Raw genomic sequence first — 61,737 nt, forward strand, 5'->3', positions numbered from 1 at the left:
CACCTCTGGAGGACTGTCGGAGCCTCCGCCCTCCCTTGGAATGGAGACCATCTGTCCTAGACGACTGCACCACTAGGCACTTGGTAGCAACGTCTTTAGAATCATGTTGTTCGAATAGCCCGTTGATCTGGTGATGTCACCGATTCCATGACTGTTCACGATGCGAACGTGCGCCTCCTCGGATGTCGGGTTGAATAGGCGCAAGCCGGCAGGAAGTTGCCGCTTGGATGGGGCTAACGCACACACATTACCACATGTTCCACCGCAGCGACCATGTTTGAATTGCCCCGTCGACCGCTTCGGTCCTCCATTGGGACCGTTGTGATCAGATTTGTGATTTCTACTCACGCAAATTGCATCACTTCTTTTCCAACCGGCTCTACTCCATTTTGGTTTTTGCTTTTACCATGGATAGTTAAGATAGGGATAATAAATAGGTGGCGTGCGAACTGAAAGAAACTATCAACAAAAAATATAACTAAAACTTCAATCATCCGTGACTACCACACTTTAATGTCTATCATCAAATATCAACCTTAGTGCGAGAAGTGATGTTCCGCAAACAATAAAAGATATGGCGAACAATTGTGCGAAATAATCAAAACATAAATCTTCGTACTTGAAACTTTAAAGTAATATAATAACATAGTACACCTATACTTTATACATGTACAGGCCAACTTTGTACATAAAAATTACTATGCTTGTACACACAAGCTTTATGTATAAAAATAATTATCTTCATGCACTTATATTTTTCATAAAAAGTATAAGAAAATTTTGTGCACACAAAATTTGTTAATAAAAATAACCAGCTTTATACACATAAGCTTTATACATGAAAATAACTATCTTTGTACACACAAACTTTATACAAGGTGTTGGAGATGTGAGCCCGAGGGTATCCCCTGTGCGCGGTTGGCGCGCGGCGACTATGGGCCCAACACTCGAGATCCCGAAGAGAAGCGGGTATAGGGGTCGGCCCCGTCAAGACCGAGCGCCCCCATGGTCGGGCTCGAAAGGAAAGCCGCAAGAAGAGCAAGGAGGGTCGGGGCACCCCGACCCCCTCAAGCGCGTGGGTTGCGGCCTATGGGCCCACCACGCCTCGGGCATGGCCTCGGCACCTCATGGCCGCATTTATTGCGACAAAAGGGGTGCTTGGCACTTCACGCTGCCCCCATAATGGACGCGGCGCGCGCCAGCGCTGCATTAAATATGGCGTAGGCATGCACCTCTTCCCTATTCTCCGCCGGATAAAAGGTGGGCTGGGACAGGCCATCCTGACAGCACAGTGACATCTCTATCACTTCAAAGGTGGCATGTCCTCCCACCATCGCCGTCGCATTAAATGCAACAGACAACTGCAAGGAGTTAGGGGCGGCTACAAGGCTCATGTGGGTGAATTCCAAGGAAGCCTCCCCACCGGAGGGAGAGGATGTGGCTGCCATGCCTCACCCACTCCCTGACAAACGGGCCTAGAAGAAAGGAAGTGACTACCACGCCTCACCCGCTCCCTAACAGACAGTACTAGACGGAGGGTAGGATGTATCCTAGGGAGAACGAGATCTACTTCTTACAGGCCGAATGATTGCCTACGTTGCTGTTGTGGATAGGGGTCATAGCCGTTGTGGTGTCCCCTTGCCCATATAAACGGAGGCCCTAGCAAACTTAGACAGGGACTCCATGTTTGGGAGAAACAGAAGCTTGTAACACATCCACTCACATAGTGCTCAAACAATAGGAGTAGGGTATTACGTCTCACGGTGGCCTGAACATGTATAATTCCTTTTGTCTTCTAGGAACCCCTCGGCGAAGAGCCAATTCTAGCATTAACTCACACATTTGCATTGAGGCTTTCGGGACCCAACTCTGCACCCTGACTGAAACTCACAAAGGGGGTCCCACGGATCCCCACTTGAGAAGTTCTCGTCCGACACAAGGAAATATCCATCTTTGTAGACGCAAACTTTATACATTAATATATGCAAACTTTTCCCACATAAACTTGTATAGCTAAATTGAGTGCATAAGGATTTATATCTTGAAAGTAAAATCATTCAACTTATGAAAGAGATTTGACTATAACCGTAAAATGATAACTACACCAAAGAATCAAAAATATTCAATGTATTCCAATCATACAAAAATGTAATCCAAGCAACCTACTCCTAGAATATGATATTATATATGACCAGAATAAGCCTACATCGGTGATGAGCCGTATAGTAAACCCATCACAAATGACATTGGTGACGAGCATAATATGTGTCTGTCACAAATGACTCATGGGCAAAGGCCGTAACCTATGGCCTATCAAAGATGAGGCGTTGTCGGTGACAGGCACTGGTTTTTGCCCCTCACAGATGACTCATGTCGAGCCAATATTTTAGCTGTTAATGATATTATGATAGATGATTGGGTGGTCTGTGACAGGCTATGTTGGGTCCGGTCACAGATGACTCATCTATTTTGCTAGGTTGTGTAGTAGTACCGTATAGACAATTTATTTACTACTTAACGGTACCCTTGTAGCTGAAGCTATAACTGTACTGTAAAACATCATGGCTATAAATATCACACGATGCAGAAAAGAAAATAATGTTGTTCAATTATCTAACTATGAATCCCCATGGCATATAATGACACTGAGAATGAGTAGCACCAGAAGAACTGTAGGGTATGCATGCCTCAGAGTTCATAGCAATCATGGGCTAGGAAGGAGCTTTGGATGTTTTAGCACTCAGTAGCAGGTGATCTAGCCCACCAACAACTCTTCCCCTCACGGAGACTATGGCGAACTCACCAGGCATTGGGCAAACCGATGAACCACAGCAGCCCACGCAACACCTCTAGCAGACCGTCGGTGCCTCAGCCCGTTCTTGGAAAGGCAAACATGCATCTGCCGAAGATAGTTGCACTGCCAGATGCTCCATAGCAACGTGTTTGGAATCATGCGGTTTGCATAGCCACTCTATCTAGTGGTGTCGTGCATTCCAAAAATGTCCACGACCGATTCGAACATGTGCCTCCTCGGACATCGCGAGCAGCCACATGCCATAATGCAGCGGACCAAGATGAAAATATCGTAGTAACTTTACTAGTTTGGTACCGTGCTTTCTAACATAACAAAGAGGAATTATGGTAATTTCAAATCACAGATGGTAAAATGATGTTAAATAATCATAGTCGGTAGCTTTCCGGCAAATAAAAACTTATAGTACATTGTAGCTATGTTACATCTTTACAGTTATATGCCAATGCAAACGCTTCGGATATTATTGCAGATAATCATGCATGGGTAAACATATAATCACGTTTACAAGGAAGCATCGCTCAGAAAATAAAAATACAACACTATGCAACGTACATCGCAATCTACGAGAAATATAAAGGAGTGGTTACATGTGATACATATACTATCCATTGGAATCAATGCAGATAAACAAACCAGATATTTTATCCAATATATTGTAGAAAAAATCACATCCATCAGTACCATTTTATGATACAAATAAAATAGGCCTAAACACTAGCCCTACTTGCTTCAATATCCATACTATTGAAAAAAGCTAAAGATTCTGCCAAAAATTTCGTTGTGTGGGCTGATGTCATCCATAGGTCGTAATGACGTCAGCAACAGCAGCAACGTCAGTGATATCCGCTGTCAGTGATATCCGCTGTCAGGAGCAGCAGCAATGTCCGCCATGGGCCGTGGGTCGCGCTCGTTAGCCGTCCCGTCAGGTCGTCGGCCCACTCGCGAATAATAAAAAAGAAGATAAAAGCGCTGGCAACGGAAAACTCATCACTGTACTACAACGAATGCTGTTACATACAAGCAGCGAAGCTAGCAATCCAGCGTTTTAGACTGGTTCATCCTTCGATGGCCTTCATCTCTAGGATTGTTATCGTGGATCGCTAAAAATACATGTAAAAAAATTATTGACGATTAGCGAACGCTTTTCGTTGTCTGGAATCGGTATGGACGTTGCCTCCACCACCAGTTGCTAAGCATACATGTCTATTAGCATGGTTTTTAAATTGTTTTTCTACCAAATAAGATAAGTCACTCGCTTTATATCGCTTATTATACCTTTTAAACTATTAAATGGTGTGTTTTATAAAAAACTTTTCATATAAAATTTTCTTAAATAAATATTTTTCTATGTTTTAATATCTTTTTTTAATTAAGCATATATTACCTCTGCTATAGAAGAGCGTATTTTTGTTACAATTTACACTTAAGACTTGATCGTCGGTCTGATTTAAAAAAGTTTCATGAATAGTATTTTGTATTTTTATTGTTACTCGTAAAATGTCCGTGCGTTGCAACAGACTTTAACAAAAGTTGGAAAATTACAAAAATGCTCGACTGACCCATGGTTGTTTGAAGATTATAGCTGGCATTTATTTGATTTTGTATTCAAGATTGAATTTTTTTTCAACACGGAAAATGGACGGTCCCAAATATAGGAATGAAACAAGGTTAGACTCATAGTGGCTCATGTTCTCCCTCTCTTACTCTCCCTGACAAGGCACGCAAAACGGGAGATATCCAAAAAAAATAAAAAAATGAAAAGGGCATTCTCATATTGCAAAAGTATTCGTCCCATAATTCATGTCTAAGCTAAAACTTACTCTCTCAGTTTCTTCATTTAGTTGAAGACATGGGAGCAACAAGAATATATAAAAATATAGTTAATAAAATTAAAAGCATTTATCTAGTATATATAATTATTGTTAAACACATATTTTGGAGATCACATGGTAACAAATAATGATCCACACCTTGCATGTAGATTTAAATGGTATTTTTTTTCCACTTCATGTATTGCGTATGTATTTAGTCCATCCTTGTGCAAGTCATACTTTTTTCATGTTGATGCCATTGTTAATGCATTTTATCTACTTTGCTGAATCTAAATTCAAAATTTGTGAATTTATATATTTTCATCACAATATATCTGGTCAAGGTATTTACAAGCCCATGCAAAAGTTCATTATCAGTACATACAATATTCAACCAATCAAATAAAAACACCTTCCCAAATTAAAAAAAAAGAAATACTAATGTGTATTCAACCATGATATGGTCCATCAGGGAATTTTGATGCAAATAGCATCACATTTCCTAGAAAAACAAAAACGAAACTCAGAGAAACAAAAAAGTAACACCAGATTGCCCATATGGTCCATCAGGGGAAATACCTCAAGTACAATACAAATACTAATGTGTATTCAACCATGATATAAAAATAAAGGAAGCATGCTAAAAATATAATCAAGTTGATTCGTTGTGATAATATCTCATGGATGTAAAGATTGATTCTGAACCCATAGGCAAACGCATGAAATAAATTTTCTTAGAAGAACATGAATGGTTTGGCATGGTTTGACATTTTTAGGCACCATGCATGAGGCATACAGAATTGGAGATGTCATCAAACAAGAGCACACATCAGCCGTCAGCGTTCTTCTTATTTTATTCATTGCTAATGGCAGGTGGAAACATATATCAATGCTGTAATTAAGGGCACCAAATTTGTGGCAATGGCAGTCGAATAAATACAGATGTAAATTTATTAGTAACCAAAAAAGAGACATTTAAAAAGTACGCTGTTAACTCAATTAATAGCACCAACAATCAATGGTCCAGCCAGTGCACATATAACATTTTGATGACCTAATGAAAATAAGTATACAGACTAACGTTAGTTGTTAGCTACTGTCCCGAGAATTCCCGATCATTTTCCAATACGCCCTGTCGACGACGTTCCAGTCGCCTGACGGCCTCCGCCCCTCGCCGGTTAGCTAGTTCGGCGCCGTCGACCACCAAATTTCCGCTTAGAGCATCTCTAAGAGATGCCTAAAATTAAAGTCCTAAAATTGATGTATTAGGAACATCCAAAAAATTATTGGGATAGAAAATCACCCAATTCTCCAAGAGTTACCTAAAAACATATTCCTAAAATCTGTATGAAAATACGAGGGCAATGTCTTTCAGCTGGCGACCTGGCATATCATTCTTGCTATCCATCAGCCCGTTATGTCTTTCACATACCAAGGGTGCAAGGCAACAAGGCCCTAGCTGGCTGTGTGCACTCCCTCTCCAAGAGAAGCACAATTGGCTGCATATTTTGTTGTCTTGACTGACCTGAAGATGGTGCATCCCCGTGGCCTTTGTAAAGATCATATGCACTGCGATGGTTTCGGGGAGGGGTGCGGGTTGGGCAGTGGATGGCAGCGGCAGTGGGGAGGATGAGTGGTGAACGGCGGAGGGCTGGAAATGCCGAGGTTGTGGGGGGTGGATTGGAGGCGTCGTGCGAAAACTGAACATAAAGAATGCGCGGTCGGGTGATTTTTCACACACTTCATCAGTTTGGGAACGCAGAATATCAAACCAAATTTTGGATACAAATGAGGTGATATTAGAGATGCCTAAATATTTGGAATAGTTTTAGATACCTGTTGGAGACATGTTTTGTGACATATTTCTTAAATTTTAGTTTTTAGGATTAGTTTTGGACATCTCTTGGAGATGCTCTTAGGTCCTAGTCGGGATTGTCTGTGTGCACGCATCTCATCTGTGTGTGTTGCACCTTTGTTTTGTTTCCCTCTCGTGCTGTGTACTAATGGATTCAGCAGGGAGTGGAAGATCAGGAGAGGGTTCCATGAACCAATCCTGTGATCTGATCTTACCGGAGAACAATGTCGCTAACTTACTGCGGAATCTGAATCTGACAACAGATGAAGGTGAAGTAGCTGCGTTCAGTGACGAGGATGAAGACGAAGTCGGAGGGCAGACAAAACTGGCACTTATTGGCAAAGTCTTGTCGCCGGCGACGTTGCATGTTACAATGATCTAGCGGGCTATGAAACCTGCATGGGGAAATCCGGTTGGCCTGAAGATAAGGGCGATCGGGGAGAAAGGTAATAACTTGTTTATTGCTTCACTGGGTTGTGAGAATGATTTGAAGCGGGTTTTGGGGGGCTCACCTTGGATGGTGGGTAGGCATGCGGTCATACTGCAAGAGTATGATGAAAGCCTCAAGCCGTCTAAAATTGCTTTTGATAAAATGGAGATTTGGGTGAGGATTCTGAACCTTCTAGTTGGATGGATGAACAGACAACGGGGAGTTCGTGCTCTAGACCTTATTGGGTCAGTGATTGGCATTGACGTACATAAGGATGGTGAAGCTAGTGGCCCTTTTCTACGTGGTCGAGTAGCTATTGAAGTGGCAAAACCTATTAGGAGGGGAGTGCTATTAAAAACAAAGAAAGATGGAGTGCCTGAGTGGTTTGAAATTCAGTTTGAGAAGCTTCCTTTCTTTTGTAAATCGTGTGGGGTTATGGGTCATTCAGAGTTGGAGTGTGCCAACCCTGCTGCTCGAAATGCCCAGGGTAAGTTACCATGGGACTTACATCTTAGGATAACGGAGGAAAGACGCAAAAAGGTACAAAGCTTTCCGGCCGCTGTAGCAGTTTCATTTGGAAGTGGCTCTTCGTCGAGCTCCCACCAGGGCCGAAGTTCAGCTGCGCGGAAGGATGATAAAAAGTCGATGGATAGTGGTAAAAGGAGCGGGGAAGGTGAGGAGGATGAGATCACCTCGACTCTAAAACCTGTTGCTCATGAAACTGAACGGGCTGAGAAGGTACTGGTATCAACTGCAAACTGCCAACTGTTCCAGTCCAAAAAACTTGAGGGAGAGCCCCAAGTCCGCAAGAGGAAATTGAAGGGTTTGGACCAAAGAGTACTAACAAATAGCCGACCAAAAGTGCCAGTAGTTTCTTCAGCATTGGTTCCAATCGGGATAGTGAATGCTCAGATGAACCAACTGGTGAGTACTAAGGATATGGAGGGGACATCTCTGGAAGATGTTACTAAGAAACAGAAGGTGTCAATTACACAGATTAGTGCGAGATTGGCGGCGGCTGCGGAGGGCAGCCCCTGCCGGGCACAATGAAAACTCTATGTTTGAACTGCTGGGGTTTGGGAGCAACCCGAGGCAGTTCGTGAACTCCGTAGCTTAGTTGAGCTACATCGCCCGCAACTGGTTTTTCTTTCTGAAATGAGGTTGTTCGATGATAAGAGGTTGATATTTTGAGGAAGGCTTTGAACTTCCCGAATGGTGTTGGGGTTGGAAGTTTTGGCCGAGGCGGCGGATTAGCCTTGTTGTGGACTAAGGAGCTTTGTGTGCAGCTGCAAACGTATGATAAGCTGCATATTGATGTCATGATCATGGATCCTGTAACGGATTCAGAGTTGTGGCGTTTTACTGGCTTCTATGGTGAGTCAAGGCGGGAGTTTAGACTTAGAAGTTGGGATTGCCTCCATTTTTCGAGTTCTTGCAGTGATAAACCATGGTTATGCGCAGGGGATTTCAATGAGATTCTTGATGCAAGTGAACAATTTGGTGGAGTGGGGAGATTGGAACGCCAGATGGATGGATTCCGGGATGCAGTGGCTGTGTGTGGCTTCCATAATCTGGGGTTTGTTGGCTTGCCCTACACTTGGGATAATAGACAGAAGTGTGATAAGAATATAAAAGTGAGACTTGATCGTGCTCTAGTGACATCATCCTTCTTGGACATGTTCTCTGATGTTTCTGTGCGGCATATCCAGACGACGGAATTTGACCATTATTGCCTACTGATTGACTCCCGGTCTCAAGTCAGGCGGGATGGGTTGGGTTTTAAAACTTTCAAGTTTGAGAATATGTGGCGACGAGATTCGTCGTACAAGGATGCAGTTGAGTCTTCTTGGGGAATTGGTGAGGATGTGCAAACCTTAGCTCAATTTCAGTCAACCCTCAACAGCCTTCTCGAGAAAGATCTGTTTTCGGTCAAGTAAAAAAGGAGCTGGAGCGTCTTCGCTTTCAGCTAGAGGAAATTCAACGAAAATCAATTGGATCTGGGCCTTCTCGAGAAGAAAGGAAGTTGATGGTGAGACTGGCAGAACTGCTGAGCCGTGAAGAAACAATGGAAAGGCAGAGATCTCGTATCAATTGGCTCAAAGAGGGAGACCGGAACACCAGATTTTTCCAAGCTTCTGCAAGGGAAAGATCGAGAGTGAATAAAATTACTGGGCTCCGGACGTCTGATGGCCTTTCGGCCATGGCCCAGTCGGAAATGGAATGTTTGGTGCTCTCCTTCTATAAGGATCTTTTTTCGGCCCAATGCAACTCTGAACCTGATGAAGTCCTGCAGCATGTCACAGCTCGAGTAACTGATGTGATGAATGAACAGCTGCTAAAGCCGTTTTCTAGTGAGGAAGTCAAGAAATCCCTTTTTATGATGGGTCCAAATAAATCACCAGAGCCAGATGGTTTTACTACGGGCTTCTATCAGCACCACTGGGAGGATATTGGGCCAAGTCTAACGAGTTCTGTGCTCGATTTCCTGAACGGGGCTACAGTGTCCGATGGCTTGAATCAGACAACAGTGGTTCTGATTCCCAAGGTTAAAAACCCTCAAGATATTAAACTTTTTAGGCCGATATCACTTTGTAATATGTTTTACAAAATCTGCTCTAAGGTGATTGCCAATAGATTGAAGCTTCTGTTGGAGGAAGTGATATCAGAAGAGCAAAGTGCTTTTGTGCCGGAAAGATTAATAACTGCCAATGTGCTGGTTGCTTATGAGTGCACACATTATTTGAAAAGGAAGAAAGGAAAAAGTGGTGCATGTGCTATCAAGTTAGATTTGGCGAAGGCTTATGACAGGGTAGAGTGGGATTATCTCCATGGGATGCTACTCAAGTTGGGTTTTGCGGAGTCCTTTGTGAATTTGGTGATGAAGTGTGTGACTACTGTCTCTTTCTCTGTTAGAGTCAATGGAAAGCTAACGGAGTCCTTTAAACCTTCTAGGGATATAAGACAGGGGGACCCCATCTCCCCGTATCTGTTTCTAATCTGTGCTAAAGGTTTGTCCTGCTTATTGAAATATGTAGGTCCAGTGACACTATCTAGGGGGATACGTGTGGGAGTACATGCCCCCTGGATTTGGCACCTTCTTTTTGCGGATGATTGCATCATTTTCTCAGAAGCTTCGCAGAGGGGGGTTGACAGAATCCAAATGATTCTTGATGCTTATAGCAAAGGTTCAGGGCAATTGGTGAACAGAGAGAAGTTAGCTGTGTTCTTTAGTAAGAATTGCTCTGATGGGATGAAAGTTGTCATTAGGGAGGTACTTCATATTGCAAAGGAAGCCTTAGCTGAAAAATATTTAGGCCTCCCTACTGCAATTGGGAGATCAAAGAAAGGGGTCTTTGAGTACATGATAGGTCGGTTGAGAGGACTCGTTGGAGGTTGGAGTGGGAAGGAGGCTAGTTGTGCGGGTCGAGAGGTTCTTCACAAATCAGTAGCACAAGCGGTGCCTACTTATCCCATGAGCTACTTTCAAATACCACTGGACACTTGTAACAAGATGAGGTCCATTATTGCAAATTACTAGTGGGGGAGTGCCACAGATAGCAAGAGAATCCACTGGCAAAAATGGGACCATCTCACCCGACCAAAGAAACAAGGTGGAATGAGTTTTAGGGACCTTCATCTTTTCAACCTAGCTATGCTAGGAAAGCAGGGATGGAGACTTATTGAAAGACCTGAATCTTTATGTGCACGGGTTTTAAAAGGGAGATACTATCATGACATAGATTTTTTACAGACCAGGAGAAGGAATCATGCTAGCCAGACTTGGAGAGCCATTCTAGCTGGTCGAGAGGTGTTAAAGCTGGGGCTGATCAAACGCATCCGTGATGGAAAGTCTATAAGGATTTGGGACGATCGGTGGATACCAAATTATCTTGGAGGAAAATCGATCACACCAGGTGGTGATGCAGGTTGTTTGTTAGTGGCTGATCTGCTTACATCGGAAGGCAAGTGGAGGGAAGAGTTTATACGTGAAAATTTTGTACAATTGGATGTCGAGGCTATTCTAAGAATCCCAACATAGATGGGTGGTACTGACTATTGGGCTTGGGCACTAGAGAGGCATGGTCATTATTCTATCCGCTCAGCATATAAGATTCAGTATGTGAAGAAACAACAGGAGAAAGAACCCAATGTTGCATCGTCTTCAACTAATGATGTATGGGGGCGAATTTGGAAGGTTAAAGTTCCGCCTAAAGTACAAGTGTTTTGGTGGCGGGTGATGCATGAATTCCTACCATCAAGACAAATTCTCAGCCGCGGACATTTTGGAGCGGCTACCACATTGTGAACGATGTGGTGCTAATGAAGAATCAGTTTTGCATGTGGTGGCAGAGTGTACGCTGGCGAAGAGGTTTTGAAAGTCTATTAAACAGCTCACAGGGGTCAAGCTGCCAAGGCTTCAACTGGTGAGTTGGGCTCGTGATATTCTGGATCTGGTATTTGTCCAAGTGTCAATGTTCCTATTATCTTGTGCGGGATGTGGTCATTGTGGATGTCGAGGAACCAGTTCAGGCATGGTGGCAGTGTGTTGCCGATCCATCAAGCAATGGCATGGGTCAAGGATACTTGTTTTGATCTTTGGTGAATTAATCATTCTGAAGGAACTGAACAGAAGCCGGTAGTAATCAAACAGCGGGAGAAACCTGAACAAGGATGGATTAAATGTAATACTGATGCATCGTTTTCTCATACTAATAACACTGGATCATTGAGGATGATTCTACGGGATCATAATGGTTAGTGTATTGGAGGAGGAGCAAAATGGCAGGTTCATTGTCTGGAACCTCTTGTTGTTGAGGCGGATGCTTGCTTGTACGGTATGGAAATGGCTAGGAGTAGAGGCTTCCGTATTTTAATTATCGAGATCGATTGTTTGGAGTTGGTGTCTCTTTGGCACATGGAGAGGGTCCAGCGTTCTATGATCGTGCCTTACTTTCAGAGGATGAAGGAGCTCCAAAGGAGTTTTGATGAGTTTAGATGTAGTTATGTTCATCGTTCTTGTAATAGGCCTGCACATGAGTGTGCAAAACTAATTTCTCTTGATCGGATGGTGGTTGAGTGGCAGTATAATGTTCCACCACTGATTCAAGGGTTACGTGCACAGGATAATTGTCCTGTTATTTAGTGAGTTCAGGCTCTCTTCTAAGAAAAAAAGTTGTTAGCTACTGCGAATGATACACTATAACAAAAAATCCTGTAAATAGGATGGCAAAGTGGCCTGGCATTGCCATGTCTGTCACTGCTTAAAAAACGTTTTTTCATGACACATCTCTTTTATTTTTTGGGTAATTTCGTTCTTATCTCAATTTCGAATGCTAACATTGATTTACCCCTTCTTTTAGGAGTTTTCATGTTTGTCCCTATTTTTTTAACTGAACCTATTGAATGCCCCTCTTTTAGACGAAAGAACTAATGGTGTTTAACTTAAAGGTTAGCTCTCATTAATTGCTTGTTCAAAACAAAAGAAAAATAGGGTCAGTTGGATCAAGATCTAAAGGTGCTGAAAAAAAACGTCAATCCTCATGCACTACCCCTCACCAAATGTCCACGTGCGCCACCCCAGTGCAATCTTTTTGGACATTTTTTTTTTCTTTGAGGTCCGGTAGCACTATTGAGCTTAGCTTTTATAGCCATTTGTCTTTTAGGCTGTGCTTTTTTTTGGTTCTTATATTTTGTTCTTACAATTAAGCTAGACTTTGGTTCCGTTGAATTTCCAACATAACTTTTTGTTTCGTTCCATTGACTTTGTCTATCTATCAAAATTGCTTGAAACACTTACGACTAAAATTGTTCTAAACACTTAGGATAACATGTATTCACCAAATCTTGACCATGTTAAAAACAAATATGAATACAAAATGAGCTAATTGGACTACGCGAGGCTCTCAGTCCAACTCTTCACGTATAAAAAAACCCATCATATCCACAATGGCCACCATAGAATCCAAGTGCTTAGTGAATTAACAACACTTAAAAAATTTATTAGCCAAACACCAATATTTTCCTCCGGCTTTCATATCATCTTATCCATCGAGTAGTATGCTCATCGGCTAATGTGCTTCATCACCGGTTAGTAGTGTAGGAGGTTGCCATTCTACAAACATACACCACTGCAACAAGATGTTAATGTTAACAACTTCAGTCAATATCAAAGATAACATGGAAATATTTCCAAGAAAAAATAATTCAGTTAATTCTAGTCCCAAGAAACTGCAGTGAAAACCATGATTAGAGTAACAGGGCAATCTATTACAAAAGATCAATAGTTAATCCGGGTGATCAGTAGTTAATCTAAATTTGGGGCATTCGATTTTTTATGTCCGCTACAGTGTTGCGTTTACATATTTGACACTCCATGTGTCTATGACATGTGGGTTCAGAACCCATATGTCATAGACACATTGATTAAAATACCAAATCTAAGAGTGACAAGTAGTTAAATATCCCTCTGGATTTTGTCCTTACACAAAATGATTGCCAAACATATAAAAACTATTGTTGCACTTAATTTATACTGAAGTTGCACTTCATTTATATTAAAGTTGTTGTTTTGCATATTATGCAACTATAGGTTAAGCTATGTGTAAGTTTAGCATTTAAGGAAAAGAGCTAGAAAATAGGAAAATTTAGATCAGATTTTGACACAGCAAACAAATCTCAATCACACAAAAAATTCCCCACCTAGGTCCAAAGTTAGGATGGAACGACACAAAGCACTCGAAGATTTAAAAAAAAAAAAATCCAACTCAACTAGAATCATGAAAGCAATTATTGCATTTAATTTATATTGTAGTTTCACTTTGTTTATACTAAAATTGCATATTTTTATTTTATACAACTACAGATGAAGATATGTGCGAGTTTAGCATATACACCGTGCATGTATAGGTCAATGATAGTTAAGAAAAGAAATCAGAGAGTTGTTAAAATGACAAAATTTCGATTAGACATTGACCAAGCGAACACATCTCACCCGACAAAATTACGCTCCTAGTTGCAAAATTTTTCGATATTTATAGACAAAATAGCAAACACCATAATGTTTTTAGTTACTCACAGAAGCCATGTTAATTTACATCGAAGTTGCTCTGCGTATATTCTAAATTTGCACATATCATATTATGCAAGTTTAGGTTATATATTTGTACAACAGTGGATTGCACACTAGCCAAATTTTATTTTTAGTGATTGTATAGCTATTCGCAAATAAAAAATGTTAATTCTACTATATAGCTAACCTCTAGACATAATCGATAATCAACAAAACTTGATAACTGATTTGTGCATTCCATTCACATATACCAAACAATATTTTATATAGACAAATTCTGGTTTGTTTGGACGCACAATTCACAGATGTACACTGCCATCAAAATTCAAAAATCAACTCCTTCCCAAAACACATCAATACTTTAAGCTACAGATACATCTCCACGGCCACGAGACAGGTTAGCCCAACCACATCGCTTGCCTTAGCCTGGTTGGCAGCAAGCAAGAGCAGTGAAATAAACGGCCAGGCAAGTAGCCATAGTCCATAGCTAGCGCTAGCCAAGCAACAGAGCAAGCAAACAACAACGCAAAGAACAGAGCAAGTAGCAGTAGTGGTTCATACAAAGAAACCAAAATTAACTGGGCTGATAGAAACTCCAGTGAAGAACAAAAGGCACATGGCTCGTAAGAAAAACTCAAACAAATATAGTACCAAAACAATGTACTAAACTGGAACTCAATCAATCCATACCGCGCCCTACACATGGGGATTTGAGGGAAAATTAAACCCATCAAAAGCGCATCATCTTTTTAAAGAAAAAAAATCCTACGCAACCATTTCTGGTTTGCCTGATTGATATATCAATCAACAACTCATTCGGTAGCCTAAACAAATAAACCCATCAGATCCATTGCTTGATAGCAATTTAGGTCATTGCATGAGCAACACGTAATTGAAAAAGAAAATCAAAACCCATGGAAACACATCACCATCAAAAAACTGATTGGTTCTACATTCCCAAACATGCCCATGTAAAAACTAAATTCAGAATGCAACTACAGCGGAAATTTTATTCTAGCTCAAGCAGTAGTTCTGGATAACAAAACCTTTTAATGTGAATGAGAAATAATTATAATAGAATACAAAATACTTCATACTTCTTTATTCACTTGCCAGTTTCTTCTTTAGCAAATTATGGCACAAAAGAAATAAGCTCAATGCCCCTTTTACAGGCAAATTGTCCCAATAAGTTAGCACTAGCAGTATAAATAGTTGCATTTCCTAAGGGCACTACTTCGATTCTTCCAGATGCAGAGCTGCATTGCATACATTCAAGCATAGATAGCGATGAATTTTTCATTTACCGTGTACACCTGGGAAGCTGAGGAAGAAGAATATTTGATGAACCCTTAAGTTCAGCCTAGCCGACGATCTGTTGGCTATCATCAACCTTGAGTTTGGTGCTGACAATTTTTGCCTGGTGTTGTCTGCACAAATCAAGCTCCTTCAACAGTTGCGGATCTGTCATCCCAAAATCCTAACCCTGCCAAAAAAACCAGAAATTATCAACCCCCAATCCAAAATCCCACAAACTCCACTGAAAAGTAGGCTACAGATCTGACGCATACTGATCCGGCCGCAATGTCGATCTGAAGGCGGAGATGGCTGCCAAAAACTGGGGAGCGAGGTGGCGATCCAGGAGGTGATGCCACCACACTACTGCTGCATCGTCTCCATAGGTGGTCGCACTGGTCAATTCTCGGAGGAGGAGGTCAGACGCCAAGAGGGAAAGAGAGCCTCTATACCTTGTTGGAGCGAGCACTGCCTGTGAGGAGGATCTGAAGGCGGAGATGGTCGTCGCGGTTGTGTGGGAGAGGTGGCGATTCAGAAAGTTGCCATACCGTCGCCGTCGCCGGCGTCGTCATCGTCGGTAGTCGCGGTCGTCACAGCTCTGAAGAGGAAGAGGAAGAGGCCAGAAAGGAGGAGACAACTACTGGTTAAGGTAAGAGTTAGGCAAAGAAAAAGTTTATCGGAAGTTACTAAACTTGGAAGCGAGTTCGTTTTTTGTTCTCACAGAAATCATCTAGAAAAGGTCCCTCCACAGTATTAATCTATTTTTTTGACCGTGGTTTGCTGATGTGGCGTCGGTACATCCCACATGTCAGGTTTTTAAATTTTTTTCTCTCATCTCCTTTCCTCTCCTCTCTATTCTTCCTAACTTCCCTCCTTCAGGCCGGTAGGGGCGGGGGCGGCTGGGTTGGCGGCGACGGCAGGCGGCAGTCGGTGGCCGGCGCGAGGCCATGTGGCGGTGGCGAGCGGCGGCCGACGCGAGAGGGCGGTAGACGGCGCCGCAGCTTCGTCGTACCGGAACTCGGCCTGCGCGTGCGCCGAAATGTACGTGGCGTACATCCTGGCGAGCCCCTCAAACAAGTCGTCGGGCGGCCACGGTTTGTCCTCTGCTAGAGCGACGGCGACGGTGGCGGAGGGCTCGCTCACGATGGCGGGGGATAGGCCCAGCTTGATGCGCTTGATGGTGTCGTCGGTGGCCTGAGGTGGTTCGGAGGGGGAGCATGGCGCGGCGAGCTACAGCTACCACTTCCATTGGTGTGACACTTTGGAAGCACATGGATTATGTTGTATCTGTTACGTACAAGCACGACCCAACTAGGACTACTGATGCTCTGCAATATTGGCCTGATGGATATATGTTGATCAGATCCTGTTGCAACTTGTAAAGAATGCGTGGTAGTTGAGCAGCAAGGGTTGGTAGAACCTGACGAAACTTTGAGAATTTTCTGAACCACATGCATATGGTTGCATGCATGCCTTGTGATTTGCTCATGAAGTACACTCAATGAGAAGAGAAGAAGGCTAAAGTCTGAAACCTGAAATCCGAACTTTCATGGTGGAAATGTGGGATGGCCCCAGCTCGATCTGCCATTGCCATAATCGATTGATTGACGGGATAAATAACACCACAGAATGCTATAATCTATAGCTATTAGAGGTACCTAATTTGTCAGGACGTCGTGGCTGGAGGCTGGTTGATCTAGCTCGTTCTTTGCTTCTGCTACACTTCGGTGATTGCGTCTTTGTTGGAGGCGAGGCGAGGCGATTAACGCGACAGGTGAGCTGCGAGGCTAGCTAGCTCGCATACGTTGTCGTAGTAGAAGCTAGGCATGGCAGGACGGAGGCAAAAGCCTTGGCGGCCGGCGCGGGCGACCTGCTCATCTCGGAGGTGCTGTCGCGGCTGCCCGTGAAGTCCATCATGCGATTCAGGTTGGTGTGTCGCCGCCACCTCGAGCTCTCCCGCGCGAGTCCTGCGGCCATGACCCCGCCGGTGCTTGTCGTCCACACACGCCAGGAGGTCGTCCACACACGCCAGGAGGTCGACCCCGACGGCTGCGCGACGGCCAAGGACATGATCGGCTTCCACCGCGTCCGTCCGGGACAGGCTGATCTCGACGCGAGCGAGCGGCAGCCGGCCCGGTGGTGCCGTTCGGCGGCCGAGGACCTGGTTAGCTTCCACCGTGTCCGTCCGGGAGAGGCTCCGCCCCCGCCTCCGCCGGTGCGCTATGGAGAGTAAGGAAGAGAGAGAAGAGGAAGGAAGAAAGGAGAGAGAAAAAATAAAAAAATCTGACATATGGGACCCACCGGACGCCACGTCAATAAAAACTGGTTAAAAAGGGACAATACTGCCGAGTGATTTTTTTTAATGGATTTCATAAGTTTAGGTGTATATATTTCTGGTATTACGGTTAAGGGACAAAAAATAAACTCAGCTCCAAATTTAGGTACGTCTGATAGACTTTTTCCTTAGGCAAACAATACTTGTGCGCGTTGGAATTTATGTGGGCTGAACGAGGCAGTTGGGCCCATTATGTTGCACAAAACTTACAAAATGTGCGTCCGCTCAGGCCCGAGAGCATGCACCGGTGCACATATCTTGAAGCAAAATCTAACGGCCATACAAATTGATTGATGGATTAGAAATTCTCAAACGTTTGACCCACAGCAAATCTGAAAAAAATATCCTATGAATTAACTATCCTGCTAATTGCTTCAGCTACACTATAATGCACGTAATTAATTAACACTGCAATTAAACACATTGGTTAATCACCCACAGGATCAGACAGATTAATAGCCAGAGCTAATTAGCGAGCATCATGTTCCTCTTCGGGTTCTCGCCGGCGGTGCACCATGACCACGGCGGCCAGCCCGGTGGCAGCCCGTTCGACGACGACGGCGACCGCACGCCGCTGGTGCTGCTCACCTTTGGCAGCTTCTCCTTCATCGTCCTCTACCTCGTGGTGCTGTGACTGCTGTAGTTCCTGTTCCTCTGGGTCCGGTGGCGGCGCGCCACACCAGCGGCGAGGCAAGGAGGACGCGCTGCGGTCTTCATAGTCGAGCTCACCAGGATGCTCGGAGCAGCGGCAGGCTGGGTAGCGATGGTGCCACCGCCACCGCCAACGTGTCTGCAATCCCGTCGTTCGGCCGCGAGCTTGCCCAGTCCCCGCCGTGAGTACGTCCTCCGAGGTTCTGGCGGCGCCGCCTCCGTGATACCTCCTAGCCTCGACCGCCGCCGCCACCACGAGCGACCATCTGAGCCTCTGACGCCACCACCGCCGATGATGACCCCTCAACCCATGTCATGCGTGAGATTTGTGGAATGTGCCATTCCAACTGGTTCCTCCCCTCTCGAGTTGAAACAGGGTCAAAATTATTCTTTATCCCTCTCTCGAGTTGTAACAGGGTCAAAATTATTCTTTAGTATATTGGGAATTAGTTCTTTTATTTTTTCTTACTGATTTCACTTCGTAACTAATGGTCCACTAATTTTCATCCAAAATAAGGGACATACAGTTGGTTCAGTTCAAAAGAGCAGGGGCAAATATAAAAACCCTAAAAAAAGAGAAGTAAAATCAATATTAGCGTCGAAAATAAGGGTAAGAACAACATTGTCCTTTTTTCCAAGTCGAGAGATGACATATGCATCCACGTGTGACCTGGGAAAATCACTTTTATTTTTACTTACAGATGACATAATCATGCACATGTAAAAATAAATTTTCACTGGTGGAGGCTTGAGATGTCTGGTAGTGAAAATCAGTTAATTTATCTTTACTTGTGGACTGACATAAGTGTCCATCGGTCAAAATCGATTTTCACTGGCAGGTGTGTAAGTGGTCACCAGCGAAATTCAATTTTTTTAAAAGGGGATGGATTTATACCTTTGAAAATGAATTTATACCAAGAGAATTTCTCCAGCAGGTACCTCTCTCCCAGGCTGGTACCAAATCTCGGCCATCCGTATAGCTCAATCGGATGGTGGAAAATCAGGCGGTACCTCCAGCTACAAAATTACCCATGTTGTTGTACCAAAACATAATGGTGAAAGGGTATTTTTGACTTTTCGTATAGGTTAAGGAACTAGGGTTTTCGATCCTCTCTGATATGATGTGTGGCAGCCGGCTCCCCTCTGATTTGAACCATGGCGGTCGGTGGGGAGGTTGTGTTGTGGTAGTCGCGATGGTCCGGCCGGCATGCGGAAGCGAGGCGCCGGCGGAGGCAGATCCTTTCGAGACGGTTCCCGGCCGGCGGAAGCGAGGTGGTGGCAGCGGCAGTGGAGGCTAGGCAGAAATGACGCGGCCGCTGACGTGAAGCCGGAGAATCTTCGTGCCGCCGTCGACAAGCTTGACCAGACTCCTTCCTCTCCTGTCCACGTCCGCTGGATCTAGCCTCGTGATCATTTCATCGATCATCCATTTTTTTTTGTGTTGATATGTTCCTTCTTCTGTTGTCATGCAGTGAAGACTGGAGGCGGGTAGGCGGCGCAGCTCTGTAGCAGGAAAGAACGAGTGGTCATAGAGAGGAAAGAACAAGGTGATGCAGTGACATTGGATGGATTTCAGTCTTCCAATCGTACCCTTCTAACTATGGATGGATGGATTTACTTTACCGGAGGGTACTGGTACCTACCGCTACAAATGGCTATACGGGAGAAAAAACTCTTAGACCAAACATGTAGAACTCAATGATGTTTAGAACTTTTAGCTGAAAATCATTACCAAACATCTAGAACTGAATGCATTTAAAATTTTTAGTTCAAAACCTTTATATTTGAGATTATTTATGTTCGAAATACTCATTTAGGATTAAAGACCTATTTTATAAAATAACCTCCTTTGGACACATGATCTCTGCCAAAGTTGTAGAGCTCTATAAGATCTACAACTTTGCAATTCATGACTATTTTATTTAATATCATTTAAGGACAGAAATAAAGATTTTAAGTTTCAAACAATGGAAATCAAAATAATAGCATTCTAAATATACATAACAACTTCATAGTAAAATGTTGGTTGATAGGGGTGGAGAGAGAGGTCTTGGGTTGAAACCCTTCAAATCATATACTTCTGAATTTAATTCAAAAAATACCTAAATTATAAATTGGGATGGATAGTTATGTTATAAATGCTCAGTAAAATCTAAATACCTTTTATTTTAGTTTTCACAGAAAAGATTCAAAATGAAAAAAAAATGTAGAACTCGGTTTTTGTTGGCTATTGCATTATATGCCCAGCTAATAAAAAAATCGATTTTCACGTACGGTCAGATATGCTGCTAGCAAGCAATGTTTTACCCTTTAATTGCTGGCGAGACGTATCACTGCAAGAAAAATATGTTGTAGCCAACAGGCTAAAAGTGTCTGGTACTGATGCCTGTTGCGTATAGAAGATTTGAGGATACGTCTGCTTAAAAGGAGCGGAGATTGCACCAAATGCGGGAAACATGTGCTACCCCTAAGGATATGGCCCAACACTGTAAATATCTATGGTTCCACACGTTAATCATGATAAAAACAAAAATAGCCCTTCCAGAAATTGGAATTGCAGCTCCTAAAATAGTTTATTCCACACGTTAATCATGGTAGAAATAGCCAATCTGTAAGAGAACCCATCAAACACAAGTATTTTCAATATCTGATTAGCAGTTTAGTGTTGGTTGATTTATCGGTTAGCCGATATTTAGGAAAGGATATAACCACCGTAATCCTATCCGTAATCTATTTCTAACTCTGAAATTCGTAACCCTCATGGGCCGTAACTGCGATCGGTGGTTACGGGTCAGAATCGGATTAGGAAAAGCCCCCGAGGCCCACCAGTGCTATATAAAAGAAGAGGAGCCCATGGGGACGCTCGTGTCGCTTATTCTCTCAACCAGAAATTCGAAATCAAGCTCTCCCGATCAGAGACACGCTGGAAGGGTTTCGTGCAGTGATTCCAGGGCAGTGCCGTTGGAGACCCGAAGGTCGGAGATTCAAATCAGATCACCGGCGACCTAATCTTGCCGGAGACGAAGGAAAGAAGACGGAATTGCAGAAAAGAAAAGAAGGGAATCAGATGGCTTCATCTGTAGGTTTATTTAGTTTTCCGCATTTGAATTAATCAGTGATCATGTACTGATTAGGGTTTAAATTCGTAATCTATTGTTTATGATTGAATTGAATTATCTAACATTGTGGTATCAGAGCCAATCCTAGTCGTATTTGATCCCATCAGCGATTGATTATGAACCAATTGATTGTTTTCGGTCTGTTAATTAATCTAATCGGTGAAGAATTCGAGTTAGCTACATACAATGTTGTTGATTCGAATTCCAAATCGAGAAATCAAAACCTCAAACCCTAGATCAAATTGCAATCAACCAAAACTATTTGATCTGGCTTCGGATTGAAGAAAGCTCACCAGAACAATAACGGTCGTCGCCGTCGCCGTCGGGTGGGCTTCGCCCATCCGTGCGCGCGCCTGTGCCGCCGCTATTTGCGCCGGGGATCGGCCGCCATCCACCGCCGCCGCCGCCGAGCGGGCTTCGACCCGTGCATGGTTGCCGCGCGCCGGCGCGAGGGCGCTGCCGCCTCCGCTCTCCTCCTCCGACCACGCCGACTCCTCCGCGCGTGCACCGTCACCGTCGCCGGACCTCCGCGCCGATGAGAAACGGCCGGCTTGGGCACCGCTGCCTTTGGTCGCATTCGCCCCCCAGCCGGCGGGCGACAGGCCGCGTTTTTTGGCGCGCGCCCTCCCCACCGGACCGCCACGCCGCCGCCATCTTGTGCCGAGCGCTCGCCGTCCGCCGCCAGAGAAGAGGAGAGGAGATAGAGGGGAGTCCTTTTTTTTTGGGGCTAGGGTTAGGGTTTGGAGCCGCCGGCTCCTTTTGCCCATGTCCTGCTGAATCTCAGCCGTCCGATCCGACTGAGATCAATCCTGGGCCGCCGCCGCTATTTGGGCCAAGTGCGCCGCGTGGGCCGATGTTCCCGCGCGCGCGCTGCCTAACGGGCTGACCTCTTGTAGGCCGGCCCAGTAATTGGATGGGCCGAAAATTTAATTTAATTTTGTTTAAATTATTTTTAATTTCAGAAATCAATTTATACCTTGTTTGGGATGTTTAAAATTGCTAAAAAAATGATAAAATATATTTTATTGCTCAGAAAATTATTTCTAGTCAAATGGAACCAACGGGAAGTTTGCTAGAAAGAATTTATGATGTAAAGTTATTTATTGACCAACGTTATTTATGATTTCACGTTAATTTAAATTTGATTATTTCTTCCTTGATTATTTCTGCCCAACGGTGATATAATTAAGGATTTATTTTATTTTTCTAAGTCTTTTCTGCCCAACGGTGATTAGATTTGGAGAAGTATTATACACATATTATTTTATTTTTTGATCAAATGTTTTATATTATAAATTGTTATCTGCAGTCTTGTCACAGCTTAAAAGGATTGAGCCACTTGATGGGGCTAATTATGCTGAATGGAAAAACAACATGCTCCTGAATTTGGGGCTGTTGGAAAATGATCTCGCACTTAGAGAGGATCCACCCGTGGAGCCAAAATTAGCTGACTTCATAGATGAGAATGATGAGGAATACACCAATCTCAAGTGGGCTTACGATGAAAAGTGGCCCGCTTGGGAGAAATCAAACAGAGTGTCCCTAATGTACATCAAGAGCAACATCTCTCCTTCCATTATAGGGGGGATTGCTGACTCTGACAATGTTAAGACGTACCTGGCAAACATTGAATCGAACTACAAGGCGTGTACCAAAACCTATGCCAGTACTCTTATCATGAAAATGGGCTCTTCTGTCTATGATGGAAAGAAAGGCATCCGACAACACATCATGGAAATGTCACACATGGCTCATCAACTAAAAACGATGGACATGGAAATTTCGGAAGCCTATCTTGTCCATTTCATCCTGAACTCATTAAACTCTGATTATGATCCGTTCAAAATTCACTACAATACTCAAAGAGAAAAGTGGACCATTTCAGAGCTTTTCTCCCACGCAGTGGAAGAGGAAGAGCGTCAAAAGGCCAAAAGGCAGAAACACATTGACCAGCTCAACCTCGTCAACTCTAAGGGCAAGAGGAAGTTCCATCAAGGAGAAGCCTCTGGATCAAAGAAAAAGGGCAAGCCACCTCACCCTCCGAAACAAGGAGGGAGTAAGGCTGCTCAATCAACTGCTCAACCTTCAGCTGGGCCAAATTTCAAGAATTCTCACTGCACTTTTTATGACAGTGATGAACATTGGCACAAAGACTGCCCCCGCTTCAAGGAGTGGTTGGCCCGTAAAGGTATAAATGAAATTAAAGAAATTTCCAACGTTAATGAATCCCTATATGTTGAGTTTTCCCGGAATTCTTGGTGGGTTGACTCAGGTGCCACCGTGCACGTCACTAATTCATTATAGAGATTGAATGGCGTCCAGACACTAAGAAAGGGGGAGCACATCCTAAGAGTAGCTAATGGAGCGGAGATTGAAGTGGAGGCTGTTGGAGTCCTCGCACTCAAGCTTCCCAGTGGCTACAATTTAATACTTAATAATGTCTTAGTTGCTCCTTCCGCTAAAAGAAATCTTATTTCAATTAGAGTCCTAGCAGAGTCAGGATATGACTGCTATTTTTCCAAGAGAACTTGTTACATTAAGCATCTAAATAAAGTAATTGGTCTTGCTTTCGTGCGAGACAAACTCTACTTGCTCTCTTTGGATAATACTGTGATGAATGTCATAAATGCCTGCAATGATAAAAATGAGACTTCATCGAAATTGTGGCACTGTCGCTTAGGCCACATTTCTAGGGGGAGAATCGAACGTCTCATTAAAGAAGAATTATTACTCCCCTTAGATTTTTCTGACGCTGATCATTGCATAGATTGCGTTAAAGAAAAATTTGCTAAATCAATTAAGAAAGGAGCCACTAGGAGCACGAGTCCACTAGAAATAATTCACACTGATATTTGTGGACCGTTCCTAGTGACATCTGTAGATGGTTTTGATTCATTCATTACAGTTACGGATGATTACTCCCGTTATGGATATATTTACCCCATAAGCGATCGTTCTGAATCTCTCGAAAAATTCGAAATATTCAAAGCAGAAGTTGAAAACCAGCACAACGCGAAAATTAAAATAGTGAGATCAGACCGTGGTGGTGAGTACTATGGGAAACATGCTCCATTTGGGCAAAGTCCTGGTCCATTTGCTCAATATCTTCAGATTCATGGGATTATTGCACAATATTCCATGCCTGGGGAGCCTCAACAAAATGGAGTGGCAGAAAGACGCAACCGCACACTCATGGAGATGGTGCGGAGCATGCTTAGTCACTCCAACTTATCAAATAAATTATGGATTGAGGCATTAAAAACGGCTGCACACATACTAAACAGAGTTCCAAGCAAGTCCGTGCCGAAAACTCCGTATGAACTATGGACCGGAAGAAAACCGACATTAAATTATTTGAAAGTTTGGGGCTGCCGTGCAGAAGCGAAATTGTTCAACCCCCAATTAAAGAAACTAGACCCTAAGACTGTGAGCTGTCATTTTATCGGTTACCCGTCACATTCTAAGGGATATCGATTTTACTGTCTAGACCGTGTCACTAAATTTGTAGAAACCAGACACGCTGTCTTCTTGGAAAATTATGAAATGGGGAGCTCACAGGAAAGGGAAATTAATCTTGAGGAAATTCGGGTGAGTATTTCTTCTCCTCCGGAAATCCAAGAGAATAATGTCCCCATTTTTCATAATGTACCACAAACTGTAGTTCCCACAGTTGGCGCTACGGCTACTACTGAGAAAAATATTGAAATCCATGAAAATAATGAGCCTCAACAGAGTCCTGTGATACATAATGAAGAAGAAATTCCGCAACCTGATCCTGAACCGTCTGTGGTCAATAATGAAAATCAAGAATTAAGACGATCACAACGGAACAGGAGATCTGCCATCCCTGATTATTATGAAATTTACATGGTTGAAGATATTGGGAAGGTAGACGACCCCACCTCATTTAAAGAAGCCATAAGCAGTAAAAATTCATCCAAGTGGGTTCAAGCCATGGAAGATGAACTCAAATCAATGAGCCAAAATAAAGTGTGGGATCTAGTAGAAATTCCTAAAGGAGTAAAAACAGTAGGCTGCAAATGGGTCTACAAAACTAAATTGGACTCCAAAGGAAATATCGAACGATTCAAAGCAAGGCTTGTGGCGAAGGGTTTTTCGCAGAGAGAAGGAATTGATTACAATGAAACATTCTTTCCTGACTCTAAGAAAGACTCATTCAAAATTGTCATGGCGCTAGTGGCACATTACAATTTAGAACTCCATCAAATGGATGTGAAAACAGCATTTCTAAATGGCGACTTAAATGAAAATGTTTACATGGCTCAACCGGAAGGTTTTGTTGTGGAAGGAAAGAGCCATATGGGATGCAAACTTAAGAAACCATCTATGGACTTAAACAGGCGTCAAGGCAGTGGAACCTTAAGTTCGATGAAATTATCAAGAAATTCGGATTTAAGGAAAATTAGGTGGACAACTGCATTTATACCAAAATTAAAGGTGGGAAATTCATTATACTAGTACTCTATGTAGATGACATTTTATTAGCAAGCAGTGACAAGAATCTGCTGCGAGAAACCAAGGAATTTTTGTCATCGAAATTTGATATGAAAGATCTCGGTGATGCGTCATACGTTTTGGGTATTGAGATTCACCGAGACAGGTCCAAAGGGGTGCTAGGTTTATCACATAAATCATATATTTCCAGAATATTGGAAAGATATAATATGAGCAAATGCTCGACATCACCTACTCCAATTATGAAAGGGGACAAGTTTGGTTCATTCCAAAGTCCGAGAAATGAATTGGAAGAAAAAGAAATGACTAAGGTACCATATGCTTCAGCTGTCGGAAGCTTAATGTATGCTCAAGTTTGTACGCGACCAGACTTGGCGTTTGTAACCGGGATGCTTGGCAGATATCTGTCTAAACCAGGTATGGACCACTGGAAGGCAGTAAAGAAAGTATTGCGTTATTTGCAAGGAACTAAACATTACATGCTCACATACAGAAAATCTGATAAGCTTGAAGTCATAGGCTATTCGGATGCTAACTTTGCAGGGTGTTTAGATACCAAGAAATCTACTTCTGGGTATATATTCACTCTTGCGGGGGGAGCCATTTCATGGAAAAGTACTAAACAAACACTGACTGCATCGTCGACAATGCAGGCAGAATTTGTGGCATGTTATCACGCAACGGGGCAGGCTGTATGGCTTAAAAATTTTATCCCGGGATTACAAGTGGTTGACAGCATTGAAAGACCACTGACTATATACTGCGACAATGAGGCCGCAGTTTTCTATACGAGTAACAAGTCAAGTGAAGCTGCCAAACATATTGACATTAAATACCATGTTGTGAAAGATAGAGTACAGGATCAAACAATCAAAATTGAATACATAAACACTAAATCAATGCTTGCGGATCCGTTAACTAAAGGCTTACCTCCCAACTTGTTCAAAGAACATGTGGCCAACATGGGATTGTGTAATGACCTTGAATAAAGATCCTGGAAACCAGGGCAATTAAGTTCAATCAACACCCGCTTAATTAATCAAGGATTTATTCATATGATATTGTGAACTATAAGTCTTGTCGTCTCAATGATGCGAAATATTGTGACACATTGTTTTAGGGAGCTGTATTGTATGATGGACTCGTAATTAACCTCTAAATCAAGGGGAGAATATTGGTTGATTTATCGGTTAGCCGATATTTAGGAAAGGATATAGCCACCGTAATCCTATCCGTAATCTATCTCTAACTCTGAAATTCGTAACCCTCATGGGCCGTAACTGCGATCGGTGGTTACGGGTCAGAATCGGATTAGGAAAAGCCCCCGAGGCCCACCAGTGCTATATAAAAGAAGAGGAGCCCACGGGGACGCTCGTGTCGCTTATTCTCTCAACCAGAAATTCGAAATCAAGCTCTCCCGATCAGAGACGCGCTGGAAGGATTTCGTGCGGCGACTCCAAGGCAGTGCCGTTGGAGACCCGAAGGTCAAAGATTCAAATCAGATCACCGGCGACCTAATCTTGCCGGAGACGAAGGAAAGAAGACGGAATTGAAGAAAAGAAAAGAAGGGAATCAGATGGCTTCATCTGCAGGTTTATTTAATTTTCCGCATTTGAATTAATCGGTGATCATGTACTGATTAGGGTTTAAATTCGTAATCTATTGTTTATGATTGAATTGAATTATCTAACATTTAGCACATAGGTGTCTATAAAGAGACCGTTGAAACACTACAGCGCGACCAGAATCAGACCGAAGCAATGAAAGATCACAAACCAAACCCTCAAAAGTGAATATTAGTGCAAAATCGTCGGCTATATTCTTTTACACAGCTTATTGTCGTATTTTTTTAATTAGCTTTTGCACACGGGCTTCATGAACTAGTATATTTGTTACGAAAAGTTGGTATATAGATGTCAGTCATCCCTTCTAAGTAGATTTTCAGTTTTTTCATAAATAATTTCATTATTTATGTTATTAAATACCTATAAAAAATTAGATAATCTTTTATCTTTTATCGTTCATCCCCTAAAAGACACAGCGGTAGTGTTGCGATTTAGAAAAAGGCGGCAGGATGTCATGGATTAGTACTTTGATTGACAATGCAAAAACAGAGAGTGCCATGATTGAGTTAAAATACTGCCGAGAATGTAAAAGCAATACCTACATCTACATGACATCCCAGACGTTGTATGCAAGAACTACCATCCTGAATTCCTTTATTTTTCTGCTTAGAGGGGCAAATGACTTGACAACTTAGTGGCACCAGAGAAAGTGCCAAATGCCATCTTTTCACTTATGCCTATACTTATAAGTTAAAATTTAAATTTTAAAACATAAATTAGAGTTGATGTTGGTATTTCTTTTATCCTAGCTTATTTTCCAACTTTAGTTTTAGATCGCTACGAACAGGTATATAAATACCTATAAATTGCATTAAAAATATCATTAAGTCATTTTTCTTATGGTTAATTTTAGCGAAACAATGAGGGTTTGCAGTAGTGCAATTTATTCTCACTAAACGCAGGACGGATCCTTGGTTCCACCAGCCAACAGTTTGATAGAATAATCCCTTCGTCACAGAAAAACTGTGGTTTTACCCACCTCGTATAATACCAACACAAGGCGAAAATAGTGGAATGTCCTACCTTGGTATACTTGACCACGCATATCCCTGTTTTTCCAAATTCTGGATTTTTTTCCATGTTAGCAAACTGCAATACATTTGTGTTCCACTTTACTAGAGTTTTATGCTTTAGTTGCTCAAATGCTCCAATTCCATGACTTATTGTACAAGGTACATATAACTCGACAAAATTATTACGCATACATGGATTGGTTTTTGCTTCCATTTAGTTGGTTAAAGATAATATGTCATCGGTAAAGGTCAGACCTAGTATAGTCATCAACAGCCGACCATATTTTGGCCCAAAATAGATGACTAGGCGGTATGTGACAAGCTATTGGATATAGTCTCGGATGACTCGTCTATTTTGCTAGCCTGTGTAGTAGTACCGTGGAGTTACTACTTGAAGGTACCATACTAGCTGAAGCTATAATTGCACTGTAAAACATCATGGCTATAAATATCACACGATGTAGAAGCTAGAATAATATTATTCCACTATCAAAATATGAATCCCAATGGCATGGAATGACATTGAGAATGAGTGGCACCAGGAAAACTGTAGGGTATGCACGCCTTAGAGTTCATAGCAGTCATGGGCTAGGAAGGCAGAGGAGCTCGACATCTTTTAGCACTCACCACCTGGCGATCTAGCCTACTAGCAACTCTTCCCCTCACCGAGACTATTACGAACTCACTGGGCATTGGGCGAACCGACGAATAACATGAGCTAGAGAGCCTCTACCGTGGTCATCCTCCTCTCCGCATTGCATCTCCTCAGCCCACGCAACGCCTGTGGCTGACCGCTGGTGCCTCCGCCCGTTCTTGGAACGGCAAACATCTGCCGAAGATAGCTGCACCGCCGGGCACTCTATAGCAACGTGTTTGGAATCATGCGGTTCACATAGCCACTCCATCTGGTGGTGTCGTACATTCCAAGAATGTTCACTGTCAATGCGGATGTGTGCCTCATCAGAAGTCACGAGCAGCCGTGTGGGATAATGTAGTGGACCAAGCTGAAAATATAGTTTTAATTTTACTAGTTTGGTATCATATGCATGCATTTATATACGTTTCAAACAACCTGAAATAGACCAGTTATTACAACATACATGTCTGCCAGGCTAAGCAATAGAGATTAGCTCGAAGACTCAACGTTAAAGAATAGAGATTGCCCTTGTAAAATGGCACATACAAAGCCTATTTTCTACTAACTTGATTACTCAGCGTCGCTTGCCCTTTCTATAAACAAAGTTTAAGCAAGCAGTGAAAAAAGATGAAAAAAAATGTTGAAAACAAAAGTATTTCAGAAATACAAGCTCCGAAATGTCAGACTGAACCACCACCACTGATATGATCATTGTTAAGGGACCACATGTGACAGGGACCAAAGACCCATTATGGAGCTTGTTACCTATGATGGGTGGCAACATGACCCATGACAGGGTATGGAGATATGCACGGCCTATCACATATATAGATCATCTGTGATAGGTGCAATCATATGAACTATTACAGGTGGGACAATGTACATGTGGCTGGTCCTAGTTATGCCCCGCCACGGATGAAGTAAAATTCAAATTTTACAAATGACCTCTGATGAAGGTATAACCAATATCAAAGTTGTATATTTTAACCAGATCTACACGTTTATAACTAGTAACATTTTTATTTGAGATAGGTTTCATCACCAAATATGTATCATAAGTTATGAGATATATTTTTAACATTGAAAATTTGAATTTGCTCAAATGACCTCAGATGGAGATGTGCCTAATATCAAAGTTGTACAAATTAACCAAATCTAAAATTTCATAATTGACAATATCTTTATTTGGGTTAGTTTATATCACAAAATATGCATTGTAAGTTGAGATCATTTTTGAAAACTAATTGTCTGAATTTTTCAAATGACCTCGAACGGAATAATCCCACATATCAAAGTGTCTGTTATTACCAGATCTATAACTTTATAATTGATTATATTTTTATTTGAAACCATACAGAGAAGACAGAATGTGTTCATAGGTGAGATGGTTAATCCATGTTGTGTTGTATTAGATCTTGAGGTCAAGTCGATGTGTTGCATCGGGTTATGCTCTTTCACAGGCTAAGAGTGTTGAAAACAAATTCGTTAGCGAACATTGTCGGTTCATGAGCAAGGAAGAGATGGAGATGTGATCCAAATGGAAAAATGTAGACAGTATACCATATTAGCTAAACGGGGAAAAGGAACCTAAAGTGTAGAAAGCCTTGAAACTGATGAAATTTGTACTAACAAGCATCAGATTAGCTAGAAAAACCAAAAAGAAACTCAGAGAAACAAGAAAGTCACACCCGATCCATCAGGGGAAATAATACCTCACGTGCAATTACTAATGTGTACTAACCCCATGATATAAAATAAAGAAGCATGCTAAACATATAATCAAGTTGATCGATTCGTTGTGACAACATCTCATGGATGAAAAGATGTCTTCTAGTGAAAATCACGTTATCTTAACTCTTCGTCAGTCAAAATCGATTTTCACCGGCAGGCGCGTAAGTGGTCTGCCAACGAAAATCAGTTTTAGAAAAAAAGTATGTATTTGTACCTTTGAAAATGAATATATACTAAACTTGTAGAACTCAATGACATTTAGAACTTTTAGTTGAAAACCACTGCCAAACATGTATAATTGAATGAATTTAAAACTTTTACTTGAAAATCTTTATATTTCAGATCATTTATGTTCCAAATATTCATTTTAGGATTAAAGATATATTTATAAAATAACCTCATATGAACACATAATCACTGTCAAAGTTGTAGGATCCAAAAGTTTTAGCGGAGTGCGGTAGCTAGGATTTGAACTCGAGAAACTCTAGCTGTAATGCTAAGTTGCATGTGCTAGCCAGTTGCACCTACCAGCTTTAAGTTAATAGGGAAAGACGGACAATTCATTTTATAAACTCCAACAGTCTTATCCTAGCACGACTCATCCATCTAAAATTATCGCTAATTAGAATCTGATTTCAAAAAGCCCACCTCTATGGTACAGTAAATATATGTGCTACAGGGTTCGTGCGCTGCAGTAACGCGACGTCCTAAGGCGGTCTGACCCGGCGCTCTGCAGTGATCGTGATCCAGTAACCCATGAGTACTGTACCACCACGTTCTGTAGCAGACTCATTTCCTTTTACTTATCCAATTTTGATGTGATTTACTTCGCTATTTTTCCGACACTTACATATACAATATGTGAAGCCCGTTATGATTTCTTCACTATATGGTATTTCTCCACTATGTATCCTCTCGCATTTAACGTCGTCACCCGGCATCCTCAATCGTCCGGATCTTGGCTCCTCCCTAAGTCTAGTCACGATCCCACCACAGTTGATCGATATTGATCTCCAAGGATCACGACTCTAGACCTCAGTTCCTCCCTGAACCTAGTCACATGACATACTGACCAAACAGACCTCAGTTCCTCCCTGAACCTAGTCACAATCCTCGCCATTGAACACAGTTGACCTCAAGTTACCTGCACACATAGAGACAAACCAACCGTTTCTGGACACAGATATCGCAATCTGACTCATATTAGTTACATACATGCACCGACACCGACACCATAACTGTTTCCAAACCAAATTCTATTAATAAATTAATTTACAAGCTAATTGTTCATCACAAAATATTGATCATAACTATGATCTTATAAAAACTGTGGAGCTAAGATCTACAACTTTGTAGTTCATGACTTTTTTTACTTAAAATCATTTAAGGAAACAAATAAAGATTTTAAGTTTCAAACAATGGAAATCAAAACGATAGCATTCTAAATATACATAACAACAGCTTCGTAGTAAAATGGTAACGTGATAGGTGTGGAGAGAGAGGTCTTGTGTTTAAATCATTGAAATCACATACTTATGAATTTAATTCAAAAAAAATCCTAAAATGTCAACAAGGATGGACAGTTACGTTATAAATGCTCAGTAAAATCAAAATACCTTTTATTTTAGTTTTTGCGCTGAAAAATCAAAATAAAAAAAATGTGGAACTCCATTTTTGCTGGCTGTACGTGGCCTTATATGCCCCGGTAATAAAAATCGATTTTCACAAACGGTAGGATGCTGCAAGAAAGCAATGTTTTATCCTTTAATTGCTGGCGAGACGTACGACTGCAAGATTACAGGGTACGTCTGCTAAACAGGAGCGGAGATTGCACCAAATGCTAGAAACATGTGCTACCCCGAATTAAGAATATGTCCCAAAACCGTAAATCTCTATGATTCTTATAATGCATACTCCATAAAAACAAAAATACCCCTTCCAGGAATTGGAATGCTCCTAAAATCCAATGTAATCCGAATATTTTGTTCCACACCCTAATCATGATAGTAATAGTTCGTCCGTAAGAGAGTTCATGAAACACAAAAGCATTTTCACATATATACCTCATTAGCACATAGGTATAAGGTATTTATAAAGAGACAATTGAAACACTACAGAACGATCATAAATTCATAATCAGATCGAAGAAATGAAAGATAACAAATCAAACCCTCACAAGTGAATATTAATGCAAAAACGTGCCCTCACATACCTTCTTTTAACGTCAAAAGTGAATATTACACACGCTTCCTGATCTATTTGATAAAAAAGTTTCTATATTGAAGTTCGTCATTCCTTTCTCGAGTATATTTTCAGTTTTTTTATAGTTAATTTTATTATTTATACCATTAAATAACTATTAAAAAAAAGGTAATCTTTCATCTTTTATTACACATCACCAAAAAAGGACACAGCCGTAGTGTTGTAATTTAGAAAAAGGCAGCGGAATGTCATGAATTAGTACTGTGATTTAGAATGCAAAAACAGAGAGTACCATGATTGAGTTAAAGCAATAGCTACATGACATCGCAGAAGTTATGAGCATGAACTACCATCCTGAATTCCTTTATTTTTTTCGTGTAGACACATATCCTGAAAGGTATCCAAAGAGACTACTTAGGCTGCGCCTGGTAGTGGGGTGGGGAGGGTTAGTTATCTGGCGCGGAAATCGTAGTAATAGATTAGTATATTATTAATTAATTATTAATTATTAAAAAAATAAAATATATTAATAAGAATTTTTAAAAACAACTTTGTAGCCGCGGAAAACAAGGGTGGTTAGATAACTTACCACCCTAGCTGAACGCGGCCTAAAAGAACAATGAAAACACACGTAGCGCCTGGAAACAGAGATTCGCATCGTGTCAGCGATGTAGACAAAAGGCAAGCGAAAAGGCACTCAAAATAGTACTCGATCCGTTTTATATTATAAGACTTTCAGTATACCTATATTCATCTCTTGACGGTGCTACTCGGTAAAAAAATTATAGACGGTCAAATTGTATTTTATAGGTAGGAGTGGCAGCAAAAGGCAATTGATTACCTACTAACCGCCTGCAAAAATACATCTTTACAAGTGGTGCACCCCATCCATTGCTTGCAAATATGTATTTTTGTAGGCGGCCTGTACCATCCGCCACCTGCAAAAATTAATTTATGTAGGTGGTGGATAAAGAGCACCATACGTAATAATAATTTCATGTGATAACTCCAAGAAAAAAAATAAAAGTCGCATAATTGCTCCATCCCAACACTGGTTGTCGGCTGGCTATCACCATCGATGTCGTCATCAACGTCTTCGCCACCTTCGCCAGATGTACCCTCCTCACGAACAGCGTAGCCAGATCCAGTTGTCGTCGTTGTTGCCGCATGTGTTGGTCTGCATGCGGCTTGCCGCTATCGTTGTTGCCATCGTTGCCGCCTCCACGAGATCTAGCCTCCTCGTGTTCATGTAGCCTGACCCGGCTACCGTCGCTATCACTCCATTGCAAACCGTGCATGTTTGTGTTGTCACCGCCACGCCGGATCTAGTTAAGATCTGAATGGATGGATCCGGACTGCCAGGGGCTGCCGCAGCCAAATCTGACTCCATGGGTGCTCGGAGCTACCATGTCCTGCTCGTCGCCGTGTCTATAGGATCCCGTGCCATCATCGAGCGTGGAGGGAGATTAGAGCAATGCGTGGAGAGGCGAGAGAAAGAGTGGATGAGAGGGGGATGGCTATGTGATCTTATCTCCTCCTTACCCCATCTGCAAAAAATGATTTTTGCAGACCAGCCCATAAAGTGGCCCAACTGACAAAGTAATGGATTTTTTATCTCCTTATGGGTTTCCTCTAAAAATCATTTTGCAGGAGGCGTATAACCTAACAGTCACTTAGATCATCTTTCAAAGACAACCAATGATCCACCCGACTATAATTTTCACGTACCGTCGTCTCTAAAAATCATTTTTGCTGTACGGATAATATTTGTATATATCTCTAGATTAACACCCATGTAAATCTATAGAATGCTAGAAAGACTTACATTATAAAATAGAGGCATAGATGGCAACATGCTGTCCTCCACATTCCAAAGTGTTTGGCACAGGTCTTCCTCGTGCCTTAATATGATTTCAGTGAAATCTGTCATCTAGCTATCATGCCTTTGCATCGAGCACTGAGGCTTCGTTGTCGAATATTCTAAAAATTCCACCATTATAAGGGATAATCAAAGCGGAGAAGTAAATTACACTGTAACAATATATTGGTGGACATGAAAGTATAACAAACCAATTGCCTCCTCGCTAACTATGTTTGCTTCCCATTTTCTTACTGTCGGCCTAAACACATACTGATACCTCCAGGTCATCATTGTCGTGGATACTCTAACTACCCTATAGTACATAAATATATTTTACTCATAATTCATACGTCATTTATCATTCTTCAACTCCGATGGCTAAAAATGCCACCTGGCCTCCCTCGCGTTGATGGCTCCAACTCCAGCCTCCACCGTCTCCGCTCTCACCACTGCTGACGACCGCCGGCTCCCTGTTCCCTCCACCGTATACCTCCTCGTGGTAAGATCTGGTTCTATGAGTGCTGGGAAGGCAGATACGGGCATGGTTTCAGCAGAGTACGTGTTCAAGGGGGTCATGTCGGAGACGGCGACGTCGATCAGTCGTTCGTGCCAAGGACTCCGTCTGCATTGTCACGTAGAAGAAATTGCCAGTAAGTTCTTTGATCCGCGGATGGTGCCGTAAATATTGGAATTTTTTGAGAAATATTATTATTTTTATGGAAAATCGTAAAATTGGAGACCACCTTCGAAAATTCGCAAAATTAGGGACCTATCGAACATAGGATGGTCGATAGGGGCTCGTCGACATGCTGCTATTCGGCAGGAGGGCCTATCAAACGAGAGAAGGGCGATTGGGCCCACCTCCTGCCACCGCGTGCCATGTCGACCAACGGCTGTTCGACAGCCCACGCCCGTGAGCCTGTCGATCTTCAGATGTTCAATAGGCTGTTTTATAAACCGATGTCAGTCGAAAAAAGTCGGCAGTCAAAATTCTAGTGTTCAATAGGCTACTGTCTATGCCCTGTTGAACAATGGAAGGATGACAGGGACCCTGTCGAACTGCCTCGTCGACGTCGCATTCGTTCGATCGGGTGCCCAGTCGAACTCTGGCCGTTCAATATGTACCTATCGACCTACGACAGTTCAAAATGCTCCTAATTTTGCGATTTCCCTGAAACAACCTCCAATTTTGTGATTTTCCATAAAAATAAGGCAAAATTTGCTACAGGACATCGAAAAAACGCGTAATTAGCTGGTGGACACCGTAAGATCATGAATTTGCTGCAGGGGCACTATAAAAGTGTGGTAATTAGCTATAGGCCAATTTATTATTATTTTTGAAGTCAAAAATTCTAAAAATGACGAGATTGCCCTTGGTGGCCAACCCGTTATATGCCCTTATAGACGTTGTGTCGCCACTGTCGTCGCCTGCTCACTTGCCTTCTAGGCTAGGGTTCAGGTGTGGTGCGGCGCCGAGACCAACTGGGTCTGGTTCGACTAGACCCAGTCAACATAACGGGTTAGCCGCCAAGGCAATCTCGTCATTTTTAGAATTTTTGACTCCGAAAATAATAAAAAATTGGCCGGAGCACCCTATAGCTAATTACCACACTTTTGTGGTGCCCTGCAGCAAATTCGTAATCTTACGGTGTCCACCGGCTAATTACGTGTTTTTTCGATGTCTTGTAGCAAATTTTGCCTAAAAATAATAATATTTCTCAAAAAAATCATAAATATTGCCCGATTAGCTGCTTATTTGGTGATATAATTAAGTTTAACAAAAAAAATCAAATAGACAGTATTGGAAGCATGGATTCTAAAATACCAGACAAGAAGGAGCATGAGGGATTACCTATGCATTTCAACTTACAAACTGTTATGTTCAATGTTAGGCCAATGAACTTCCATCCAGGGTTCAACTTACCGTTCCTGCTGTCCGTGCCGTGGCAGTGCGGTGGCACGGTTACCGCACGGTAACCGTGTATACCGCAAAAACCGCGATGAATGAAACCTTGCAGGTAAACTCGGTAACCGCACGGTTTCTCGCGTTACCGTGCGATATTGCGCGGTAACCATGCCCTGTTCAATCCGCAGCACGCGAATGCTCAATGATTTGAAAAAAATCTAGAAAATATAAGAAAAATAGGACAAATATTATGTACCTATATTTGTGACATTGAAGAGTGAAAATAAGAAAAAATAGCTATGGTTGCAATGTTTCACACCACCTCCAACATTTGCTAGGTGTTGCTTGAACGTGGTTGCGCCTCCACTGCTTCTTTTAACTCCACAGTACTTGCAACGAAATCCATGGCCCGCTGGGTCTCCATGTTCCCACGCAACTTGGATGGGATGCATATCCGCCATAATTCACCTGTATCCATGGAGGTACGAAATAAATCAGGACATTTACCTACGTTAATGTCACTACGTCTTACAAATATGTATCATAATACAAAATTAAGTACCAGCATGTTACAAATATGATAAAATATGTAGAAAAAGTACTGAAGCATTCATCAACCATTTTGTGTCACATATTGACATAATACTTACAAATAGACCACATAACTATAACTACCATGTGCCACTACCCACACATATGGCTCAAGTGAACTTACAAATGTAAAATACAAGTGCAATATGACTTCTTTTGAAACCTGCAAAGCATAATTATGGGTCGCCAAATAAACATATGTTTGCATTGTTGTCAACTACATATACTTCTACCACAGCAAACGTCCGGATTTGAAGCTCAAACCGTGCGAATCACTGGAAAATCGCCCAATATCACACGGTTACAGCGCCACAATCAAGCCGGTAAAAAAATCAGAGCGCCGAGGTAACCGAAGCTTACTGCGCGGTGCTGGTGTCTTCCCGTGCGGTTACCGCCCTTCCCGCGCGATTTGCTCTCATCCGGCGGTAGGGAGGGCGGATCTGGCGGCGCTGCGGCCGGTGTTGGCCTCCTCTCCTCTCCTTGCTGCGTGCTCGAGCATTTCCCCCCGTGGTTGCACTGTCTGGCCGGGGGAACACAATTATTGGTCCCTCCCCTAGTTTGGGCCTTGTTGGGCCACTGTCCAACTGTGCAATTTTACTATTTTCTGAACCAATTTTCACTTTTAATTTTTTATTATGTCCAAATCTACGTTTTTTTTATGTATTTCTTGCACCCATGTTTACTACAAAATCAACTCTACCACATGTATATTTGTTTTCAAATTGTATCAAATTTTTCAAATTTGGTTCAAATTCATAAACGGTTACCGCCGATTTACCATGCCGCTCCCTCGCAGACAGCTCGGTTAGGGCGTTAACGAGAACCCTGCTTCCATCTCCATGTAGGAAATTCAGAATGCAAGATAGGGCATGGTGTCTGCCTTTATCATGCAGTGCGGTAGGCACCGGCTGTAAACTGCTGCATCAGACTTGTTAACTTTTTGTCACTTTTCCCTTTCGCTGTCACTTTTCCCTTCCGCTGTTGTTTGAACAGATGCCACTACAACTCTTGGACTCCATGATATCTAAAAGGCTGTGCAGCTGGGAAGTGGATCTTCCAGCAGGTTTCAAGTGTTCTATGTTAACGGATGAGTCGGAACAGTAGCTCGCCGGAGCACTCACGATCACACTCCAAAGCACTGCTGCCAATCCAGCAAGTTTCTGAAGGGAGCAGAGGAATTAGCAAAGTTCAAAGAAACTGGAGACAGTATTTCTTCCTCCTCTTTTTATATGCAAGGGTTACAACTAAATCACCCCGATTTCTCTGCCACGATCCGATCTGGACGCGCCATCCCACCTCCACGAATGCTTGCGAGATCTTCTGAAGGTTACATTACGACTGAGCACGACGAGAACGCAGCAAGTCTCTGCCCAGAAGAATCCTAGGTGCATGCCTATGAACCTGAGAAACGTGCATACGCAGGTTTTGACTGAACAACGGGAAGGAAAAACAAGCAAAGTCATGCCGCTATGAAACAAAATGCAGCCTGCACGAGGATTACTCTAACAATCACTCCCAAAGCCTTGTGCAATCAGACTACTTCTGAGTCCGCAGCTCCTGGAAATTAACTGGTCAAGATATCTGCTAGCTGCCCCTCTGTTAATGAACTTAAGCTCAACACTTCCTTTTTTCCGTGCATGCACTCCCGAACGAAGTGATATCTGGTATCAATACGTTTGCTCCTCTCGTGAAATACCGGACTTTTGTCCACCTTAGATCACAGCAACTTTGGTCTTCTGATCCTTCGGCTCACCTGCCCATCTGTGTCGGGTATTGTGCACCCGACACGGATGTCCTGATACTTTTTTGGCATTCTGTAATACCGACTACCACTCATTTACGTACGAAATTTTGGCGAAATTATTATTCCTTTTTATAATAATAGCGATAGATATATAATAGTATATATATAAAGTTTTCATATATAAATTTATATGTATAAAGCATTTTATATATTAAGTTCATGAGATTTGCTCTGATCCAATAAAAAATACTTCGAGATACCGATACCTCACGGATCGTTGATCTAACTGTGTTCATCCTGCTGAGATAGATCTAATGGTGAAAAATAATTTGATACCATGAGGTACCGGTATCTCGAGTTACTTTTTGTTGGACCAGAGCAAATCTCTAAGTTTATACTGAAACAAAAGAGAAGACGGCACTTTAACTGTTACGAACTAAAACACTATTAACAATTTGCATTGTTTTTTACAATAATTTGCAATGGTTTTTTTTTTAAAGGTCTGCGAATTTGAAGGGAGGTTACTTCAAAATGGAATCGGATACGTATCCGGATACGATACGGCGCAAACGACGCGAACATGGCGCACCGACTGGGTCAGGAGCACTCAGTCACGCACGCACACGGTTTCGCGGTCGGGTTCCCACGCAGCAGCAGCCAGCGAGCGAGCGAACGAGAGATAAGCCCTGGTCGCGTAGGATTTTTTTGAATTTTGAATTTTATTTATTAAATAATTTACCAATTTAATTTTGCATTTCAAAAAATCATAAAACTAACCTCCTGCCGTCCTCTAGGAGGGCGGAAAGATGACGTAGCAAACGGTCACTCGGTCGCAACGAACGGTCCGTAACGGCGGCATAGCAAATTTTGCATTTAGGCCCTTTCTGCCCATGCCGCCCGGGAATTTTTCGTTTGAAACGAGAATTTTTTGATCGAACCACGCTTCAGATACGTATATGTATAACATATGTAATTATTTGATCGCAATTACTATCATAGCTCAGTGGTCATTGACCCACTTTTCTGTATAGGAGACTAGCAGCATATTTTATTTGATTTTTTTCGGGCTGACAAAAATAGGAAGAAAATATGCTCTTGTGAAGATTCGAGCTTAGGTCTCCTAAATAGAAAAGAGATATAGTAATCACTGAGCCAAGGAACTATTTATGATCTAATAATTACATATGTTATATATATATATATGTATCTAACCGCAGTTCAATGGAAAAATTACCGGGTGGCACGACAAATTTTGCATTTAGGTCTTTGCCGCCCTTACAGAGGGCGAAAAGGGCCTAAGTGCAAAATTTGCCGTGCCACCGTTTCCGCCGTTCGTTGCGACCGAGTGGCCGTTTATCACGTCACCTTTCCGCCCTCCCAGAGGGTGGCAGGAGGTTAGTTTTGTAATTTTTTGAAATGTAAAATAAATTTTTAAATTATTTAATAAATAAAATTCAAAATTCAAAAAATTCTGTCACGTAGGACGTTGCTTTCCTCTTCTTCCCACGCAGCAGCAGCCAGCCAGCGGGCGAGAGAAAAGTCCTGGTCACGAACAACGCTGCTGTTGTGGCCTGTTCGGCTAGGACGACGGCTCACGCACACCCTGGTAGGCCAGGACGACAGACCAAAATTTAGACAGAATCATTATATATCTATACTATTATATAAAAAGCAGTAATGATTCTGTAAAAAAATTTCATCCACCATCCGTATACGTATTATTTTTCGTAACGTATTCGTATTCCGCTAACGACTTGCTGCGGCCATGGTGTGATCGTGGGCCACGGCCGCTGCGTCGCAGGCTGTGCCCCCGCGCCATGGTGGCGGCCCGTGTGCCGCGTGCTCACCCGAGTGGGTTGCACCCACGCTGTTGTCTACTTTCCTTCAGGCTGTCCGAGTCACATTCATGCTGAGCGTCCCGCAGGTCGTTCTAGCAAAACAACTTTTTTTTCTTTCATTCATTTAGTTTGCTATATCTATAAATTGTTTTATTTTTATTTATATTTAGCACTCGGTAATTCTTAGCCAAAACATATACTTATATGTGAGTTGATTCATATAACATGGTTTATATAATCTCAGTCCACCTAGACTGCCATAGTGTGACACTCACGCAGTCTAGCACAGCCTTGATGGACAAAATCAACATGAACATCCTTTAGTACCCAAAAAAATTAGCTATAAATACAATGATCTATGATTTAAATCTGATGGACAAATTTTTTCACCATAAAAAAACATAACCAATTGACATAGAGTGTTCTATTTCTATCATTGTTGTTTACATAGGTTAGGATTGTGTTTCTCATAGTACTTATGTACATTTAAAGTTACTTTTACCCGTAGCAACGAACGGGTTATTTTCTAGTGTATATATATATATAAAATACTAGCAACGTTGCCCGTGCTTCGCAACGAGTAAAAAAGAATAAACCACTTAATATATATAGAACTCAGTAATAATTAATTAATTATGTGAACCATACGATAAATCTCTCTCCTGGTTTAAATTCTGAATTCATAGCTTTTCCTTTCCTTTTTGTTTTTCCTTTCCTTTTTGTTTTCTTCTATCTTATCTTCTTTCTTTTCTTCTTCTTCTTCATTTCCTCTTTATTTTACTCTTCTTTCTTTTCCTTTTCTTCCCCTGTGGATAATCCTGTTTCTGACTCCTCATGGAGATAAAAAAGTTCTATACACCAAACGCACATTAACTCTGAAATTTGAACATATTTTGACTAAATATGAAACATTGGTTAGCATGCGCGTTGCCACTTTCCTTTCCACTAAATGTGCGTGTGTGCTCCATAGCTCAATACTTGAATTATATTCACGCTAACCTTGTAAATACTAAGGGAGAATATGTAATTGACTGAAGGCATGGAGAAGTGTAATATATTCAACCAACTTAAACTGAAGTAACGTACTTTAATCTTAGTGGCATTGCCTCGCTTCTGTGCCAATCCCTAGACCAGTTTTTATATTTGAAAAATACGTAAGTAAAGTCATAAACTTTATGCATAGGTATTAATAAACTTTAAACGCAAATAAAATATTTTGTTCATAAATTTTACAAAAAAATAAAATATTTGTATGTGAAAATATTTTGCTCATCAACTTTGTTCAACAATCAAAATAATCTACTCTAGAATCACAATAATAATGATATGTTTTGAGAAATTTTTAGTGGATAATTTTTTGGTTTTAAAATTTTCAATTTATTGGCTTGGTATATTTGATGATAAAAAAGTAACAAACAACGTTACAAATTTAGGACTAAATCAAAATTTTAATAATTAATTAGCTAGGCTTTGCCTCTAATTTCAGAAAAATCAAATGCATGTGCTGCTACATCAATGACCCGGGCTGGCTGGCGCAGAAATAAATCAAATACATGCGCTACATCGAAAAAGAATCGACGCGGTCACGCGGGCTGGCGAGTGCTGGAAAAAGGAAACATGAAATCACACAGAACATCAGACGGAAACGGCGGAGCTAAAAAACGGAAGTAACATCCACGATAAAACGCTGCAGTGCCTGACGGGAACGGCTACAGCTAAAAAAAAAGAAAAACAACACGTGAAGCTTGGCAATCGAACCGGAGGCCTCTTGCCTCGTAAGAGGTACAGGGGCGTCCCCGGGCCCATGCGAGTTCGGCAACCGCACATGCCCCCAAAAATCATGGGTTTCAAGATTTACAAAGTATACTTAAGTATATGTAATAGTTTTGCGGATTTTTTAATTAGAAATCTGTTTAAGTTTTCTTATATAATAAGTATATATAACAGTTTAGTTATTTAAGATTTTATTCCACAAGAAAATAAAGGTCTGGTCTAAATTCTAAATTTCTTCAAGCGACATAAGCGTTTTACCAATACAACCATTAGTTTTTTGGTTTGGTACTCGATATTAGGCCTTTACTTAGTGCTCTGAACTGAGCCTCATATTTAACGGGACGCCGCTGAAGAGGTCATATTATCCACTGGACCATGGACCCGATCTGGTTTGGTTGTGCGCGGGACAGGTGAGCTACAAAGGGAGTCATACTATACGGACGCCCTCTACGTTTTTATAGGTTATCACATGGGGCCCACAGTGCCGTGTGGGGCCCACAATGAACGAAAATTGTTAGCAGAATCGTTACCGCTTTTTATAATAGTATAGATATAGATATAGAATAGATATAACAATGATTGATCGTTCATCTTATTAAATATTTCACTGTAAATGCTAGAAAGAATTGAGGGATAGAACACATGGATTTTAGCTACAAGATTATCCAAGATTAGAGTAGACCAACAACAACCTATATCTCCAATACACCTCTGGATCATTACTGAGCCCAGAGCACCTGCTGATCGACCTGGCCTACCATCAACTCTCGAACCACCTCTGCTCGAGAGCCTCTGCCGCCGTCATCCTCCTCTCCGGGTTGCAGCTCAGCAACCCTTTCAGCACCTCGAACCCTGCCGGCGACAGCTCTGGCCGACGGCCGCCGCCACCTATCATCCCGGGAATCGGGAACATCTCGCGCAGACGGCTGTCCCGGCGGACGAACCGCATCTTCGACTTTTTTATCATGCAGTTCGCATAGCCCCTCCACCTGGTCAGGTCGTCCATCCCAAGGACGTCCAGGATGGCGCGGAGCATCTCCACCTCGGTCTTCCCGTAGAAGAGGGGGTTGCCGGCGAGGAGCAGCGCCATGAGGCACCCGAGCGCCCACGTGTCGACCGTCTCGTCGTAGGTCGTCGACTCGAGCAGCACCTCCGGCGCGCGGTACAGCAGCGCGGCGACGGGGTTCGAGAACGGCGGCGGAGACCCCGCCTTGGTGCGCGCGAACCCGAGGTCGCAGATCTTGACATTGCCGTGCTCGTCGACGAGCACGTTGTCCGGCTTGATATCCCGGTGCATGAAGCCGGCCTCGTTCATCCTCTTGACGCCGGAGAGGAGCTGCCGCATGATCGGCCGCACCTCGCACTCGGCGTACCGCCTCGCGCTGGGGCTGCCGCCACTCCGCAGGATGGCGTCCTGCAGCGAGGCGCCAACGTACTCCATCACGATGAAGGGCGCCTCCGGCCACGTCTTCGCGTCGGGGTGGCCGCCATAGTCGACGATCTGCACGACGTGCGGGTCTCCCCGGCACGCCTCGAGGGCGCGGACCTCGCCGGCGAGCTCTCGTTGGAGATAGCGCCCGTCGGGATCATCGTTCTCCCTCCGGAGGCACTTCACCGCGACGACGTTGCCGCTGCGGGTGTCCTTCGCCCGGTACACGTCGCCAAAGGAGCCCGAGCCCAGCTGAGCCAGCACCTTGTACCGGCCACCGATGCAAACAGGAAGACTGCTTATCACCCTGAGCCGCTTGGGGTCCCGGCCGCCGTCGACGCGATCACTGAGAGCCGCCGTCGACGAGGCGGCGCCGCCATCGTCGACATCGCCGGAACTGGGCTTGCTCATGCCGTCGTCGTCCACTGGTTCAGGACGGCGCCGTTGGTACACTAAGACAATAGGCCGTCGTCGCGCCGCTCGCTTTGTGATCGCCATGCCCTGGAGCTGTGGATTAGAATATTTCATCGGTGGCCGGGGAGTTATAGCGGAGGTGCGCGGGAAGCGACTCGGATTTGGACGCTGCGTTTGATGATTTGGAATTGAACTGTGTTACCAACTCGGATTAGTGTCTTCGTTGTGTTTAATTAGTTTAGTACTAGAAAAAATGCCCGTGCGTTATACCGGGTTAAGTAAATTTTATTTTTTCAAATTAAAATAAATTTTTGATTATTGGTTTACTTTTGATTATAGCATATTTTTAACGTACAACGGAATAGTTTTTTTATTTTCATAATATGTAAAGATAATGTATATGTGTTATATCTGGTCATGTTAATTTTAATTATACAAATTAACATAAATTTTGAAAATAAGTTTTAAAAATAATTGTGTTGAAATGGGAATAATAAATTATAATTAACATATAATTAATTTGAAAAACATACGTGACAGAAAAGCTTATAATTAAGGATAGTAAACTATGTTCAACATCATAAACAAATTAAACAAGCTAGCAATGAAAAAAAGAAAAGAAAACTAATTAAACAAGCTAGCAATGTAGAAAAGAAAAAAGAAATTAAAAACACATGTGTTGGATTTTCAACAATTTTAAGAATTAAAAAAAGAAAAAAAAAGAGAAGAAATAGAGACGATCTATCCAGCCTCCTCCGTCCACGTTATTTCGCTAGTCTATTCACGGAACGGAGACGAACCAAAAGACGCGCGAGCGGCTGCAGGCCTGAAGCTGCGCGTTCTGCGCGCTGTGGGCTGCACTGCACGCTCGAGGCTGGCTTTAGGTCGTCAACGGACGAGCGCATGGGCCGCGCGCTCTGCGCGTTGCCACGTTCTGGGCCACTGCCACACCCCTGCGCTTGGGCCGCGTGCTCCAGCCTGGCTATGGGCCGTGACGGACGAAAAAATTGGCGGAATCAATACTCCTTTTTATAATGGTATAGATTAACCATGTTCGTCTAACTTAAGGGTTGGCGGATATTTCTACAACAATTTAGATGTTTTTTCTGTTATTTAATTGTAATATTATAGATGTAGCTTTTATTCTTTTTGTCAGATCCATATACGGACTAGGATTAATCAAACAGAATCAACTTCTGCATGACACCAAAAATACAACACTACTGTCGGTATTCCTACGAGGGTTCAAAATTCCGGAACGGTTTTTTTTTAATTTCTCCCGCATCACCAACCCCCTAAAAAGTATAGTTCATCTGAAAATTTCAGGCTTTTTATCGATTTTTGTCAATTTTGCAAAAAAATATTTAAATTTGGGTAAACCTTGTTTAGAATTCAATTATTTCATATCAAAACGATTATATAAGTACTCCCAATTTAAACCCTTTGCCCCGTGAGCCGGCCGGCAGTGCCTCATGTCTTACTTTTATATTTTACACAGATTTGCTAACAGTCCTAGCAACCTGGTATCTGGATAGGCCTAAAGGCCTTTTGGTGACCGATACGGCTTTGGTCAGTGTGATCACTGATAAAGCTGAAACATCATTGATGAGTAAAATACCGTCACCGATCATAGTTATCTTTGACGGGCCTTAAATTAGGCCCATCAAAGACTGCGGTTACAGCCCATCATGGAGAAGATATCCGTGAACGGCAAGAACTACTGCCTGTCACCGATAAAAATCCAAGGGAATACGTTCGATGGCATAAACATATCTTGGTCAGGCTGAAATTACAGCCCGTCACCGATATCTTCTCAGCCCGTCACGGAGTATTCACTCGTTATGGGCTGTTCTTACGGCCCGTTACAGATAATAAAATAAGATAAATTTTATTTTTGGCTAGCCTTAGGATATGATATCTCTAGCATGTCCTCTGGAAACGATGAAAGCACATATATATAATCCTAGAAATCTACAAAAGACTTACAACATAGGGACCCATCCAAACATCCAAAAGTAATGTAATCGATCAACAATCAACTCTCACATATCAAAACGTCACAAAATACAACATATTATATATATAGCAAAACTAATATGTGCATTCCCTTAGAATAAACTATTGTATGTCCTCCTCCCCTCATAAGGCCCAAACCCTCTCCCAGACTCTCACCCCCTTCCAAATGCTCAAAACCCCTCTTCTAGCCTAGTCAAAGCTCTCTTCCGCCAGTCAAACCCGTCCTTTAACCTTCCTTCATACCTCACCTTTGTCAACTCCCGTCTGTCTTAAAAGTGCAGTAACACAGAGGCAAAAATATAGTAACATGCCTTATAAAATGCAGTAACAACGTTAAAATATAGTCATGACTGATCTAGTTTTTTAAATCACATTTTTTTAACCAATGTGTGAAAACGGTTTTGAAAAATAATATAAAACATATGAGATATTACTCTCTAAAGATTGGGAATACAATATTTTAGCTCTCTCATATGCATTAGTTGTACTGTAGCAACAATATATAGTCATGATGTTACTGTACTTCTATCGTGATATTAATGTATTTCTATCACGACATTACTGTAATTGTGCATTAACAATACACATATTTTATAGCAACATAGCGTTTTTACTACATAGAAGCCATATCGTTACTGCACTTACAGATATTTCTTAAGATATTGAACTTTAAACAACTGTATCTCTCACCTCATATATTATTTTTTAAGAATGTTTAACCATATTGTTTAAAAAATATTTTAAAAAACTAGATCACTCATGGGTATGTTTCGACATTGTTAGTGCGAATTAGTCGTCGTGTTATTGCATTTTTATTATCTTGTTACTACACAATTCCTGTGAGGTGAGATGTGAGCTTAGATAGACATGAGGGGAAGCCCATAAGGGGGTTGACCCATGGAATTAACCCTTTGACTAGCTTTTAAATGAGGTGAGAGTATTTTTTCGGCCTTGGGAGGAGAGTGGGAGGTAGGATGGGCCATGGGATGCCTTGGAAGTGAGTAGGGTGTATAATAGCTTACGTATTAGTCTTGCTATATATATATATAGCGCTCTGAGCGCTACGTAGTACATAGCGCGTGACACACCAGACCCCATACCGCCTACCAATAGAGCAACCACTCCGTTTATACAGGATGCAGTTAAATTTTAACTATTTGAATTACTTGCGGGGGTGACCTGAATAAAAGTGAGTTAAGCTTTGACTCGTTTCACTCAAATTTATCTTACTAAAGCATGAATACAAGCCAGTGAACATGGTTTAATTTTTAACTCAAACATGTCGCACACATATTGAGTTATTTTTTAACTGATACGCCAACCAGCAAGCACGCACATCATGTTGTTGTACTATGCAATTAAAGTTTAACTTATCGAACAAGACAACACATGCTAGGCATACGAGTTAATTTTTAACTAACACACTGGTAGGGGGATGAATGCGTGATGAAGTTTAACTTTTAACTTTGTTTCAAGGGTAGGCCATTACAATATAACCGTTTCACGAAAACGAATCTTCTGGATTTAGTCAATTCAAAACACGTAATTATTTCCATTCACAACTTTATGGGCAGTTTGTTTTCCATTGTAGTTCATGGCGAACACTACCATTCCCCTTCCCCGCGTCTGATTCTTGGGAGATCGCCGGCGTCGCCTCATTTGTTTGCACGACGATCTTTTTCATTCAATCAAGGTTGCCCAGAAGGTTAGTAACAGTATCACCCCCACTCATTCCTTTCACCATCGCACTACTTCTGAATGAACTAGGGTTAATCGGTAACCACATTTTTGCTATCCCAGTGTACCGCCCATGGAGATCACCAGAAAAATATTGACAAGGGTGAAGAGAATTCGGTTTGCGGACTCGCAAATTGAGTGCGAGGTCGTGTTGCCACAAACCGTGGCCAACGGCGGAAAATCTTCATCAATGGCATCTAGCGATGATGCACAAAGGAATCTCAAACTAAGACCGCGCACTTCATCGTCCGGTGACGGCGAAGCAGCCGATGACGTAAGCATCATTTTCCTCATCTCTCCTCTTTTTTCAGATGATTGTAATTTTTAGTGTCTTGTTTAATTTTCTGCAAGGCCACAGCGCGTTCAGTTAAATTTTACCTAAGACGTGTTCTTCCGTTTGTACACAGTACATATGATGCACACATATTTGATAGTTAAAAGTTTACTGAACAATTGATAGTATGTATGTAATAGTGATTAATTTTTCCAAGATTAACAATCACTGCAACTCAACATCATCTGTGTAGCAGCGTATGAGATGTTCATATTCTATACCGGTGTGCATGTGCATTTTTTTTCTATCACAAGCTGCTAACTTTTATGATTATTAATCGTTAGTAACATATACAATAATGATTTTTATGTCGATTTTTTGGGTAGGATGATTTTTGCGATGCACTGCTACCTTTTTTATTTTCTTATATATAATTGTATTCAACTGGAAGGTCTTTTATTTCTTATGAAGGTATCAGTCAAAGCGGTCCAACTTGACACGTTCTAGCACTGTGATAGCGTATGACGCTTATCGTGCATTATCCATCACACACCATGATAAACTGGAGAAGATTGGACTTAACGCCATGGCGTCCATGAGGCAAGGTGGCCTTGGGAAGCCTTACCTCATACGATGACTGATGGATAGCATCGACCACGAGCTTAATGTTTTGATATATATATATTGGCATGCTTCATGTTTTTTATTGGATGTCGTTTTGACTTATCGCATCATTAGATTATTGTACATGTCTTGCACAACAGCCATCGGTTGTTATATGCAATTAACAACGACCACAAGCGTGTCGACATCATGGATTCAAATAACTACAAGTTGATCGGAATTGCCGTCAATGGTCACCATGGTGCTTTGTCTAAAAGGATCATGAAGTGGCTCATTGATGCTCTACAGACGGCAGTGCTAAAGAGCTTTTGTTGGTTTGGCGAATTCAAGAAGAACTTCATGGATTGCCCCCAAGATGCAAATTTGATCTAGCGATTGCGCGTTCTTTGTCATGAGGTTCATGGAAGCCTATGATGGCAACAGGGAACCCACTTAGAGCCTATCTATTTTGGTAACAACCTATACCTTCACACACATTTTGGTGATAAACCATATTGACACCCTTTTTATCATATGAACCATTTTTATCCAAATTCATAATGATGTTTTTCATATTGCAGGCCAACTGAACGATTGTCCGCTAAACCATACTCCAGCAGTTAATCTTCAGCCAGTATAACCAGGCCGTGCCGCTACACCTAGAGATCGAAAAGTTTCGAGTTCATGCGGCGGACGATCATTCGGCATAATAGTTGCAAACAAAAAAAACAAACTAACTATACTGTGTATATTCTGTGGAATGTCTAATGTGCCATGAACATTTGTAAGCAATGTCTGAACCCAACATCATATTGTGTGTGCGCAGTAACAATTAGGTTTGTGTGTCTTTTGTTATGCAAGATGAATGTATATTTTTACTATTACTGATCAGGGTGATAAACTTTATATTATGCAACGTGATAAGTAGATGGTCTATCATATTATGAGGTTTTCTGCTTACTTGATGTTTTCTGGCTATGTTTATAATCAAACACGGCACGGGCCAGTATGAGTTATTTTTTAACTCAAACATGCTGACAAGGTTTTAGTCATCATTTACTACAGTTAACATATAACTATCTTACACAACATCAAAATTTTAACTTATCACCTACTGAGACATGTAATTGTTGATTTGGCGCTGAGTGGCGTGTGTATTAGTTATTTTTTTAACTCAAACAAATGTTAAGCATGGAGGAAAGTATTTTTGTCATGACCATCGGAACGTTATTTTTTAACTTAACAAGTACAACATCTAGCTAGGTCATTTTCCAAGATAGCAATCTCACGTTGACATTCTGAATGATAGTTAAGGTTGGTGGTGGTAGTGGGAGGGGGTGGGCTGACGTTGAGCTTGGTTGGTTGATTGTTGTGTGACGCGTTACGTTGCTTCGTAGCGCGTTGTTTACAATTGCTTATCTCCCAACTAAGGGTAAGGATTCTCATCACAAAGTGTACATTAACTAGTTTGTAGTTACTACATTTCTAATTATCTTTACTTCGAATCTATCCTAATTTGATAGCACACAAGTACTACCAACTCATGGACAACATATATACGACTACATATGTATAGTCTACTATAGAATTTACTAGTGATGACATATGACATCAATATATAGTCTAGTATAGAATTTACTAATTGTGACCTATAGCATCAATATATTTCCTTTTAAATCAGAAACTACATCATATATTCGAGTTAAATATTGATAACATCCTATCGACCAATATTGACATCCTTTGTAGCGAATTGTTATGTCACAGGTCCAAACATAAAAATTATAATGAATAAGAGGGAGATTTTTCTTCGGGCTCAGCATGCTAGTAAACTTTAGCATGAGACATGCCCGTCAAAACGCATGAAGGCAGCAACCAAAGGTATTACACATCTCAGGAGACTAGACAATTTTTTTACCAGGAAGACTGCTAGGACTTTGCCTAGCAGTGATTTTCATTTATAAAAAGAGTTATAGGTAATTACAGAAAAACCAAAAGCTGAATAAAACTATAAATATGTAACCAATCAAAAACAGACTGTTTTAGGGGATCCTTCATTCTACAAATATGTAGAAGAAGTTCTTTGGTAAATAGAGACTTCCATAACTAAAATAAAGGATTGACATCATAAAAAATAAGCATGTTTCTCTTCTTCCAGATGTTCCAAGTAGATAAAAAGAAGATTTCTAAGAATCCTTTCCAGCCATTTCTGTCAAATCTCCATTTCTAAGAAGATTTCTAAGACTAAAAATATTTTGCTAAAGCCGAACAAAATCTCGATTGTTCGCCATTCATCGTATACAATTCATAAAAATAACAAAATTGAAAAAACATGATGGGCCGATTAAATGACAGCAAGCAAGTTAATTTTTTTAACAACTAACTGTAACCAAGGTTAAATTTGGTTCTCTATTGTTTACAACTGCAGCATGGAAAATTAAATTAACAAATAATTGTAAGCAATTTTAACTAGCAATATTTTTTGTTCTCTGTTCTTTACAATTGTAGCAAGCAACTTATTTTTTTAACAACTAATTGTAAATGAGGTTAAATTTGGTTCTCTGTTGTTTACAATTACGGCATGGAAAATTAAATTAACAACTAAATGTAAGCAATTTTTACTAGCAATAGTTTTTGTTCTCTATCATGTACAATTGTAGCATGGAAGATAATTTTTTTAACAACTAATTGTAAGCAAGCAAAGTTAAATTTGGAAGTAATTTTATAGTTCTTGAGTAAGTACCGAGAGATACCAAAATTTTAGTGTAAAATTTGGTACCTCATATTATCTAAGGTACCAAAAGGTACTAAAATTTATATAGGAAAAAGTGGTACCTCCTGGTACCTTCTCAAGGACTGTAGAATTGCTCTAAATTTGGTTCTCTGTTGTTTACAATTACATCATGGAAAATTAAATTAACAACTAATTGTAAGCAATTTTAACTAGCAAGGTTAAATACAGTGAGGTAAGTCCTTAGTTGGCGGCGGCGGTGATCGTGGGTGCCGGCGGCCATGGTGAGAATGGCAGCGGCCTTCCCAGCCTGCTCCCGAACATTGGTGACACCGGTGGTAGGGGATGCCATTGGCGGCAGCCTCCGCGAGGACGTCCTCCTTGCTCCCGACTTCCATGGCACTAGTAGACGGGAGCGGGGGTGGTCGCTGGTGGCCTCCTTGTTCCCGGACTTCCACAGCGCTGGTGGTTGTGTGCTCCCACCGACGGCAGCGGCCTCTCCTTGCTCCCGGTGAACGGATGGGTCGACTATAGCGGCGGCCTCTCCTTTCTCCGGGTGGACACAGGGGGGGCGATGTCGGTGGTGGTAGAGTCGTCAGTGGAGTGCATGCGACAGAGTGAGTGGAGTTGGAAAACCCTAGATCTATGAGTGGTTGGCATGTAAATAGACTAACATTATCCATGACAGGCACTAAATTTCTACCCGTCACAGATACAACATATGTCATAGGCCTCAAGGGAGAACTCGTCATAGATGATTCATCGGTGAGGGGCCTATATAGCCCGTCATGGATGATGCATCATTGACGGGCTCTAGTTTTACGCTCGTCACTGATGCGTCACTTGTGACTATTTGACTTGTTGACTGATTGAATTGTTGAGTAGTTTTCAATTTTAGTACATATATTAACTTACTAATATATGAATTATAATTGTTTTACCAGTATGTGTATTAATGTTTACTATAATTTTTATTTAACCATTTGAATACAATTTTTTAATTATAACTTTAGTACATATATTAACTTTTAACCAATGTAATACAACTTTTGCATTAAATATGTCCAAAAATATTGATCACATAGTACAATAATTTGCAATTGCTTACGTTAACTTAGCAAAACAAATTACATGTTGATCTACATGTATTCTCCCTCCCGGTGATCGGAACGTACATATGCAACCCCATCACCAACATGATCATCTAGTTTGACATGTTGATCTACATGTAGGTGTTGGCTATAATCATCCTAGTCGACGACATTCTCGACCCCCACAATTCTTCTCTTCCCGTCTATTACAACATGTAACCTATGGTTTGTCGGGCCATTGATGTAGAATTCTTGAACACTTGTTTTGCAAGAACAAATGGTTCATTTGCATAATGGACCTTACTGAAACATTGCTTATCAATCTTCACTTCTCCATGTAGTTTGACCCATCAACACCGAAATAGAGGCACTTTAAATCTGACAAAATCAAACTCCCAAGTATGCTCTATGCGCCCATAGTATGAGTTCAATCCAACTTGATCTTGAATTGCCTCTATACGGACACCATTGCTTTGCACTGTGGTCTTGTCATCCTGCTGAATGGTGTAGAAGGTGTATCCATTGATGTTGTAGCCCTACCATGTGTCCACATCCCATGAGGGACCAGCTACTAGCCATTGGAATATATCGTTAGGACTATTTTATTGAAGCTCTGATGCGATTCTTAAACCATTAATTGAAACAAGCATTATGAGTTTTGATATTCCATTCTTTTCAACGTCCGATGTGGTCTTCTCGGAGTTTCACCAGGTATTATCGAACTATGTCACTACTTCCACCATGTGTTGGAGGAGTGTAAAGTGAGCCTCACCATAAGCTAGTTGATCGAGATGATTCTTTTTCTGCCTACAGTGCCAACACTTGCTAGCCACCCCTCGTGATGAGATCTTGGAACACCAATTTGATCTGTCTCTGACATGTAATCCACACAGAACTCAATCACTTCTTCAGTAATGTACCCTTCAATGATGCTCCCTTCAGGTTTAGCTCAGTTACTCAATAATGTACCCTTCAATGATGCTCCCTTCAGGTTTAGCTCAGTTACGGACGTATGCCTTCAAAATTCCTATGTACCTAGTGAATCCTCGACGAATCAGATGAGAGTGTACATGTACTCAATCGGCAAACATGTTCTCGTTTTTGCAATCAATGCATAGACATGTCATATATTTGCTATTCTTTCCATTCATGTGTTCCTCGACAACGTTTAAGAAATCTTGAACTCCACTTCTATATTCTTGGCTCAGTCGGTCTACTCCGTACATCCAATTTCTATCCATGAGCGCACCTGCATGACAATTTCATTATATATATATATATATATATATATATATATATATATATATATATATATATATATATATATATATATATATATATATATATATATATATATATATATCTGTGTGTGTGTACTATTATATACCATTTACTGAGATGTTTATTTTTTATTACCTTTGACAAATACTTCAGTACACTCTACCTTCGAATCAACACCAGCAAAGCACTGCAGTACATGAAATATATATATTTAGACATATTATTTGGTAAATATAATATTTATTGCAATGTCTCATTATCACATATATTATTACCACACCTATTTCCCAATTAATTTAATTCGGATCAACAACTCGCCCCCTCTCAGCTTCCACTTAAAATTTGAACTGTGGGATAGGGAATGCGATCGGACATGCATACATATATAGTGAAGCAACAATCCGGTATAGCCCTTCTTTGACAAGCCGTAATCATTTAACCGTCACGGGTGAAATCATCGTAACAAGCCATAATATAAAGACCATCTCGGATGACACATCTTTGACGGGCCAAGAATTATGGCCCGCATAGATAAATCATCTTTGTCGGGCTTTTAATTAAGGCCCATCACAGATAAATCTTCTATGTCGGGCTTTCATTTACGGTCCATCATAGATGCTTCGTTTATGACGGGTCGTACGGAAGGACCCATCACAGTAATGTCCCCTTGATGGGCTACAGTTCTGGCCTGTAACTAATATCTTGTGACGGGCCTAAATTTTTGCCCTTGACAGATTACATCTCATCGATGACAGGTCGGACCATACACAGTCATCCATAACAGGCTGTGTTAAGGCCCTGTTGATGTCAAAAGTTGATCCGATGACATGTCACACACGAAGGCCTAGAATTCAATCTAAGACTGCTTCAGTGTAGGATCTAAATTCTTAGAAAATATGGACGTGCTAGTTAGTTTGATTATGTAACTGACAAGATATAGAAAACATAGATAAAATGTTAAACCTAAAGATTCTGTCGGTCAGATGGCCGATATCACTTCAGGACCCTAGCCGATGGACTATGTTCGTCAGCTTTATAGGAATTTCATCGGCTGAATTATGAGTATGATAGTTGCCAAAAAAAGTCAATCAACTAGTCTCTCCCGAAAGATCAGACTTAACCAAGGTAGTTTCAGGATTAACCAGCCAATTGTCTTAATTTATCAATTATCACACATGTAGTCAGCAACCGATAGGGCTTAATGTAAATTAAAACATGGCAAACTAGATTAATTACTAGATTAATGATCAGTATATAACAATATTAATTAACCACATACATGCTCAAACTAACCCTAGAAGATTGGACTAAACCAAGGTAGTTCGAGTTAAAATGTGATCAAACATGGAATTAACATAAAGTTGCATAGTACTAACAACTAAGCTATCATAATATATCGACCTATTTGATAAACTTAGTAGATCAGACGAGCTTCTGGAGTCAGATCGGATCAAACCAAGACAATATACAATATAAGACGATATAATTAAAGAAAACATGATGATCTATGAGTTTATAAATAAACTGATAGTTTACTAGAGATAATGCCAGCCAAAACTCCAGCAAAAGAAACATGCAAGCTCTCAATCTACTCTATAAACATAAATTCAGTAAACAAAATTGATCGGACTAAACCGAGACATAATCATATAAACCAAACCAATATTGATAAATCAGACAAAACGCAAGCATAAACGTGGATCAAGGATAAACTACTGCTCTAAGCTAGAACGTAGATCGAAACAATAGCAAACCTCAGATAAAACACACAATCAGTTAGATAGAAGATCGAACTCAACCGAGACAGTTCTATCTTGTTGGTTCGACGGATTGACAATTACAAACATACATTACAAAGTTTACTAACCTCGCGTCGAGAGCTGGCTCCTGTCGAAACTTTGACGATGCGTCGAAAGTTATATTGATCAGATGATTGTCGATGGATTTAGAAGCTATGGGTTACAATATTTATATCCCTGAAACTAATCTGAAACGGATACATATTCATATCTTATTACCTAACTTATTACACACGGATTCTATCTAAACAAATATGTAAAATAAAATCTATTATTTACATATACTACCTTGCACAGACTCTGCTCCTTATCGAATCGATCGCTATTCTTTCCGAGCCCAATCAGACTCTTCTTTTAATCCGACTCGTTCTCCCATCGACTTATCCGATTCTATCTCTAGCTGATTAGTTCGATTGCTGCAAATCAGTCCAATTCGGTTATATCTGATTCTATCTAAACAGATATGAGCTGCTCCACACGTTGAGTGGACCCACGTTCGCATGGTATCATGCTTACACTTTCATCCTCGTAAACTTCCAAGGTGATACTATACCATCGCTACACTTTTACTTCTAAGCCACATGGGCCAAACTCATACTACTAACATGTTTTAAACAGGCTGAGGTGTTACATATAATTAAAAGGAATACCAGTTAGGTAAAAGGAGGCAAACCTTCTGCAGCAAGCAACGAATTGAGACCAAGAAAACTCGAAGGTATTTGATTTGTCATGCAGAGGTATATTAATAACAACAAAATTGTGTAAGGCTGATGCAGACTGGTACTTCGATTTATCTTCTTTGGGTATTATTCTCCTATAATAATTTTGATTATTCTACCAGAGAATTTCATATTTTTTTTAGAACAATCATCTATCTTCTGGTTATGCAACTGAAGAATTGCAACTCTGCTGCCTGCTTGCCTTCAACCGTACTTTACCTGAGTATGGCGTGAGTCGGAATTGCTGCGTTCAGTTAAGAAGTCATGTTCCGAATCGGAAACCGATTACGCAGCGCTATTCGAGTACGACTATGGCAATTCAACTCCGAACCGGACTGGACCATCTACCGCGCTTCCCACAATAAATACACACCACCACCACGTCGTTGCCAGAGCCAGCACCACCAAACGGTGAAGCCCTCGTATCGGAGGCGGCTTAATTTCGACGAGCACAAGCCATCAATGGCAGCAGCCGGCGACAGCAACGACGGCGACGCCGGCAAGATGCTGCTGCTCATCAGCTCGGACGGCGAGCACTTCCAGGTATCGGAGGCGGCGGCCAGCCTCTCGAAGACGCTAGGCCACATGATTGAGGACGACTGCACCGCCAACGGGATCCCTCTCCCCAACGTCACCGCCAGCATCCTCGCCAAGGTCCTCGAGTACTGCAACCGCCACGCCACCGCCGACGACGCCGCCGCCGCCAGCTCGGAGGCCCCGGCGGCCGCGGCCGCCGCTGACAAGGCCGCTGCAGCCAAAGCTAGCAGGGAGGAGGAGCTCCGGAGGTTCGACGCTGAGTTCATGGACGTCAACCAAGCCATCATGTTTGATCTAATCATGGCCGCGAACTTCTTGAATATCCAGTGTTTGCTGGATTTGGCCTGCGACCATGCGGCGGAATTCATCAAGGACATGATGCCGGAGCAGGTCCGGGAGCTGTTCGGCATCGAGAACGACTTGACGCCGGAGGAGGAAGCGGCGATCCGCAGCGAGAACGCCTGGGCATACGAGATCTAGTGGTGAAGATAATCTCCCTAGTTGCAAATAAACCAGAACTTGACTCGTGCTGCGTTCACGGGGAGTTCGTCTGGTAGATAGTCGCTAATCATTTTTTTTTTCAATTTGTTCAGTTAAAGTCTTACAGTGTCATCTTTTTGCTTTGGGTTTGGGTTATAACCCAAACTTTAAAATTTTTAACCTTAAATTTATAGTTAATTTTAAGGTTTTTTATCGAAGTTTATTTTCTGGTTTTGGCTTTTAGATCTTTATGAACACGTATATAAAAGTTTTATTTCAAATATGTTGTTTTGTTTTTTCAGATTGTGCTCAACTACATAATACCAATGTCAATAATACCACAAGTATCAACTTAACCCATCTCTCTTAACAAATTTTACTAAATTTAATTAGTTATGAAAATAGTAAAACTAATCATGACGAATTTCGTTTGATCGCCCATAACCGCAGGTGTGGTTATTTTACTGAGAAGGCACAGCTCCACATACCTACTTGTGTGCCACCATGTCACCACAACATCCAGCGAAGAGGCTGTCCCATGCCTAACAATCCACTCAAACTCTGCTGCACCACACGGTACATGCTTTATCCATCTATACCAAAAAATTAATAACCATGTTTATTTATTATGAAAGAAGTGGTACTAATCAAAGTGAAACTTGATCGGTTGCCCATAATTGTGGACATAACCGTTCGAACAATTGTACTTTGATTAAAGGTGTATAACTTACCCACAAGAAATTACACCACGTATGTACCCACATGTCAGTATGTCACCATAAAATCCTTCTAAGGGGTTGCGACATAACTGTCTGCATAACCCACCCCTAACCATTCACTATACGTTGATGTTACACTTTCCGCACAATCCCCCGCTAAGCAAGCTACCCCTTCTGTCATGGTAGATCTGGTAGTCGATCAACCATACCCGAGACAGCCCAACACTATCCCGCCTACCCTCACCTTGGTGCCTAGGAGAGGAAGGAGCTATATTTCTAGTCCAGTTGTTGACCATGATGGCTTGCGGTAACTATGGTCTAGTCTCTTAAGGGTTTCGCGTGAAACAGTCCCTTTATCACCATGAGCACAACCATCAATGTCATACACTCACAACCCATCATTAGTAATAAGCTACTCTAAATTAGAACCTGAAGCTCGTATTATTAAATAAGAATGAATATAGTCCCACCTCAGAAAAAAGAATGAATATAGTCTCTCATCCCAAAATTACTTGTGATAAACAAACTAAGTATGGCTAGGCATTTATTACATCCATCCCATAATAACTTCATTTTTTGATTTATTTGTCCAAAGTTTGACCATTCGTCTTATTTGAAAAAATTATTAAAAAACTTAGAAAAATTAGTCACGCATAAGGTATTATTCATGTATTATCATCTAGTAACAATAAAATTATTAATCACAATAAAATTTCAAATAAGACGAAGAGTAAAAACATTGTATCTAAAAACTAAAAAATAAACTTATTTTGGGGACAGAGGTACTCCTTCCATATTTTTTTATATGACGCCGTTGACTTTTAGGTCCACGTTTGACCATTCGTCTTATTAAAAAATTATATAATTATTAATTATTTTGTTATAATATGATTTATTATTATAGAAACTTTAATTATGCATTATAATTTTGTATATTTGAATATAAATTTAAATAAGACGAATAATCAAACGTGATTCTAAAAGTCAACGATGTCATATATAAAAATATGAAGGGAGTAGTAATTAACAGCATAGAAGTATCGCTGGGTGGCAAGGTAACGGTAAATAAATGTACAGCCATGACAGCAAAAGCATAGTTATTACCATGATAACTCGTGGAAAGTATAAATTCACATCATAAGGCACTACTATAGAACGGAACATTTGTGCCGGGTCATAAACCCTATTTTCTTATTTGTGTCGGATCCAAACACTGGCACAAATGAATCAACATCACATATAGGACGGCATAAATACCCCGCATTGGAGAGTGCTTTATCAATGACGGGTAATTATCCAAAATCGGCACAAACCATGATTATACCCAGCACAAATAATAGTATGTAACCGGCACAGTGTACCCGGCACAAATGACATTTTGGAAGAATAAAAAAGATTGTTTCATATAATGCACATATTTCATACAAATTTATGACGTTGTTTTTCGTATAAAATCCCCGGCACAAATAAACAACAACCATAAAAAGATCATTTTTACAACCATATAAGATATGCTTTGAACATAGGCTAATCAACCATACAAGATATGCTTTGAACAGCTATCATTAATATGTACATCAAGGTATGACTTTCGCGGTGATCTAAAAGTTTCAAAATATAAAGTTATAGGTTGCATTTGTCACTGCAGATTCTTAAACTTTTGTTTCACAGAAACTGACAAGTAAATAATTAATAGTTTAATGGAATAAGTAGCCAACTTTTCTTTAGCTGTACGTACCCGAAAGAAATTAGCGTAGACTCGCCGAGTCGCAAGTATTCAGTCCACTAGTAAGTTTACAACAATAGAATCTTCCCCTCCTGCATTAAACATGGAGGAGATCATTATTATCCATGGATGTGATTGTTACTTACCTGCTGCTGATTGTACCATCCAAAGAAAACATTTCCCTGTTCTCAGGTTAGCAGGCAAGAAAACATGCATTGAAGTGAAGGGAGAAATGTCACATTTCTGAAAGTGATCTGCTCCATTGATCCATTGAAGTGAAGGGAGAAATATGTTTACTGTTACTGTCCTTCCAAAGTATTAAGTTACATGACAAACTAATTATATCAACAAAATTATAAAAACTTCTAAATAGGAGTTGACCAACTTCACGTACACACACCGAGATAAATATATAATAAAAATGATTTAATCTAGCTATGTGTTGGTAATATATTGTAATTATTGACATGATAACTAATTGTCTAAAAAATTACAAAACTACTAAATATGAAATGATTTACTTCATTCATGCACACAAAGATAAATTTTCAGAATGGAAACATGTAAATAGAAGTTAAAGAAAGGATTATCAAATCTAACTAGCTAGCAAAACTTTAAATAAGTAAACAAAAGAGTTGATGTACTTTGATACTTACCTCTTACCAGATAGGAGAAGTCCAAACATGAGTAAATCTTGAAATGGTTGAAAAAAAATTGAAAAATCCGCCCTCTCTTCCCAAGAACAGTGAGCAGGGCGCCTCCTTCCCTGTCTGCTTGAGCACAAGTGAGAAACAGCAAAATGGCTTTTGTAGGCGCTCTTATTTGTGCCGAGTATACACAGGAACCGGCACAAATGAGGTTCAAAATTTGACCGCGCACAAATAGGCTTAAATGACCCAGCACAAATAGTGATTCTCTCATGTTGAGCCAAATATTTTAAATGCCTGGTACCAATGACGTCGTCATTTGTGATAGTTATTATAAATACCCGACACAAATATATCAACTCACTATTTTTGCCGGGGTTTTCTTGCATGCCAAATCTTGGTTTTTTTGGTGTTCTATAGTAATGAGGGGTCATATCAGCACCCATATGCATGACCGAGGCAAGTTTTGGAAGTTTTTCTTGCAAGCACAACTCAGGCCTTCTTTAGTTTCTAAATTTTTTTTCAAAAACATCACATCAAATTTTTGGACATCTAAATAAAGCATTAAACATAGATGACCAAAAAACTAATTATACATTATGAAAGAAATCTTGAGACGAATCTTTTGAGCCTAATTAGTCCATGATTAGCCATAAATGCTACAGTAACCAGTATGTGCTAATGACGGATTAATTAGGCTCAAAAGATTCGTCTCGCGGTTTCTAGGCTAGCCGTGAAATTCGTTTTTTCATTTGTGTC

The 61,737-nt window shown here is 41.2% G+C and overlaps 3 protein-coding genes and 2 long non-coding RNA genes across 10 annotated transcripts; 2 read left to right on the plus strand and 3 right to left on the minus strand.

Moving 5' to 3' along the window:
- Positions 1 to 6,869: 6,869 nt before the first annotated feature.
- On the plus strand, positions 6,870 to 9,955 carry LOC121056051. Its single transcript, XM_040529847.1, has 6 exons — positions 6,870 to 7,835; positions 8,090 to 8,285; positions 8,373 to 8,605; positions 8,815 to 9,456; positions 9,532 to 9,786; positions 9,947 to 9,955. The coding sequence occupies exons 1-6, from the start codon at positions 6,870 to 6,872 to the stop codon at positions 9,953 to 9,955; spliced, it is 2,301 nt and encodes a 766-aa protein (XP_040385781.1).
- A 2,550-nt stretch (positions 9,956 to 12,505) lies between these two features.
- LOC102703456 lies at positions 12,506 to 15,901 on the minus strand. 3 transcript variants are annotated; one of them, XR_001551748.2, is made up of 4 exons: positions 15,726 to 15,901; positions 15,549 to 15,639; positions 15,285 to 15,463; positions 12,506 to 13,039 (listed from the first exon to the last, which is right to left on the minus strand). It is a non-coding gene; the product is annotated as an uncharacterized LOC102703456 (long non-coding RNA). The 3 variants fall into 3 exon arrangements; XR_001551747.2 differs by having other exon boundaries at positions 15,549 to 15,642; XR_424030.3 differs by having other exon boundaries at positions 12,507 to 13,039; positions 15,549 to 15,898.
- A 19,183-nt stretch (positions 15,902 to 35,084) lies between these two features.
- Positions 35,085 to 37,956, minus strand: LOC107305494. 4 transcript variants are annotated; one of them, XR_001551746.2, is made up of 5 exons: positions 37,781 to 37,956; positions 37,152 to 37,297; positions 36,848 to 37,047; positions 35,667 to 35,868; positions 35,085 to 35,545 (listed from the first exon to the last, which is right to left on the minus strand). It is a non-coding gene; the product is annotated as an uncharacterized LOC107305494 (long non-coding RNA). The 4 variants fall into 4 exon arrangements; XR_001551743.2 differs by having other exon boundaries at positions 36,848 to 37,002; positions 37,086 to 37,297; positions 37,781 to 37,955; XR_001551745.2 differs by having other exon boundaries at positions 36,848 to 37,002; positions 37,781 to 37,954.
- Positions 37,957 to 43,535: 5,579 nt separating this feature from the next.
- LOC102703645 (putative cyclin-dependent kinase F-2) lies at positions 43,536 to 44,090 on the minus strand. The gene has a single exon (XM_006664872.2). The coding sequence runs from the start codon at positions 44,088 to 44,090 to the stop codon at positions 43,536 to 43,538; it is 555 nt and encodes a 184-aa protein (XP_006664935.2).
- Positions 44,091 to 57,280: 13,190 nt separating this feature from the next.
- On the plus strand, positions 57,281 to 58,012 carry LOC107305364 (SKP1-like protein 5). The gene has a single exon (XM_040529315.1). The coding sequence runs from the start codon at positions 57,332 to 57,334 to the stop codon at positions 57,884 to 57,886; it is 555 nt and encodes a 184-aa protein (XP_040385249.1). The 5' UTR covers positions 57,281 to 57,331; the 3' UTR covers positions 57,887 to 58,012.
- The last annotated feature ends 3,725 nt before the right edge of the window (positions 58,013 to 61,737 follow it).

The sequence above is a fragment of the Oryza brachyantha genome, chromosome 12 (assembly GCF_000231095.2).
Source record: "Oryza brachyantha chromosome 12, ObraRS2, whole genome shotgun sequence".
In the NCBI taxonomy this organism is placed as follows: domain Eukaryota; kingdom Viridiplantae; phylum Streptophyta; class Magnoliopsida; order Poales; family Poaceae; genus Oryza; species Oryza brachyantha.

Excerpts from the sequence above, each read along its gene's own strand:
- LOC121056051 (XM_040529847.1), top strand. The coding sequence starts at position 6,870 with ATGAAACCTGCATGGGGAAATCCGGTTGGCCTGAAGATAAGGGCGATC. Across the intron at positions 7,836-8,089 it reads ATGCTCAGATGAACCAACTG|GTTGATATTTTGAGGAAGGC; the intron begins GTGAGTACTAAG and ends CGATGATAAGAG. Across the intron at positions 8,286-8,372 it reads GCGTTTTACTGGCTTCTATG|GGGATTTCAATGAGATTCTT; the intron begins GTGAGTCAAGGC and ends GGTTATGCGCAG.
- LOC102703645 (XM_006664872.2), bottom strand. The coding sequence starts at position 44,090 with ATGAACGAGGCCGGCTTCATGCACCGGGATATCAAGCCGGACAACGTG.
- LOC107305364 (XM_040529315.1), top strand. The coding sequence starts at position 57,332 with ATGGCAGCAGCCGGCGACAGCAACGACGGCGACGCCGGCAAGATGCTG.